The sequence below is a fragment of the Cololabis saira genome, chromosome 14, assembly GCF_033807715.1.
Source record: "Cololabis saira isolate AMF1-May2022 chromosome 14, fColSai1.1, whole genome shotgun sequence".
NCBI classification, from domain to species: Eukaryota; Metazoa; Chordata; class Actinopteri; order Beloniformes; family Belonidae; genus Cololabis; species Cololabis saira.
The window spans coordinates 45,724,938-45,797,026 of NC_084600.1; the positions used below are offsets into that span (position 1 = coordinate 45,724,938).

The 72,089-nt window shown below is 41.8% G+C and overlaps 3 protein-coding genes and 1 pseudogene across 7 annotated transcripts in view; 3 read left to right on the forward strand and 1 right to left on the reverse strand.

Moving 5' to 3' along the window:
* The window catches only part of slc8a2a (solute carrier family 8 member 2a), a 105,794-nt gene extending 104,974 nt beyond the window's left edge, over positions 1-820 (forward strand). Inside the window, exon 13 of the mRNA XM_061740662.1 lies at positions 1-820. This exon is cut by the window's left edge and continues 1,247 nt beyond it. The gene's annotated coding sequence lies outside the window, so the exon portion shown is untranslated.
* A 10,520-nt stretch (positions 821-11,340) lies between these two features.
* On the forward strand, positions 11,341-30,106 carry LOC133460126 (heterogeneous nuclear ribonucleoprotein L-like; annotated as a pseudogene).
* Positions 30,107-34,557: 4,451 nt separating this feature from the next.
* On the forward strand, positions 34,558-51,331 carry LOC133460125 (interferon regulatory factor 2-binding protein 1-like). 4 transcript variants are annotated; one of them, XR_009784089.1, is made up of 3 exons: positions 34,558-37,534; positions 50,137-50,955; positions 51,017-51,331. XR_009784089.1 is itself a non-coding variant. In XM_061740670.1 (3 exons), exon 2 carries the CDS (start codon positions 35,908-35,910, stop codon positions 37,519-37,521), a length of 1,614 nt encoding a protein of 537 aa, XP_061596654.1. In that variant the 5' UTR covers positions 34,558-35,548; positions 35,660-35,907; the 3' UTR covers positions 37,522-37,534; positions 50,137-51,331. The 4 variants fall into 4 exon arrangements, 3 of the variants coding, with proteins under 3 accessions (XP_061596654.1, XP_061596653.1, XP_061596652.1); XM_061740670.1 differs by having other exon boundaries at positions 34,558-35,548; positions 35,660-37,534; positions 50,137-51,331; XM_061740669.1 differs by having other exon boundaries at positions 34,558-35,221; positions 35,549-37,534; positions 50,137-51,331.
* Positions 51,332-51,374: 43 nt separating this feature from the next.
* The window catches only part of micu2 (mitochondrial calcium uptake 2), a 23,291-nt gene continuing 2,576 nt past the window's right edge, over positions 51,375-72,089 (reverse strand). Inside the window, exons 3-13 of one of the 2 annotated variants that reach the window (XM_061740673.1) lie at positions 71,612-71,643; positions 71,435-71,510; positions 70,462-70,509; positions 66,478-66,560; positions 64,406-64,459; positions 62,459-62,556; positions 60,219-60,390; positions 58,768-58,876; positions 56,802-56,959; positions 52,310-52,450; positions 51,375-52,244 (exon numbers count right to left, since the gene is read on the reverse strand). In XM_061740673.1, the coding sequence (XP_061596657.1) occupies positions 52,349-52,450; positions 56,802-56,959; positions 58,768-58,876; positions 60,219-60,390; positions 62,459-62,556; positions 64,406-64,459; positions 66,478-66,560; positions 70,462-70,509; positions 71,435-71,510; positions 71,612-71,643 (932 nt within the window). In that variant the 3' untranslated portion in view covers positions 51,375-52,244; positions 52,310-52,348. Of the gene's footprint in view, positions 52,451-56,801; positions 56,960-58,767; positions 58,877-60,218; positions 60,391-62,458; positions 62,557-64,405; positions 64,460-66,477; positions 66,561-70,461; positions 70,510-71,434; positions 71,511-71,611; positions 71,644-72,089 lie in introns of both variants that reach the window. The other variant, XM_061740672.1, reaches the window with a different exon arrangement.

Sequence of the window (72,089 nt, forward strand, 5' to 3'; positions counted from 1 at the left end):
CACCTCCACCTGGACTACCATCACCAGAACTAAACCTGGACTACCGTCTCATTATACAGTCTTCATTATAAAAACACGTGGAAGTTACAGACTCGTAAACACAAACTTTTGGTTGTTTCCACGACGACTGTAGCAGAAAAACCTCTTTATTAATGATTAATGATTCCTTTGTTTTAAGTTATTTAAGTGTTTCTGGATTAAAACAGAAACGCTGGAGTCGCTGGAGACCTGGAGACTCAAGTTTAGGATCAGATTAATTAATTTACTGATCAATCACGTAGTTAAAGTAGATAATCAGTAAAAGCTGCTTTTACACGGATCATCTGTGTGATAATAACACACTGTTCAGATCTCAGACAGAATAGAACAGAACTATTATAAACTATTATAAACTCTGTTTCTGTTGAAGCTGCTGCTCAGGACAGTCTGATTTATCAGGTTTAAACACGGAGTTTAATAACTATTTAAATCTGAGTTTATCAGGTTTAAAACACGGACTTTAATCACAGTTAAATATATTTAATCTGTGGTCGGTGAGCGTGAACTACAGTCTCACCTGGACTACAGTATCACCTGTTGGTGAGACTGTTGGTCGTTTCCAGGACGACTGTAGCAGATAAACCTCCTCTTTATTAATGATTAATGATTCCTTTGTTTTAAGTTATTTGGACTAAAAGCACTGAGTTTCTGGATTAAAACAGAAACCAGTCACCGTTTTCTGTGCTGGAGTCGCTGGAGACCTGAAGACCGTTTTTTTTTGCGACGAGAAGTCAGGGGGTAAGGGATAAGGGAGCCCTCCTGCCCCGATGGGACATTTTTTTCTGGATACACAATGGATTCCTGGAAACATTGGAAACCGTTGTGTTTGGTGATTCTGTCTGTCGAGGACGTTGAAGATGCTTCATAATTGGATTTATGATAGCAGGATTTCTCTTGATCGGAGGAGGGGGATTCCTGGTCTACCGACAAACGCGTAAGTCGTCGACAGCTGCTTTGGCTCTTTCAGAGCTGCCGGATGTGGCTGAGGGGATAAGCACGGCGATAAGACCTTGGAGAAGTTGGAAGCTCGGCTTGGCGGGAAGTGATCACAAATTCATCTGTTTGGAGTCGCCATTGATGAACCAGAGACTGAAGGCAGACGGAAAATTACTGAGTCTGTCTGTTTGCAATATAATTGTTGATTCTATAATCTGGCCTTGACAGGGCAGCTTGGCCGATCGCTCTGGTCACAATCTCCCTGGTGGAATGTAAACAAGGTGACTCTGCCCCCACTAACCCTCCCCTCTCAGGAACATCTGTGGACCTGTTTCAGAACTGACCGAGCCGTCTGATAACATCAAGGACATTGGCTGAGAGCAGCTCTGGGCGAAGTTCACGGACTCATCGCTACACACACAATGATAAATACACTTCCTTTATAGTCAACGCCTTCCTCGGCCCCCCTCTTATCAGCCCCCCAACACAGTTTCTGGATTAAAACAGAAACGCTGGAGTCGCTGGAGACCTGAAGACTCAAGTTTAGGATCAGATTAATGAATTTACTGATCAATCAGGTAGTTAAAGTAGATAATCAGTAAAAGCTGCTTTTACACGGATCAGCTGTGTGATAATAAAACACTGTTCAGATCTAAGACAGAATAAAACAGAACTATTATAAACTATTATAAACTCTGTTTCTGTTGAAGCTGCTGCTCAGGACAGTCTGATTTATCAGGTTTAAACACAGACTTTAATCACAGAGAAACTATTTAAATCTGAGTTTATCAGGTTTAAACACGGACTTTAATCACAGAGAAACTATTTAAATCTGAGTTTATCAGGTTTAAACACGGACTTTAATTACAGAAACTATTAAATCTGAGTTTATCAGGTTTAAACACGGACTTTAATCTCAGTTAAATATATTTAATCTGTGGTCGGTGAGCGTGAGCGGATCCTGCCAGACACAGACGAGTTTCTGGTGCGAAACCGGAGAGACGAGCTGCTAATGCTAATGCTAATGTCTCCCCTGGACTACCGTCTCTCCGTTCAGACGTCAGGCGTCTTTACTGTGATGAACTGATGAACTGCAGCTCCTGAACTTGACTCATGTTGTTGGTATTTGTTCTGTTTTTGATGCACTACAATAAATCAGTATTGGAACGTCAACCTTGCTAAGAAAATATTCAGTAACAGCTGGAGGGAATTCATGAAAATCCTGCACTTGGTGACTAGTTTTTGGTATTTGGTGTTAGTTATTTATGGACAGAAGGTTTTAAAAACCACCAAACAAACTGTGTCGCCCCCTAGTGGCCGGTTTAAAGAACATTCAAAATGTGTGTTATTTTAATAAAATCCTATTCTTTCCCTGTGACTTAGTTCTGAGGTTCTGTTCATCTTAAGCCTGAATGAACAAACGAACGAACGAACGAACGAACGAACGAACGAACGAACGAACGAACGAACGAACGAACGAACGAACGAACGAACGAACGAACGAACGAACGAACGAGTGAATGAATGAATCAGATTATTGACACTACAGTGATAGATCTGTCCAATAAACAGAAAACTGCATTTCCTTGGGGGTGAAAATAGGATCTAGATCCAAATATAATCTTTCTATGTGACTTCATTCTAGAGTTTTTTGGGCAAAAAAATGACCTTGAAAATTAAATTTGACCTTCAACCTTCAACATGACCTTGAAATAGGAAATTTATCTCAGGATTGAATTCCTAGCACCAAAAAAGTAGAGAAAGTGACAATCTACAACAATCTAGGACTGAGAAGCTGAGATTTGACCTTTGGTCTTTTTGAATGTTCTGCAAACCGGCCACTAGGGGGCGTCACAGTTTGTTTGAAAACCTTATGTCCATTATTAACATTTCAAATATCAAAAACTTGTCACCAAGTGCAGGATCTTTATGATTTTTGATGATTCCCTCCCAGCGATAAGTTTATCATCATCTGCTGCTGAAACTGGTGATTCCTCCACCAGAGTCGCTGGTGTTATCTGTTATCGATTATCTGTTCATCGATCGGAACATTTTATGTCTTTGTAATTTATGTATTTTGGCTGAATGAAAGTGTATCTTGATTTATTGTAAGTTGAAAAAATTACATTGAACTTTTAAGTGACTGTGTCGTCTTTTTCTTCCATAAACCGGGTTAGTTTTCAGAAACAAACACATGAAGTTACTGAGGACGTTGTTGCTGCTAAAACAGAAAAAAACCCTGTTTTTAAGATTCTAAAGATGAAACTAACACTTTAAGAAAAGACTAATTTATACAGGAAAAGTCTGACTAAAAACTGGAACCTAAACTTTCAGTTTTTAAGCAGCAGGTGTCAGGTTTCCCACCCCCCCTGAACGCAGCAGGTGTCAGGTTTCCCACCCCCCCTGAACGCAGCAGGTGTCAGGTTTCCCACCCCCCCTGAACGCAGCAGTAGTAGGTGTCAGGTTTCCCACCCCCCCTGAACGCAGCAGGTGTCAGGTTTCACCACCCCCCCTGAACGCAGCAGGTGTCAGGTTTCCCACCCCCCCTGAACGCTACAGCAGGTGTCATTTTGAGAAAAAAGTTGAGAAAAAAGTTGAAATTCTGATAAAAAGTTGAAATTTTGATGAAAAAGTTTAAATTTTGAGAAAAAGGTTAAAATTTGAGAAAAAGTCGAAATGTCGAAAACGCACGAACGAACGCATAAAAAAAAACGCACGCACGAAAACGCACGCATGAACGAACGCATAAAAAAACGCACGCACGAACGAACGCATAAAAAAACGCACGAACGAACACACGGAAAAACGCACGCACGGACGAACGCACGAAAAACCACAAAAAACGCACGCACGAAAAAATGCACGCACGAATGAAAACACAAAAAAACGCACGCACAAACGAACGCACAAAAAAAACGCATGCACGAACGTACGCACAAAAAAACGCACGCACGAAAAAATGCACGCACGAAGGAACGCACGCACGAAGGAACGCACGCACGAAAGAACGCACAAAAAACGCACGTACGAACAAACCCACGAAAAAACGCACGCACGAAAGAACGCATGCACGAAAGAACCCACGGACGCACGCACGGACACCCGACGCACGCACGAACGAACGCACGCACGCACAAAAAAACGCACGCACCAACGAACGCACGAAAAAACGCACGCACCAACGCACGAAAAAACGCACGCACAAAGAAATGCACGCACGAAAGAACGCACGCACGAAAAAACGCACGCACTAAAGAACGCACGCACGAAAAAACACAAAAAAACGCATGCACGAACGAAACACACGAAAAGACGCACGCACGAAAGAACGCACAAAAAACGCACGTAAGAACAAACGCACGAAAAACGCACGACGAACGCACGAACGAACGAACGCACGATAAAAACGAACGCACGAAAAAACGCACGCACGAAAAAAACGCACGCACGAAAAAAGGAACGCACGAACGAACGCTGCACAAACGAACGCGTGAAAGAACGCACACATGAAAAAACGCACGCACGAAAGAACGCACGCACGGAAAAAACGCACGGACATGCACGAACGCACGCACGAAAAAACGCACGCACGAAAAAACGAACGCACAAACGAACGCATGCACAAACGAACGCGTGAAAGAACGCACACATGAAAAAACGCACGCACGAAAGAACGCACGCACGGAAAAACGCACGGACATGCACAAACGAACGCACAAAAAAACGCACGCACGAAAAAACGCACGCACGAACTAACGCACGGACGCACGCACGGACACACGCAGGACGCACGCACGAACGAACGGACGCACGCACGAAAAAACGCACGCACCAACGAATGCACGAAAAAACGCACGCACCAACGCACGAAAAAAACGCACGCACAAAGAAACGCACGCACGAAAGAACGCACGCACGAAAAAACGCACGCACTAAAGAACGCACGCACGAAAAAACACAAAAAACGAATGCACGAACGAAACACACGAAAAGACGCACGCACGAAAGAACGCACAAAAAACGCACGTACGAACAAACGCACGAAAAAACGCACGCACGGTTTCCCACCCCCCCTGAACGCAGCAGGTGTCAGGTTTCCCACGCCCCCTGAACGCTTAACGGTTTATACAAAAAATTCAAATAGAAATAACCAATAAACAGCTAAAAATAATAAAAAAAGAGCAATATAAAATGTAGAAAAATTAATTATGTACAAGAGAAAAAATAGTAAACACAAAAAAAACGGATAATATTTACATGTGTAAAAGTACGTGAGGTGTTTAGTCGTTAAAGGTTATTGCACTCGGGTATGGAGGATTTTTTTGTGCCAAAATTAAATAAATAAATACATCATTAATTAATTAAAATGGGAATGAAATACATTATTAATTAATTAAATGCTGAAATAATAAATATATTTTTTTAATTAAAATGAAATGTATTTTAATTAATTAATGACATATTTAATTCTAATTTAAATTAATTAATTCACATTTAATTAATTAATGACATATTTAATTCCCATTTTGATTTGATTAATGATATATTTATTTATTTAATTTTGGCACAAAAAATCCTCCACACTCGGGGCTTCAGTTGGTTATTATATTATATATATAATAATATATATATAATAATATATATATAATAATATATATATATATATATATATATATATATATATATTATATATTATTATATTATATGTATATATATATATATATATATATATATATATATATATATATATATATATATATATATATATGTATATATATATATATATATTATATTATATTGTAGAGTGTGATGGCTGTGGGGATGGAGGACCTGCGGTTCCTTCTCTAGCAGGTGGATCTTTGGCTGAAGGAGCTGCTGATTCTCCCACAGTGTCATGTAGGGGGTGAGAGGGTTAATCATGATGGAGTAGGTCGGGTTTCCCACCCCCCCTGAACGCAGCAGTAGTAGGTGTCAGGTTTCCCACCCCCCCTGAACGCAGCAGTAGTAGGTGTCAGGTTTCCCACCCCCCCTGAACGCAGCAGGTGTCAGGTTTCCCACCCCCCCTGAACGCAGCAGGTGTCAGGTTTCCCACCCCCCCTGAACGCTACAGCAGGTGTCATTTTGAGAAAAAAGTTGAGAAAAAAGTTGAAATTCTGATGAAAAGTTTGAAATTTTGATGAAAAAGTTTAAATTTTGAGAAAAAGGTTAAAATTTTGAGAAAAAGTCGAAATGTCGAAAACGCACGAACGAACGCATAAAAAAAACGCACGCACGAAAACGCACGCATGAACGAACGCATAAAAAAACGCACGCACGAACGAACGCATAAAAAAACGCACGAACGAACACACGGAAAAACGCACGCACGGACGAACGCACGAAAAAACGCACAAAAAACGCACGCACGAAAAAATGCACGCACGAATGAAAACACAAAAAAACGCACGCACAAACGAACGCACAAAAAAACGCATGCACGAACGTACGCACAAAAAAACGCACGCACGAAAAAATGCACGCACGAAGGAACGCACGCACGAAGGAACGCACGCACGAAAGAACGCACAAAAAACGCACGTACGAACAAACCCACGAAAAAACGCACGCACGAAAGAACGCATGCACGAAAGAACCCACGGACGCACGCACGGACACACGGACGCACGCACGAACGAACGCACGCACGCACAAAAAAACGCACGCACCAACGAACGCACGAAAAAACGCACGCACCAACGCACGAAAAAACGCACGCACAAAGAAATGCACGCACGAAAGAACGCACGCACGAAAAAACGCACGCACTAAAGAACGCACGCACGAAAAAACACAAAAAACGCATGCACGAACGAAACACACGAAAAGACGCACGCACGAAAGAACGCACAAAAAACGCACGTAAGAACAAACGCACGAAAAAACGCACGAACGAACGCACGAACGAACGAACGCACGAAAAAACGAACGCACGAAAAAACGCACGCACGAAAAAACGCACGCACGAAAAAAAGGAACGCACGAACGAACGCATGCACAAACGAACGCGTGAAAGAACGCACACATGAAAAAACGCACGCACGAAAGAACGCACGCACGGAAAAACGCACGGACATGCACGAACGCACGCACGAAAAAACGCACGCACGAAAAAACGAACGCACAAACGAACGCATGCACAAACGAACGCGTGAAAGAACGCACACATGAAAAAACGCACGCACGAAAGAACGCACGCACGGAAAAACGCACGGACATGCACAAACGAACGCACAAAAAAAACGCACGCACGAAAAAACGCACGCACGAACTAACGCACGGACGCACGCACGGACACACGCATGCACGGACGCACGCACGAACGAACGGACGCACGCACGAAAAAACGCACGCACCAACGAATGCACGAAAAAACGCACGCACCAACGCACGAAAAAACGCACGCACAAAGAAACGCACGCACGAAAGAACGCACGCACGAAAAAACGCACGCACTAAAGAACGCACGCACGAAAAAACACAAAAAACGAATGCACGAACGAAACACACGAAAAGACGCACGCACGAAAGAACGCACAAAAAACGCACGTACGAACAAACGCACGAAAAAACGCACGCACGGTTTCCCACCCCCCCTGAACGCAGCAGGTGTCAGGTTTCCCACGCCCCCTGAACGCTTAACGGTTTATACAAAAAATTCAAATAGAAATAACCAATAAACAGCTAAAAATAATAAAAAAAGAGCAATATAAAATGTAGAAAAATTAATTATGTACAAGAGAAAAAATAGTAAACACAAAAAAACGGATAATATTTACATGTGTAAAAGTACGTGAGGTGTTTAGTCGTTAAAGGTTATTGCACTCGGGTATGGAGGATTTTTTTGTGCCAAAATTAAATAAATAAATACATCATTAATTAATTAAAATGGGAATGAAATACATTATTAATTAATTAAATGCTGAAATAATAAATATATTTTTTTAATTAAAATGAAATGTATTTTAATTAATTAATGACATATTTAATTCTAATTTAAATTAATTAATTCACATTTAATTAATTAATGACATATTTAATTCCCATTTTGATTTGATTAATGATATATTTATTTATTTAATTTTGGCACAAAAAATCCTCCACACTCGGGGCTTCAGTTGGTTATTATATTATATATATAATAATATATATATAATAATATATATATAATAATATATATATATATATATATATATATATATATATTATATATTATTATATATTATATGTATATATATATATATATATATATATATATATATATATATATATATATATATATATATATATGTATATATATATATATATATTATATTATATTGTAGAGTGTGATGGCTGTGGGGATGGAGGACCTGCGGTTCCTTCTCTAGCAGGTGGATCTTTGGCTGAAGGAGCTGCTGATTCTCCCACAGTGTCATGTAGGGGGTGAGAGGGTTAATCATGATGGAGTAGGTCGGGTTTCCCACCCCCCCTGAACGCAGCAGTAGTAGGTGTCAGGTTTCCCACCCCCCCTGAACGCAGCAGTAGTAGGTGTCAGGTTTCCCACCCCCCCTGAACGCAGCAGGTGTCAGGTTTCCCACCCCCCCTGAACGCAGCAGGTGTCAGGTTTCCCACCCCCCCCTGAACGCTACAGCAGGTGTCATTTTGAGAAAAAAGTTGAGAAAAAAGTTGAAATTCTGATGAAAAAGTTGAAATTTTGATGAAAAAGTTTAAATTTTGAGAAAAAGGTTAAAATTTTGAGAAAAAGTCGAAATGTCGAAAACGCACGAACGAACGCATAAAAAAAACGCACGCACGAAAACGCACGCATGAACGAACGCATAAAAAAACGCACGCACGAACGAACGCATAAAAAAACGCACGAACGAACACACGGAAAAAACGCACGCACGGACGAACGCACGAAAAAACGCACAAAAAACGCACGCACGAAAAAATGCACGCACGAATGAAAACACAAAAAAACGCACGCACAAACGAACGCACAAAAAAACGCATGCACGAACGTACGCACAAAAAAACGCACGCACGAAAAAATGCACGCACGAATGAACGCACGAAGGAACGCACGCACGAAGGAACGCACGCACGAAAGAACGCACAAAAAACGCACGTACGAACAAACCCACGAAAAAACGCACGCACGAAAGAACGCATGCACGAAAGAACCCACGGACGCACGCACGGACACACGGACGCACGCACGAACGAACGCACGCACGCACAAAAAAACGCACGCACCAACGAACGCACGAAAAAACGCACGCACCAACGCACGAAAAAACGCACGCACAAAGAAATGCACGCACGAAAGAACGCACGCACGAAAAAACGCACGCACTAAAGAACGCACGCACGAAAAAACACAAAAAACGCATGCACGAACGAAACACACGAAAAGACGCACGCACGAAAGAACGCACAAAAAACGCACGTAAGAACAAACGCACGAAAAAACGCACGAACGAACGCACGAACGAACGAACGCACGAAAAAACGAACGCACGAAAAAACGCACGCACGAAAAAACGCACGCACGAAAAAAAGGAACGCACGAACGAACGCATGCACAAACGAACGCGTGAAAGAACGCACACATGAAAAAACGCACGCACGAAAGAACGCACGCACGGAAAAACGCACGGACATGCACGAACGCACGCACGAAAAAACGCACGCACGAAAAAACGAACGCACAAACGAACGCATGCACAAACGAACGCGTGAAAGAACGCACACATGAAAAAACGCACGCACGAAAGAACGCACGCACGGAAAAACGCACGGACATGCACAAACGAACGCACAAAAAAACGCACGCACGAAAAAACGCACGCACGAACTAACGCACGGACGCACGCACGGACACACGCATGCACGGACGCACGCACGAACGAACGCACGCACGCACGAAAAAACGCACGCACCAACGAATGCACGAAAAAACGCACGCACCAACGCACGAAAAAACGCACGCACAAAGAAACGCACGCACGAAAGAACGCACGCACGAAAAAACGCACGCACTAAAGAACGCACGCACGAAAAAACACAAAAAACGAATGCACGAACGAAACACACGAAAAGACGCACGCACGAAAGAACGCACAAAAAACGCACGTACGAACAAACGCACGAAAAAACGCACGCACGGTTTCCCACCCCCCCTGAACGCAGCAGGTGTCAGGTTTCCCACGCCCCCTGAACGCTTAACGGTTTATACAAAAAATTCAAATAGAAATAACCAATAAACAGCTAAAAATAATAAAAAAAGAGCAATATAAAATGTAGAAAAATTAATTATGTACAAGAGAAAAAATAGTAAACACAAAAAAACGGATAATATTTACATGTGTAAAAGTACGTGAGGTGTTTAGTCGTTAAAGGTTATTGCACTCGGGTATGGAGGATTTTTTTGTGCCAAAATTAAATAAATAAATACATCATTAATTAATTAAAATGGGAATGAAATACATTATTAATTAATTAAATGCTGAAATAATAAATATATTTTTTTAATTAAAATGAAATGTATTTTAATTAATTAATGACATATTTAATTCTAATTTAAATTAATTAATTCACATTTAATTAATTAATGACATATTTAATTCCCATTTTGATTTGATTAATGATATATTTATTTATTTAATTTTGGCACAAAAAATCCTCCACACTCGGGGCTTCAGTTGGTTATTATATTATATATATATAATAATATATATATAATAATATATATATAATAATATATATATATATATATATATATATATATATATATATATTATATATTATTATATATTATATGTATATATATATATATATATATATATATATATATATATATATATATATATATATATATATATATATATATATATATATATATATATATATATATATATATATATATATATATATATATTATATTATATTGTAGAGTGTGATGTCTGTGGGGATGGAGGACCTGCGGTTCCTTCTCTAGCAGGTGGATCTTTGGCTGAAAGAGCTGCTGATTCTCCCACAGTGTCATGTAGGGGGTGAGAGGGTTGATCATGATGGAGTAGGTCGGGTTTCCCACCCCCCCTGAACGCAGCAGCAGACCGGTGCCCGGGTTTCCCACCCCCCCTGAACGCAGCAGCAGACCGGTGCCCGGGTTTCCCACCGTCCCTGAATGCAGCAGCAGACCGGTGCCCGGGTTTCCCACCCCCCCTGAACGCAGCAGCAGGCCGGTGCCCGGGTTTCCCACCCCCCCTGAACGCAGCAGCAGACCGGTGCCCGGGTTTCCCACCCCCCCTGAACGCAGCAGACATGGCTGCTCTGTCTGACTGCAGAGCCAAGAAGAGACAGAGAACGGAGGAGAGAGGAGGACCTGGATTAGGAGAGTTGGGAGGGATGACGACGGTAGGAGGAACAACATGATAATAATATGATGTTGTTGCTGCTGTTGTTAAACGTGTTTTGCTGGTGAAACAGAAACTAGAGCAGAAATCTGCAGCTTCTTCAGAAAGATCTGACTAGCTTCAGCTAAACTCAATCTTTATGATGTTATAATAATAATAGTAATAATAATAATAATAATAATAATAATAATAATAATAATAATAATACCTACCAGTGTGTGAGTATTTATAAATACAGGTTAAATGATCAGTGAATGGTTCTAGGACTAAATAAGTTTAAACTTCTTCCCTACTCCTTTTTTGGCACATGTAGGTCCCCAGAGACACTGATTTCATTAATTGAGTAATATCTAATTCTAAGTATTAACTAACATCTCTGGCCTTTTTAAATCTAAACTGAAAACTGATTTATTCAGGGAGGCTTTTAATACCCAGTAGTGGTGACACTTTTATACTTTGGTCTTGACGGTAAGTTTTATTCTGGTTTTATTCTTGTTTTATTCTGGTTTTATTCTTGTTTTATTCTCGTTTTCTTCTTGTTTCTTCTTGTTTTATTCTGGTTTTATACGCACGCACGCACGCAAAACGCACGCTCGCACGCAAAAACGCTCGCACGCAAAAACGCTCGCACGCAAAACGCACGCTTGCACGCAAAAACGCACGCACGCATGAAAAAACGCACGCTCGCACGCAAAAACGAACGCACGCACGCACGAAAAAACGCAAAACGCAAAAACGCACGCTTGCATGCAAAAACGCACGCAAAACGCACGCTTGCACGCATGCACGCACGCTGGCACGCAAAAACGCACGCTCGCACGCAAAAACGCTTGCACGCAAAAACGCATGCACGCACGCTTGCACGCAAAAACGCATGCACGCATGAAAAAAGGCACGCAAAACGCACGCTCGCACGCAAAAACGCACTCTCGCACGCAAAAATGAACGCACGCTCGCACGCAAAAATGAACGCACGCTCGCACGAAAAAACGCACGCTCGCACGCAAAAATGCACGCTCACACGCACGTAAAAACGCACGCAAAAACGCACGCACGCATGAAAAAACGCATGCTCGCACGCACGCAAAAATGAACGCACGCTCGCACGCAAAAACGCTCGCACGCAAAACGCACGCTTGCACGCAAAAACGCATGCACGCAAAAACGCATGCACGCATGAAAAAAGGCACGCAAAACGCACGCTCGCATGCAAAACGCACTCTCGCACGCAAAAACGCACGCATGCATGAAAAAACGCACGCTCGCATGCAAAAATGAACGCACGCTCGCACAAAAAAACGCACGCTCGCACGCAAAAATGCACGCTCGCACACACGAAAAAACGCACGCAAAAACGCACGCACGCATGAAAAAACGCACGCTCGCACGCACGCAAAAATGAACGCACGCTTGCACGCAAAAACGCACGCTGGCACGCAAAACGTATTGTCTCCAGGATGCGTTCAGGGACCCTGACCAGTGTTGTTATTTTCAGGAGGCGTTCAGGGACCCTGACCAGTGTTGTTATCTCCAGGAGGCGTTCGAGGACCAGGAGGCGTTCAGGGACCAGGAGGCGTTCAGGGACCAGGAGGCGTTCAGGGACCAGGAGGCGTTCAGGGACCAGGAGGCGTTCAGGGACCCCCACAAGCCGCTGCCGTCGGCCGTCGTCCACCTGAGGGGTTTGGTGGACGGAGTGATGGAGAACGACCTGGTGGAGGCGCTGCAAGAGTTCGGGAACATCAGGTGAAAACAGAAAAAACGGTTTCTCTCCAACAAGAACCTGCTGGTTCTGGATCTAACGCTCTGATCTTTTATCTCATGTTTACAGTAGAAATACACAAAGATTAGGATTCTGCTCCATGTATTTAAAATGTTTTAACTAGGGAGGCCCCGATTCCGATACTGGTATCGGTATCGGGGCCGATACTTCTCTCATATACTCGTACTCGTACTCGCAAAAATCCTCCGATACCAGGCACCGATACTTGTAGTTACTGGTTAGCGCCGGCAAAAATAGGCCGCGGTAATTCACTTCCGTTGGGGCTTTTTTATTTGCGTCGTTTTTTAAAATATTTGCAGCGTTTCTTTAATTTTCCGCATTGTCGGGTCTCGGCCACCGTAGGGAACTGTATTAAACACTCCACGTAATTCACAGTACAACATAAACAATCCCATTGTTACATTGCGGTTAGCCGTTAGCCGCGTTAGCCGCGTTAGCCGCGTTAGCCGCGTTAGCCGGTTAACTGCATTAGCCGTGCCGACAGCCCTCAGTCTGTCTTGCTTCTGTCGTCATCCTTTTTTCTGAAACATGTCCACCCTGCTGACGTCCCGCTGCGTTAATGTCTCTATCTCTCCTGAAACGGCTCTGCCGGTCTCTCCCACTTTAGTTATTTCTGTGGTAGAAGTATCGGATCGGTACTCGGTATCGGCGAGTACACAAATTAAAATACTCGTACTTTTGTGAAAACAATGGTATCGGGACATCCCTAGTTCTAACTTTATCCACGTCCACCAGCTGTTGGGTGTTTTTAAAATGGAGAGAACATAGTGCTGTGAATTAATGGATTTGTTGTTTTTTTGCTAAAATGTCAGAGCTTTATCACTGATTGTCAGAAGAGTTGCTGGTTCTTGTAGATTTAATCATAAAAACAGCAGAAAGAAAGCAGCCGTTTTCCAGTCGTCTAATTTCAATGGCAGCGAGCCGTTAGCCGTTATCTGTTAGCCGTTATCCGTTAGCCTTTAGCCGTTAGCATGTCACATATAAATGAAGATGCTGTAAGTTTAGTAAAAATAAGCAGTTATTTAATTTCCTCTTCAGTATTAATGACGTATTACTGAATTGAACTGAATTAAAACTGTCCAGCTGCTGATTCTTCCTGAATCATCTGTAGTTTGGTGGTGATGATGTTTCTGACCTGTAGTTTGGTGTTTCTGGTCTGTAGTTTGGTGGTGATGATATTTCTGACCTGTAGTTTGATGTTTCTGACCTGTAGTTTGGTGGTGATGATGTTTCTGACCTGTAGTTTGATGTTTCTGACCTGTAGTTTGGTGTTTCTGACCCGTAGTTTGGTGGTGATGGTGGTGATGGTGTTTCTGACCCGTAGTTTGTTGTTTCTGACCTGTAGTTTGGTATTTCTGACCTGTAGTTTGGTGTCTCTGGTCGGTAGTTTGGTGGTGATGATGTTTCTGACCCGTAGTTTGGTATTTCTGGTCTGTAGTTTGGTGGTGATGATGTTTCTGACCTGTAATTTGATGTTTCTGTAGTTTGGTGGTGATGATGCTTAAGAAGCGCCAGGCGTTGGTGGAGTACCAGGACATGGCCGGTTGTTTCTGGTCGGTAGTTTGGTGGTGATGGTGTTTCTAACCCGTAGTTTGTTGTTTCTGACCTGTAGTTTGGTGTTTCTGACCCGTAGTTTGGTGGTGATGATGCCTAAGAAGCGCCAGGCGTTGGTGGAGTACCAGGACATGGCCGGTTGTTTCTGACCTGTAGTTTGATGTTTCTGACCTGTAGTTTGGTGGTGATGATGTTTCTGACCTGTAGTTTGGTATTTCTGACCCGTAGTTTGGTGGTGATGATGTTTCTGACCTGTAGTTTGATGTTTCTGTAGTTTGGTGGTGATGATGTTTCTGACCTGTAGTTTGGTGGTATATCCTGTAGTTTGGTGGTGATGATGCCTAAGAAGCGCCAGGCGTTGGTGGAGTACCAGGACATGGCCGGTTGTTTCTGACCTGTAGTTTGATGTTTCTGACCTGTAGTTTGGTGGTATATCCTGTAGTTTGGTGGTGATGATGTTTCTGACCTGTAGTTTGATGTTTCTGACCCGTAGTTTGGTGGTGATGATGTTTCTGACCCGTAGTTTGGTGTTTCTGACCCGTAGTTTGGTGGTGATGATGTTTCTGACCCGTAGTTTGGTGTTTCTGACCCGTAGTTTGGTGGTGATGATGCCTAAGAAGCGCCAGGCGTTGGTGGAGTACCAGGACATGGCCGGTTCCCTCAACGCCGTGACGTTTTCTGGGGAGAACCAGGTTTTCGTGGCCGGCCACCCGGCGTTCATCAACTACTCCACCAGCCAGAAGATCAGCCGGCCCGGGGCCGGGGACGAGTCCCGGGGGGGGAACAACGTGCTGCTGCTGACGGTGGTGCACCCGCTCTACCCCATCACCACGGTAACGACCCCATCTACCCCATCACCACGGTAACCAGGGTTATAACCACCTCACCCATCACCCATCACTAACCCTAACGTCCTGCTGCTGACGGTGGTGCACCCGCTCTACCCCATCACCACGGTAACGACCCCATCTACCCCATCACCACGGTAACCAGGGTTATAACCACCTCACCCATCACCCATCACTAACCCTAACGTCCTGCTGCTGACGGTGGTGCACCCGCTCTACCCCATCACCACGGTAACGACCCCTCATCAACCCCCTCTACCCCATCACCACGGTAACCAGTTACATCTACCCCATCACCACGGTAACAACCCGCTCTACCCCATCACCACGGTAACCAGGGTTATAACCACCTCACCCATCACCCATCACTAACCCTAACGTGCTGCTGCTGACGGTGGTCAACCCGCTCTACCCCATTACTACGGTAACGACCCCTCATCAACCCCCTCTACCCCATCACCATGGTAACGACCCCATCTACCCCATCACCACGGTAACCATCAACCCGCTCTACCCCATCACCACGGTAACGAGGTTATATCAACCACATCACCACGGTAACCAGTTACATCTACCCCATCACCACGGTAACCATCACCACGGTAACCAGAGTTGATGTTTTCCCATCACCACGGTAACCAGGGTTGGTGTTTTCCCATCACCACGGTAACCAGGGTTGGTGGTTAACGTGAATCTGAGTCTCATCAGGAGGTTTTAAGTATAATTTATTAAAGTTTAGCCTCTTGAGATGTAACATCTCATTTTCAAGGGGGTCCAAGAAAACAATCAACATTACAATAAATTACATTACAGTTTATACATGACATAAAACATAAACATTACAATAAATTACATTACAATAAATTACATTACAGTTTATACATGACATAAAACATAAACATTACAATAAATTACATTACAATAAATTACATTACAGTTTATACATGACATAAAACATAAACATTACAATAAATTACATTACAATAAATTACATTACAGTTTATACATGACATAAAACATAAACATTACAATAAATTACATTACAGTACAAACATACATAGGTTTTATAAAACTGTTTCTCTGCAGGATGTTCTCTTGTTACCATGGTTACCTGAGTTACCTGTGTTACCTGTGTTACCATGGTTACCTGTGTTACCTGTGTTACCTGTGTTACCATGGTTACCTGTGTTACCTGTGTTACCATGGTTACCTGTGTTACCATGGTTACCATGGTTACCATGGTTACCTGTGTTACCATGGTTACCATGGTTACCATGGTTACCTGTGTTACCTGTGTTACCATGGTTACCTGTGTTACCTGTGTTACCATGGTTACCTGTGTTACCTGTGTTACCTGTGTTACCATGGTTACCTGAGTTACCTGTGTTAACTGTGTTACCATGGTTACCTGAGTTACCTGTTACCTGTGTTACCATGGTTACCATGGTTACCTGTGTTACCATGGTTACCATGGTTACCTGTGTTACCATGGTTACCATGGTTACCTGTGTTTCAGGACGTTCTCTTCACCATCTGCAACAACTGCGGTCCGGTCCAGCGGATCGTCGTCTTCAGGAAGAACGGAGTTCAGGCCATGGTGGAATATCCTGATTTAATCCTCTGATTCCACCTTAATTCATCCCTTATTTCACCTTAATTAATCTGATTCCACTTTAATTAATCTCTGATTCCACCTTAATTAATCTGATTCCACTTTAATTAATCTCTGATTCCACCTTAATCCCTGATCTCTGATTCCACCTTAATTCATCTCTGATTCCACCTTAATTTATCTCTGATTCCACCTTAATTTATCTCTGATTCCACCTTAATTTATCTCTGATTCCACCTTAATTAATCTCTGATTCCACCTTAATTTATCTCTGATTCCACCTTAATTTATCTCTGATTCCACCTTAATTTATCTCCGATTCCACCTTAATTTATCTCTGATTCCACCTTAATTCATCTCTGATTCCACCTTAATTCATCTCTGATTCCACCTTAATTCATCTGATTCCACCTTAATTAATCTCTGATTCCACCTTAATTAATCTCTGATTCCACCTTAATTAATCTGATTCCACCTTAATTAATCCCTGATTCCACCTTAATTCATCTCTGATTCCACCTTAACTAATCTCTGATTCCACCTTAATTAATCTGATTCCACCTTAACCCCCTCACGTTTGATTCCGTCCAGAGCGCCCAGAGAGCGAAGGCGTCTCTGAACGGAGCAGATATTTATTCCGGCTGCTGCAGTTTAAAGATAGAATACGCCAAGGTGAGTTCGGTTAGTTAAACTGTAGAATATTAAACATTTAATTAAACTAATTAAACTTTAGCAGGATTAGTTTTAACTATATTTTAATGAACTTTATTCCTCAGCCAACGCGGCTCAACGTGTTCAAGAACGACCAGGACACGTGGGATTACACCAACCCCAACCTGATACCAGGTAACCACGGCAACCCCCTGCCTGCATCACTTCCTGTTTCCTCACTACGGGAGTATTATGGGATGTTTCCTCACTACACAAACCACGTAAACGTCAGGTAAACGTCAGGTAAACGTCAGGCAAACGTCAGGTAAACGTCAGGCAAGCGTTAGGGCATAAGGATCAACCTGAGGGCGGTTCAGGCTCGTGCATGGCAATCACCACCACACCAGGAAACACCACGGTCCCTTTAGCATGTAGCACCACAACGCTACACATGCTAGTTCAGTCTGATGTCACCGTCCCCGTCACAACCTGCTCTGGTCCAATCACGTCACACCTGCTAGCTTAAACATAGTGGAGATTTGATCATGAAATCAGACGTTACATTCTCATCCAGCTCCTGTTAGGAACATTAGGAACTTTAGGAACATTAGGAACATTAGGAACTTTAGGAACATTAGGAACATTAGGAACATTAGCAACATTAGGAACATTAGGAACATTAGGAACATTAGAAACATTAGGAACATTAGGAACATTAGAAACATTAGGAACATTAGGAACATTAGGAACATTAGGAACATTAGGAACATTATCAACATTAGGAACATTAGAAACATTAGGAACATTAGGAACATTAGGAACATTATCAACATTAGGAACATTAGGAACATTAGGAACATTATCAACATTAGGAACTTTAGGAACATTAGGAACATTAGGAACATTAGGAACTTTAGGAACTTTAGGAACATTAGGAACTTTAGGAACATTAGGAACATTATCAACATTAGGAACATTAGAAACATTAGGAACATTAGGAACATTATCAACATTAGGAACATTAGAAACATTAGGAACATTAGGAACATTAGGAACATTATCAACATTAGGAACATTAGGAACATTAGGAACATTATCAACATTAGGAACATTAGGAACATTAGGAACATTATCAACATTAGGAACTTTAGGAACATTAGGAACATTAGGAACATTAGGAACTTTAGGAACTTTAGGAACATTAGGAACTTTAGGAACATTAGGAACATTATCAACATTAGGAACTTTAGAAACATTAGGAACATTAGGAACATTAGGAACATTATCAACATTAGGAACATTAGGAACATTAGGAACATTAGGAACATTATCAACATTAGGAACATTAGGAACATTATCAACATTAGGAACATTAGGAACATTAGGAACATTAGGAACATTATCAACATTAGGAACATTAGGAACATTAGCAACATTAGGAACATTAGGAACATTAGGAACATTATCAACATTAGGAACATTAGAAACATTAGGAACATTAGGAACATTATCAACATTAGGAACATTAGGAACATTAGGAACATTAGGAACATTAGGAACATTAGGAACATTAGGAACATTATCAACATTAGGAACTTTAGGAACATTAGGAACATTAGCAACATTAGGAACATTAGGAACATTATCAACATTAGGAACTTTAGGAACATTAGGAACATTATCAACATTAGGAACTTTAGGAACATTAGGAACATTAGCAACATTAGGAACATTAGGAACATTAGGAACATTAGGAACATTATCAACATTAGGAACATTAGAAACATTAGGAACATTAGGAACATTAGGAACATTAGGAACATTAGGAACATTATCAACATTAGGAACTTTAGGAACATTAGGAACATTAGCAACATTAGGAACATTAGGAACATTAGCAACATTAGGAACATTAGGAACATTAGGAACTTTAGGAACTTTAGGAACTTTAGGAACATTAGGAACATTAGCAACATTAGGAACATTAGGAACATTAGGAACTTTAGGAACATTAGGAACATTAGCAACATTAGGAACTTTAGGAACTTTAGGAACATTAGGAACATTAGCAACATTAGCAACATTAGGAACATTAGGAACATTAGCAACATTAGCAACATTAGGAACATTAGGAACATTAGCAACATTAGGAACATTAGGAACATTAGGAACATTAGCAACATTAGCAACATTAGGAACATTAGCAACATTAGGAACATTAGGAACATTAGGAACATTAGACCCAAATCCAGCTGCTCTCATAGGGCTGGGCCATTTTGGACAAAAATACAATCCCGATTGGCTGGGGGGGGCTCGGGCGGGGGGCTGTGGCTTGGGCGTCTCCGGGTCTCCTGGGGGGGGCTGGGCCGTGGACGTGGGGGTCCCACTCGGAGGGCCCGGCCCTGCCTGGGTGGGGGGTGGCTGTCTGCGCTGGGGGGGCATTGCTGCCTTGGTCCTCCGTCGCTGGGCGGGGGCCGCGTGCCCCTGCGTCTGTGGTGTACGGTCACATGGAAAAAGTGAAATTTTAGCTTGTTTAAGAAATTCCCACCAAGCTGATAAAGTTGTGCTAATATTAATGCTTTTGAAACATTGATGACGTTTGATACTTTGACTAATAAATGGTAACTCTGAGATTTCTAGTTCATTGCAAAACACTTGCTCTACAGCTTAAGATTAAGATTCGCAGAATATTCTAATTTTTGAGGACATTTCCACTTAAGAACTGGCTGATAGACCTTAAGGTTTTAGGTTTATTTACAAAAATCAGGCTTTACTTTTTCATTGACAAAGTTAATTCAGTCAGTTTGGTTCATGTTTTCCTTGCCAGTGTAAAAGTCTTGTCTCTCCAACCCTGATGTTTTAAACCTCCGTTCTGTTAAACCTCCGTCTGATCCTTGTGATTACTGTTTTCACAGTTTTCAATAAAAATGCAGGTTCTGTTCTTTTGCACTGATGCAGATTTTATTTCCTTTGTTTCCTCCATGAATTCAGGGGGATATAAATGATGTTAATGTGGATATTTGACGTGTGATTGTTACCTGTGCAGACGCTGATGGGGAAGACAATTGGAACAATTCACCAGGTGTGTGTTTGATACGGGAGAGAAATAAAATCTCTGTAAAAATCTCCATTATGTGAATAATTGCAACCCAGTTTAGAGTCAGATTCTGCATGTGTCACCGACTCCTGCATGTTGTAAATGTGAGTTAGTGAAGTTAGTAAAGTTAGTGTTGCATGTTGTAAATGTGAGTTAGTGAAGTTAGTGTTGCATGTTCTAAATGTGAGTTAGTAAAGTTAGTGTTGCATGTTCTAAATGTGAGTTAGTGAAGTTAGTGTTGCATGTTGTAAATGTGAGTTAGTAAAGTTAGTGTTGCATGTTCTAAATGTGAGTTAGTAAAGTTAGTGTTGCATGTTCAGGACGTCTGACTGGACATTTTACCATTTCCAGATCCCAACGCTAATCCCAACAAACGGCAGCGACAGCCAGCGCTGCTGGGAGATCATCCGCCAGAATACGGTAATAAATACAAATATATATATATATATGTATATATATATATATATATATATATATATATATATATATATATATATATATATATATATATATATATATATATATATATATATATATACATATATATATATATATATATATATATATATATATGTATATACACAAACACACACACGGTAAGTCCGTGAACTTCGCCCAGAGCTGCTCTCAGCCAATTTCCTTGATGTTATCAGACGGCTCGGTCAGTTCTGATCCAGGTCCACAGATGTTCCTGAGAGGGGAGGGTTAGTGGGGGCAGAGTCACCTAGTTTACATTCCACCAGGGAGATTGTGACCAGAGCGATCGGCCAAAACCGCCCTGTCAAGGTCAGATTATAGAATCAACAATTATATTGCAAACAGGCAGACTCAGTAATTTTCCGTCTGCCTTCAGTCTCTGGTTCATCAATGAACGACTCCATTGATGAGTTTCCAACTTCTCCGCCCCCGGGGAGGCATCAACCTCTCCCAGCCTCCCCAGTACCTTGCAGGGACCGGTACATTTGCTGTCCAGCTTCGGGTTGTAGACCCAGACCAGCTCGTCTGGCACAAAGTCCCGGCCCCGAGACTTCACGTCGTAGCAGCGTTTCTGTTTCACTGCGGCTTCCCGCAGCTGCTCCGGGCAGCTACCTGCTGTTACCATGGTTACCATGGAACACAAGGTAGCTGCTCCCGGGCAGCCACCTTGTGTTCTCAGGGCGGTTACCATGGTTACAGTGATGACGGCTACCCCCCTCCCCACCATCACTGTAACCAGGGTAACCATGGTAACCATGGTTACCATGGTTACAGTGTTCTTGTGTTCCCAGGAGGCCCCCAGGGGGGTTACCATGGTTACAGTGATGACAGTTACCTTGTGTTCTCAGGGCGGTTACCATGGTTACCATGGTTACAGTGATGACAGCTACCTTGTGTTCCCAGGTGGCCCCCAGGGCGGTTACCATGGTTACAGTGATGACGGCTACGCCCCTCCCCACCGCCCGGGGCCCGGTCTGGGCCGGGGCCGGGGGGGCCAGCGTTACGGCCCTGGATACTCGGGGCCCCCCCCCGCCCGAGTTCGGGCCCCACGCCGACTCCCCGGTGCTGATGGTCTACGGCCTGGAGGGCAGGGTCAACGCTGACCGCGTCTTCAACGTCTTCTGTCTCTACGGCAACGTGGAGAGGGTGAGTGGAACATCTGTCTCTACGGCAACGTGTGAGTGGAACATCTGTCTCTACGGCAACGAGTGAGTGGAACATCTGTCTCTACGGCAACGAGTGAGTGGAACATCTGTCTCTACGGCAACGAGCGAGTGGAACATCTGTCTCTACGGCAATGTGGAACGAGTGAGTGGAACGATGCCCAACACTCGTCTTTGGAGCATTAGCAGCCAGACGGTGCCGTGACCTTCAAGACCTTCAAGACCTTGAACAAAAACCTTCATGACAAAGAAATGTCCCGCTCACTCTGGGCGGGTGCCTTTTATTTTTGAGGATCTTCTGTTCCTAAACGGTAGGGGTGTAAGGAGACACTAATCTCATGATACGTTCCGATATTAAAGCAGTATTTTTTTAACAACCTTGAATGAGGAACATATGACTGGAAAGAATTGTCTTTTATTTGAAAGACTGTTAGGCTCGAGGGAAGGAGGGCGGACCCAAATGCAGGACAACACGAGCAAGGTTCAGGTATAATAAAGTTTATTAATAAAAGGCGCTCCACAGGAGGGAAGGAAGACAAACACAAGATCACAGACCGCTGGAAAGTCCAACTAAAAGCGCAGACCGGAGAGAAACTCACGGCTGGAAAACGTAATGCAAAGGACCCAGGACGGGAAGATCCACGAACAGGAAACTAGGTCCAGGAAAACAGCCAGAGTACGGGGCTCTGAGCTGGAGGGAATCATCCGACACCACAACTTGTGGGAGGAAGGTTTAAGAGCGGGCTGGGTGACGAGGCTGAGTGGTGTCAGGTGTGGGGACGGTGATTACAAAACAATACTGTGCGTGCGCCCTATTGTTACAGTTTATAATGCTTTATAACTTTTAGTAAAACTATAAGTTTTAAAGAGAAAGCCAGGACGACCATTTACCACAAACTGAACTAAAAGTAAATGTCAGGTATGCATTATGCATCTTCAGTTTCATACAGTTTCATAAAGTACAAATATTTAGCCACAAACTGAATAGAATTTAGTTGTTAAATTTCTGGAAAAGAAAAAAGTCAAATCATACATGAGTGAAACTATTCAGTTACCTGTATGAACCTGAAGATCATAATGCAAACCTGACATTTACTTTTAGTTCAGTTTGTGGAAAATGTTTGGCCTGGCTTTCTCTTTAAAACATAAACAGTTATAAAGCATTACAAACTGTAACAATAAAACTTAAACAGTTATAAAGCTGTACAAACTGTAACAATAAAACTTAAACAGTTATAAAGCTGTACAAACTGTAACAATAGGGCAAACACACAGTATTGTTTTGTATTTTGTGTCTTTCAAATAAAAGACCATTTTTTTCCAGTCGTATGTTCCTCATTCAAGGTTGTTAAAAAATACTGCTATAATATCGTATCGTATCATGAGATTAGTGTATCGTTACACCCCTACATTCCAGCCAATCACAGGCAGCTCTTGGTCCATCTGAGGTACCGATATATAGGAACCGAAAGATCCGGCCACTTCCGGTACCGGCGGTACCAGCGAGTTCGGTACTCTGATTATTATTATTATTATTACTCAGCCCTACATGAGTTTATCAGTATAATTTATCAGTATAATCTTATAATCTCATGTTAGTTTTGTGTCTCTGTTTCATGGAAACCTCTGTTTAGATTTTCTTTATTTAATGTTGACATTTTACCAAACGTGATGCTAGTTGTTTAGTTTAGTCTTTGTTTCTTCTGCCCTCGTCTCCTGAAGTTCATGAAGAGTTTGTTCTGTCTCAGATCAAGTTCATGAAGAGTTTGTTCTGTCTCAGATCAAGTTCATGAAGAGTTTGTTTGTTCCGTCTCAGATCAAGTTCATGAAGAGTTTGTTTGTTCCGTCTCAGATCAAGTTCATGAAGAGTTTGTTCACAGATCAAGTTCATGAAGAGTTTGTTCTCAGATCAAGTTCATGAAGAGTTTGTTCTCAGATCAAGTTCATAAAGAGTTTGTTCCGTCTCAGATCAAGTTCATGAAGAGTTTGTTCTCAGATCAAGTTCATAAAGAGTTTGTTCTCAGATCAAGTTCATGAAGAGTTTGTTCTCAGATCAAGTTCATGAAGAGTTTGTTCTCAGATCAAGTTCATAAAGAGTTTGTTCTCAAATCAAGTTCATGAAGAGTTTGTTCTCAGATCAAGTTCATGAAGAGTTTGTTCTCAGATCAAGTTCATGAAGAGTTTGTTCTCAGATCAAGTTCATGAAGAGTTTGTTCTGTCTCAGATCAAGTTCATGAAGAGTTTGTTCTGTCCGTGTTTCAGATCAAGTTCATGAAGAGTTTGTTCTGTCTCAGATCAAGTTCATGAAGAGTTTGTTCTCAGATCAAGTTCATGAAGAGTTTGTTCTGTCCGTGTTTCAGATCAAGTTCATGAAGAGTTTGTTCTCAGATCAAGTTCATGAAGAGTTTGTTCTGTCCGTGTTTCAGATCAAGTTCATGAAGAGTTTGTTCTGTCTCAGATCAAGTTCATGAAGAGTTTGTTCTCAGATCAAGTTCATGAAGAGTTTGTTCTCAGATCAAGTTCATGAAGAGTTTGTTCTCAGATCAAGTTCATGAAGAGTAAACCCGGGGCAGCGATGGTGGAGATGGGCGACTGCTACTCCGTGGACCGAGCCATCACCCACCTCAACAACAACTTCCTGTTTGGACAGAAACTCAACGTCTGGTGAGGAGGAAACAGAAGAGACTAGAATCCTGGAGGGTTAGGGGTTAGGGTTAAGGGTTAAGGGTTAAGGTTAAGGGTTATGGGTTAGGGTTAGGGTTAGTTTTAAAGGTTAGGGGTTAGGGGTTAGGGGTTAGGGTTAGTTTTAAAGGTTAGGGGTTAGGGTTAGGGTTAGGGTTAAGGATGGATCTAACGGTGTTTCCTCCTCAGCGTGTCCAAGCAGCAGGCCATCGTCCCCGGACAGTCGTACCACCTGGACGACAACTCCTGCAGCTTCAAGGACTTCCACGGATCCCGGAACAACCGCTTCACCTCCCCGGAACAGGCGGCCAAGAACCGGATCCAGCACCCCAGCAACGTGCTGCACTTCTTCAACGCCCAGCCGGACCTCAGCGCCGACACCTTCTCCCAGGTAAACTCAAATAAAACCTTCACCCAGGTAAACCAGCAACGTGCTGCACTTCTTCAACGCCCAGCCGGACCTCAGCGCCGACACCTTCTCCCAGGTAAACTCAAATAAAACCTTCACCCAGGTAAACACCCAGAACTAAAACCACCCAGGTAAACCTCCAAGTACGCAGAACTGAAATCCAGGTATGTACGGTGAAATCCTTTAACCTCAACCTGAGTTTTAACCAGAACTGGTTCTTTTTCTTCCAGGTCTGTGAAGAACTGGCCATCAAGAATCCTTCAAGTGTGAAACTTTTTACTGGAAAGAGTAAGTTGTGTTTGATCATGTGATGCTGCTGTGAAGTGAAGTACGCTAACGGTGCTCTGTAGTCGTCTTGTACCTAACCCCAACCCCAACACCCTAACACCTGTTGAGATTTATCAAAATCAGTTCATAAGTCCGCTCATGGTATAGTGAGTTTTTATTCAGCCGGCGGTGAGCACGTCTACACAGACGAGTGTCTGGTTGATATGCCGACCCAGAGTGGCTCGACGACAAGACTTTTATACCGTAAATTCAAGGCGCAAAAGGCAGGGAATACACAAGCCAAGTGACAGACGAAAAGTAATTTACAGTTGGATGTGATCTGTGGCCAAATGTCCCCATCGGGCATTTGGCATGACTGTCACTAAGTTCCAAATCACCCCATGGGGTGCTCTAGTGTTCCAAGTCTGTTTGAGGCAACTTCCAAGGTGTCGTCTCTGCAGGGAGGTAGGAAGCTGATATTCAGGTCGACCACGGTGCTGTTACAATGCCTCATCAATTCACAATTTTTTTTGAGTTACAGTGGAGTACATAATTTTAGTAGAGTGATACATATTTTGCAAGTGAACCTTAAACATGTGATCAGAAGCCAAATAACAACAAGCCAACAAAGCAAATTCAAATATCAAGTAACCAACGTGTCCTAACTGTTCTTTAAACCAATCAAACAAACTAGTTATGACAGGTGTATGTAACGTTTTGGCAATATCTTTCAAGTGATACGTTATTTCTTGGATGGTGGCATTGTGGTCAGGTATAAATATACAACATTCAGTTTTAATCACAGCACAAGTTATCTGTCTTGATCCTGTGAAAGATGTGAGTGTTGTGGCATGTACAAAGCATCTGCTTCTGGGCCTCTGCGGCCTGCGCTGCTCCTCTGCTCCTCTGCCAGTCGTGGATGTCTGGGGTGTTGAAGTTCAGCTACTTCTGGGCTTTCCGGGCCTGCGTTGTTTCTTTCACTGGCTCCGACGGTGGTGAGGACGAGGACCCCCAGGAAGAAGAGGGAACCAGCTGGTTTCCGGTGCATGGGGGAGGTGTTGTTTTCTTACAGTGGGATGCGTGGAACCAGGTTAGACGCCCTTCACACTTGACTCCAGTGTCGGTGGTGAGCAGGACGTGTTGAGCCTTGGACCAGCGAGGTTTTCTCTGACACAAAGTCTCCGAGTTGGAGGTTATTCCACTAGGAAGAGACTGGACAGCTTTTACTTTTCTGTGGATTGACTGAACGGCAGAGGTTAGAGCAGAGCAAAATTATATCATGGATTCATCCATGGCATGGAAGTCCATCTTCATATATAGAACTGAATTGCCTGGTATAGTCATAGGTCTACCCGTAATCCTTTCATGAGGCGTGAGTTTGTGCTTCCTAATGGGTGTTGACCTCATTGACATCAGGACTAAGCGCAACAACATTGTCCATTTAAGTCCAGTTTAAAAATTCTCTGCACATACAAGAACATTTTCATACAAGAACATTTTCATATCCCTCACATTTTGGTTTATGAATAAAGTCTTTTTGTAGAGCTTCAAAAAAAGTCACGGTGGGGGAAGTGTTGATAATGTTTAATATTTTTTCATAGGATGCCAATCTCGGAGCTTATCAGTATTTCAACACTGACACATTCCCCCTTTGCTCATCTGTGATTGCTAGCTGTGATCAGCTATGCGACACGCGTGCTATTCACGGGTACAAGGATGTGGGTTTCACAACGCGGCCGTCGTTGCTGACCCTGTCACGTCCCATGTTCCAGGAACTGGACAAAAGGTGGAGAGACAACTGAGTTTTGCAATTTTAACAAAAATAATTTATTAATGAACTTAAAAACAACTCCAACCAAGACAAAACAAAGAAACAAAGAAACAAAAAAGTCCACAGGTGGAGCCGGACTTCCACCCCAGCCGGAGTCTCGAGAGACCATCAATGTTCCAGTGCTGAGCCTTTCTGCTCCGGCCAAGCCACACCCCACCAGGTGCCATTCATCAGCCTGACGAGCTGGCTGATGAACTGGACTGGCTGATGAGCTGGACTGGCTGATGAACTGGACTGGCTGATGAACTGGACTGGCTGATGAACTGGACTGGCTGATGAACTGGACTGGCTGATGAGCTGGCTGCAAAGACTCCTCCAGCCATCACACCCCACAAATTATTTACATTTTTACAACCATGGGAATGCTACAATCTGTGTTTTTTCACATCAGTAGTCTCTTGTAGGAGGGCTACATCATTAGGAGACACCAGGTCGTTAGCGGGTATAGAAGGGCAAAGTTTTACATAGACAGGTAAGCCAAATTTGGCAGTTTCTTTTGCTGCATGGTCAGCCGAAGCATTGGCTTGTGAAACAGGATCTTTGGATTTGGTGTGGGCTTCACATTTAACAAAGCAATAGATGAAGGTAGTTGACAGGCTTTTATTAGTTCACCAATCAATTTACCACGTTTAACGGGTGTCTCTGAGGATGTGATAAATCCTCGGTTCGCCCACAATATATAAAATCGTGTACACAACCAAAAGCATATCTGGAATCTGTATAGATTGTAACAGTTTTACCTTTTGCTAGTTGACAGGCTCTCATCAGTACATATAGTTTAATCTACTTGGGTGGAGCTGGAGGAGGGCAAGGCGGCGCTTTCAACAATTAAGAATTATCACAAATTGTATAACCTGCGTATGGTATTCCATTTTTATAAGCAGAGCCGTCAGTGAAGAAAACAAGAAAAGTCAGGACAAGTGTTAAAGACAGAGGTGTCAAAGGTATTCACATTCATTACTCAGGTAGAAGTCCCACTGGACTATTCTTTTGGTACTCAGACCAACACGGCACTCTGGTCATTTCTCTCTTTAATGTTACCCGAGATATTAAACCTTTTTAAAAGAGCAAGTCAAATTCTAAGGCAGGATAAGCAAAGCATTCTCACAACACAATCAAATTCAAGTGTTATGAAATTGTTAGCATTCATAAACATCTCTACAATAACCTTCCCAATAACCCCTGCTCTAAACCACACAGCGGACTTACCTAAAATTTCAGGATGACGTCAACCTTTTCTCCGGCACTCCAATTCACAGACTTTTGACAACAACCCAGCAACAATAATTTGGGATTTTGCAAGTGGATCCCTTACCTCTGAAAATTTAGATCGAAGTCACTGATTGTGCCGTTCATCTGGAAAGAGGAGTTTCCATCGAAGGTCTATTGTCATCCCGCTCACAGCATCAAATTTTGAGGAATTTATCAAAATCAGTTCATAAGTCCGCTCGTGGTATAGTGAGTTTTTATTCAGTAGCCGGCGGTGAGCACGTCTACACAGACCAGAGTCTGGTTGAAATGCCGACCCAGAGTGGCTCGACGACAAAACTTTTATACCGTAAATTCAAGGCGTAAAAGGCAGGGAATACACAAGCCAAGTGACAGACGAAAAGTAATTTACAGTTGGATGTGATCTGTGGCCAAATGTCCCCATCGGGCATTTGGCATGACTGTCACTAAGTTCCAAATCACCCCATGGGGTGCTCTAGTGTTCCAAGTCTGTTTGAGGCAACTTCCAAGGTGTCGTCTCCTGCAGGGGAGGTAGGAAGCTGATATTCAGGTCGACCACGGTGCTGTTACAATGCCTCATCACACCCTCACCCTAACCCTAACTAACCCTAACTCTGACCCTAACCCTAACTCTTCTCTCGGCAGGCGAGCGCAGCTCCTCCGGCCTGCTGGAGTGGGAATCCATCAATGACGCCATGGAGGCGCTGGCCATGATGAACCATTACCAGATGAAGAACCCCAGTAGGTGATTTTTACTGAACATGGTTGGTAAACGGTTGTTGTTCAGGTGTTGATTTAAACCCCTTTATGTCCTGCAGGTGGGCCTTACCCGTACACGCTGAAGCTGTGCTTCTCCACCACTCACCACGCCAACTAAACACCAACTAAACTCAACTAAACTCAACTAAACACCAACTAAACTCAACTAAACACCTCCACACCAACCAAACACCTCGACACATCCCGGTGTCCCACTGCTCCGTTCTGTTCCACCAACATTCTTGTACTTTCTTGTAACATAAAACATAAACTACACCTTTATAAAAAGTAATTTCACTTCACCACGTCGGTCCAGTTTCTATGTTTCTATGTTCACACCAGATCGGAGCTTCTCCACCTCTGCACTTTTAAATAAAGATAATGCTAACGATCTGTGTGAGTGTTTTATTTAGTCTTTGAGAATAAAATATACTATTAATGAGAGCAGCAAAGGTTTGTGCTGCTTCTGAGGTTTGGTTGGTTTTAGAGCTCAACGTTACGTAGACGCTCGAGCTAAAGCCCTTAGCTTAGTGGTTATGTTACACGCCCAGGATGTGGTTTTGTAACAGATTATATATTTTTTTTAAACTGTTCTGCCGGGTAAACCTGAATTAACAGGGAAAAACATGAGACAGAGTCAGTTTTACTGCCTTTTCGCTCTCTATTCCTTGGGCATCTGTTTTATTATCAATAATTTTCACAAAATATCAATAAATCATATTTCCTTCAGTCATATATGTCTTAACCATTACAATACCTTCTTCTATTCATTCATGTTCATATACTGTGTTGTTATTTTAAACTGTCCCATCACTAAAAACGTATTTATACAATCATAAAACCAACCTGAATTCCTTCTGTTCTGATAACAGGCTAACTCTACATGTGTATAATACAATGTATAAAGAAAACTAGATGCATTTCAAGGCAGAACTGAAGAGAATTAACAATATATAAAGAAAACGGAAATGTACTTCTTCATTTTAAACAGTAATTCACACATTAAACACAAAACAGGAGCATTTACGTTTATGGTTATGGATTTATTATGTTTATGGATCAACATACAACATAATAGCAATTAAAACAAGTCACGTAGTAAACGGCCGTAGCGGCATAAAAAAAAGTGTAGAATCCTAAATTTCCGCTTTATACATCAAACTTATACAAAGTCATGTCATTAAACCAGGTCCGGTTTGTGCTTTTAAGTATAAAGTGCTCCTAATAAACTTGTTTCAAATCCAAACGTTATATTTACCTGAATTAACAGGGAAAAACATGAGAGCAGTTTTAGTGCTTTTCGCTCTCTCTTCCTTGCACATCTGAAGGGAGGATGGTGACGTCACACCTGTCAAACCCATAGACATATAAACGTATATAAACGTTTATATGTCTATGGTCAAACCGACCTCTCAACGTGTCGAGGCGCCACCTGGTGGTGGAAGGTGGAATATGAGTATTCCTGGGATACTGATCCCTGTTTTTTTCCCAATGCTCATTAAAGGCTAATCAAAGTGAAAGAAAGGTATATAATATAACAAAAATGTGACTACATTTTTGTGTATGTCACAGTTAGCACTGTTGCCTCACAGCAAGAAGGTTCCTGGTTCCACTCCCGGGCCCGGCTGGGGTTTCCTCCAGGTCCTCCGGCTTCACAGGATAAAACTAGAAGATGGATGGAGCAGGGACTCCAACATGTCTCTACTGCATTAGCTGCAGGTTAATTACACGTCTGCTAAATGAAGGCTGAGGGTGAAATGTCCTGAATTGACTCATGTCAGTATTGTTGTAGTATTAATGTTTTAGTAGCAACATCTTAGAAGTATCGGCCTCCACGACTCCAGCAGGTCATTGACTTTTTTCTCAAGATTTCAACATTTTTTCTCGAAATTTTGATTTTTTATTTCGACTTTTTTATCAACATTTCGACTTTTTTTCTCGACATTTCGACATTTTTCTCGACATTTCGACTTTTTTTCTCGAAATTTTGCCTTTTTTCTCGACATTTCGACTTTTTTCTCAACTTTTTTCTCAACATTTCTCATGCATTTCTCGTCCTCATTTCAAGTTTTTTAACTAGTGAAACAGATGATTTGTCCCTAATAAAGGCCTTAAATGTTTCCCACCTCAAACTAGCCGACGTTCCAGAAGTTTTACGTTCAAAATACAAGTCAATATGTTTGTTTAATAAATCTACAAATGCAGGTCCATGAGCCGCTCTGGCTGGAGTTTTTACAAGATTATCATTTTACAAGATTATCATCCTCAGATTATCATCTTCATATATTCATCTTCTCTTACAGTTTATTTACAAGCTCATCATCCTCAGATATCCTGGATATATCTGATATAGATAGGACTAAGCTTCTATACTGACACTCTTTAACCCTGGAAACAAATAATGCAGAAACTATGAAATAATGAGTTTTATAAGTTCTAGAATAACAGGAATATTCCACATAGCTCCAAATATCCAATAAATGTATCTCTTTTATAAAATGGTAATTATGTTCCTGGACCTGGTGTGGGTTTTATTAAAGTCTGGAGATTATTCTGATGGATCCAGTTGCAGTTAAAGTTTAGTTTTAGTTTAGTTTTTTAGTTTTTAGAGTCTCCAGACACCACAGAGTTTACAGAGATCTGAAATTATCAGGAATAAATTGTTATAGAATTTAGGATCATCTTCATTTGGACCTTAAACATTTATCAGATTTATATTTCCAGATAATAAAGAACCTTGGACTATAATATAATAAATATCTGCCAGCAGGTCAGCTAAAACATTATTAATTATGGATCAGTATCACGACTAGTATAAGGAGCAGAAACACCTGACCCTTTTATAACTCATTATCTGAGAGAAATCCTGCTCAGAAAATCAGTTTCCTGTTAGAAAACTATTTCTGATTGTAAGTTTTTAAGTTGTAATTTGATCCTGCTCATCAAACTTGTTTTATCTTTGCAATTTTATTCCAACCTCTACAGTTTAATGAGGTGAATTTTATCTTAAAGCTATTTTGTTTGTAAGTTATTTGGTTTGTGTTGGTAGTGCGATGGAGACAACCCCCCCCCCCCCCCCCCCCCCCAAAAAAAATAAATAAATAAATTAAATAATATAATAATAAAATAAAATAAGCCATGAGGCTTTTTGGTCAAAAAAGAAAAAAAAAAACATCTTAAAATGTAAATGACCAAAACAAAATAAACTAAACTAAAAAAAACTAAAACTAAACTAACCATTTTATCTTTATTTCTTATTATTGAATGAATTAACTTTTCCAGCCTGAACAGAGATTGTAGTAAATCAGTTAACGTGAACATCAGAACTTTAATATATATATATATATATATATATATATATATATATATATATATATATATATATATATATATATATATATATATATATATATATATATATGGTGAGGACGGGGAAGTTTCTCCAGTAACTCTGACCTGTTGGCGCCCCCTGGCGGTCATAATGTGGTAACATCTTTCTCTGGTTCACACATTGATGAATAAACATCGGAGATTAGTCTTTTATTAAAGTCCGAGGTTAATGATCTTTTAATCCTATTCCAAGTATTATTATTATTATTTTTTATTTTCTATTCCAAGTATTGACTGAATGTTTGGTGAAATGTCTCTTGGTTTGTATTCGTCACATTTACATTTACAGACACTTTATGAACCTAATAAAGTGGACACTAAATGTGTTTGAGTTTTGCACCTTTATGAAAAAATATATATATCTATAAAAAATACAGCTTTATATCTTTAAAAAAAGAATTTGAGATTTAAATGGTTGATGTTGTCGTAGAATCTGACGGTAAAATTAGGTGTAACACCGGAGTGACGCATATTCCGGTTCCGGTATTAACGTTTAAGAACTTTAAATGTTTTTGTTTTTTTTAACAATAGAACTTATCAGGATAAATCATGAACATGTTATTACCATTTTCACATGTGTTGCAGCACCACGTTTGTACAATCTGGTATATTTATTGTAGAACGTGAAAAGTTATTTTTTGCCAGTTTTATTCACTAATTAAACCTGTTGCCTTTTCAGTCGGTGTAATTACCAAGACTAAAATCATAAACTGTATAATGTAGGATATAAATATAAACCGCACTCTAAAAAATACATCTTTTTATCTTTAAAAGAAGAATTTGAGATTTAAATGGTTGATGTTTACTGTCGAATCTGACGGGGGCCGAATTAGGTGTAACACCGGAGTGACGCGATTTCCGGTTCCGGGATTAACGTTTTAAACTTAAAATGTTTTTGTATTTTTTAAGAATCAAACTTATCAGGATAAATCATGAACATGTTATTACCTTTTCACGTTTGTAAAATCTTGTATATTTGTTGTAGAACGTGAAAAGTTATTTTTATTTTTTATTTTTCACTCTTTCCTGTTGCTTTTTCGGTCCGTATAATTAAATAAAATAAAATAATAGTCTGTATAATGTAAGATATAAATATAAACCGGACTCACTTAATGCTGGGCGTTTTTTTTTTTCTTTTGTTTGCCTTGATTTGCTTTGATTTTGACTACATTTATTTAAATATACATATAATTGAGTATTATAACAGTTATTGAAACTTTATATTCTGTTTTTTTTTTTTTTTACTTTTTGTACGCTTTTTTATCTTTAGCTTTTTTTATCCTGCATGTTCGAAATAAAACCTTAGTAAAACTCCGATCCTAACCCTAACGGGAACTCCATCTCCCAGAATGCTCCGCGGGAACATGGCGTCGGTGTTTCCGGTGTCTTGTAACATTTCACTTCCTTCCACACTGGCCGACGCGGACGAGCCGAGACGAACTGAGACAAAAACGCTGCAAAGTTGCTGCTGTCGCGGCCGCTAGCCCGGAATCGAACCCGCGCCCACCGCGGAGTTTTAATGCGCGGGATGCGGGGCGGGGAGTGAGGCTGCGGGGAGTGAAGGGGAGTGAGGTGCGGGTTCCAGAGCTGCGGGTTCGAGGCTCAAGGGCTGCGGAGCGGGTTAGTGCGGGGCTGTGAGGGGTTGAGGGTTCGAAGCTCCAGGCTCAAGGGCTGCGGAGCGGGTTAGTGCGGGGCTTCAAGGGGTTGAGGGTTCGAGGCTCCAGGCTGTTCCAGATTAAGGGTTCCAGGTTCAGGTTTCCAGGTTTCTAGGGTTCCAGGGTTGCAGATTTAAGTCAAATCAAGTCAAATTTTAATGAAATAGCAAATGTACAAACGGCCAAAGTGCTTAAATGCTTCACAGGGAGATTTTTCAGATGCTTTAGAAAGAAATAAGAAAAGAAAAGGGTTAAAAGAGAAAATCTGGGTAAAACAATATAAAAAAGACACTAATTTAAAGCAAAGGGAGAAAAGGAGAGTCTTTAACTGAGATTTAAAACTATTTACAGACTGGGCAGGTTAGGATTCTGGGATTCTAACGTTCCAGGTTAGAGTTCCAGGTTCCAGGGCCGCAGGTTCAGGGTTTAAGGGTTTAGGGTTTAGGGTACCAGGGCCGCAGGTTCAGGATTCTAGGTTCCAGGTTAGAGTTCCAGGGCCGCAGGTTTAAGAGTTTAGGGTTTAGGGTACCAGGGCCGTAGGTTAAGGGTTTAAGGGTTTAGGGTTTAGGGTACCAGGGCCGCAGGTTCAGGATTCTAGGTTCCTGGTTAGAGTTCCAGGGCCGTTTGCTGCAGGTTTAGCGTTTAAGGGCTCGGCCGTAGGTTCAGGGTTTAAAGGTTCCAGGGTACCAGGGCCGTTTGCTGCGGGTTTAGGGTTCCAGGGTTCTCCAGGTTACCAGGACCGCAGGTTAAGGATTCTATGGTTGCAGGTTCAAGATTAAGGGTTTAAGGGTTCCAGGGTGTTCCAGGTTCCAGTTTTCGGGTACAGATTAAGGGTTCCAGGTTAGAGTTCCAGGTTCCAGGGCCGCAGGTTAAGGATTCTATGGTTGCAGGTTCAAGATTAAGGGTTTAAGGGTTCCAGGGTGTTCCAGGTTCCAGTTTCCAGGTCCAGGTTAGAGATCCAGGGTACCAGGACCGCAGGTTAAGGATTCTAGGTTGTAGGTTCCAGGTCCAGGTTAATAGTTCCAGGTTCCAGGCCCGTAGATTAAGGGTTTAAGGGTTCTCCAGGTCCAGCTCCAGGCCCCTGCACCATGTCGGGCGCAGCGTCGCGGCGCCAGTGGTGCTACCTGTGCGACCTGCCGAAGATGCCGTGGGCGATGCTGTGGGAGTTCAGCGAGGCCGTGTGCCGCGGCTGCGTCAACTACGACGGAGCCGACCGCATCGAGCTGCTGATCGACACGGCCCGGCAGCTCAAGAGCTCCCACGGGGTCCTGGAGCGGCCCGCGGGGGGCCCGGGGGGGCCCGGGGCCAAGCCGGGCCCCCCCGAGGCGGCGGGCCGGCCCGGCGGCCGCGGGGACTACGTGCTAACCGCCCGCCTGCCCAACGGGCTGCACCGGGCCGAGGACGAGGCCCGGCAGAGCCCCAACCCGCCCCGCCGGGCCCTGGGGGGCCCCGCGCTGCACGGGTCCCTGTCCCTGCTGGCCCCGGGCCTGGTGCCGGGCCCCCAGGGGCTGCTGGCGGGCCCCCACGGCCTGTTGGGCCTGCAGGGCGCCCGGGCCCTGCGGCCGGGCCCCAGCACCTCCCTGACCCCGGACCCGGGCTGGGCCCTGGCGGAGCTGAACGAGGTGGCCCGGGCCCGCGTGGAGGGCTGGCCGGGCCGGCCCAAGGCGGTGCGGGAGGTTCTGGGGGCGCTGAGCGGCTGCTGCCCCTTCAGCGTGCGGTTCCGGAAGGACCACGGGCTCCTGGGCCGCGTGCTAGCCTTCGACGCCGGCGCCGCGCCGGACTACGACCTGCGGGTGTTCGTGGAGTACCCGGCCGGCTCGGGCGTCATCTTCCCCGGCGTCCCGGACGCGGCCCGGCAGATGTTCCGCGACTCCAACAAGGACCCGGGCAAGGCGGCCAACTCGGGCCTGCGCTACGTGGAGTACGAGAAGCGGCCCGGCTCGGGCGACTGGCGCGGCCTGGCCGAGCTGCTCAGCGACCCGGTCCGGCTGTTCAAGGAGCCGCCCGTCCCCGAGGTTCTGCCCACGCCCGACCCGGTGCTGGCGCTGGCGGCCGGGCGGCCCGGCCCGGCTAAAGGCGGCGCCAGCGCGCGGCGGCGTAAAGCGTCGCCCGGCTCGGAGAACGGGGAGCCGGAGCACCCGGGCCGGGACCCGTGGCCCCGGGGCTACGCGGGTCTGGAGCCCCTGCCGGGCCTGGCCGGGCCCCAGGACCCGCCCCGGCTGCACGGCCAGCCCTCGCCCATCTCCGCCCTGATGGGCGTGGCCGACGGGCCCAACATGGCCGCCAACATGGCCGCCAGCATGGCCGCCCACTCCTCGGCCGCCGGACACTCGTCCAGCAGCAGCCCGTCCGCCTCCACCTCGGGGCCCGCGGGGGGCCTGGGCCTGGGGGGGGCTAACGCTAACGCCGGCGGCGCGGGCGACGCGGCGCCGGCCGCGCTGCTCTGCTGCACGCTGTGCCGCGAGCGGCTGGAGGACACGCACTTCGTCCAGTGTCCGTCCGTCCCGCACCACAAGTTCTGCTTCCCCTGCACGCGCGGCTTCATCCGCGGCCAGGGCGGCGGCGGGGAGGTGTACTGCCCCAGCGGGGAGCGCTGCCCCCTGGCCGGCTCCGCCGTGCCCTGGGCCTTCATGCAGGGAGAGATCTCCACCATCCTGGCCGGGGACGCCGACGTCACCGTCAAGAAGGAGAGCGACCCCTGACCCCAGTTATACGGTGAGTTATTATTATTATTATTATTATTATTATTATAGAAGGAGAGCGACCCCTGACCCCCGTACAACGGTGAGACACTTTTAGTTATTATTATTATTATTATTATATTATTATAGAAGGAGAGCGACCCCTGACGGTGCTGCACGGTGAGGAAGTTTTATTATTATTATATTATTATTATATAAGGAGAGCGACCCTTGACCCCCGTACAACGGTGAGGAAACTATTATTATTATATTATTATTATAGAAGGAAAGCAACCCCTGACCCAAGTTACACGGTGAGGACGTTTTTAGTTATTATTATTATATTATTATTATAGAAGGAGAGTGACCCCTGACCCCCGTACAACGGTGAGGAAACTATTATTATTATTATATTATTAATTGAAGGAAAGCAACCCCTGACCCAAGATACACGGGGAGGAAGGTTTTAGTTATTAATATTATTATTATTATTATTATTATTATATATTTATATATTTATTTTTATTATATTATATATTTTTATTATTATAAATGTATTTATTTATTTTTTATTTTTTTATTATTCTGAATTAAATCATTCTGAATTTATCTGTTTTCCTTGGAGTTTACATGGAAATAGTAATTCCGAATTTTTACATGGAAAACACGTGTTTCTCTTGGTTGGAATCGGTTAAAGCCGATTCCAACCAAGAGAAACAGAACGATTTAGGCACTAAAATCATTAAAATCATTAAAATCATTAAAGTCAGTAAAATAATTAAAATCACTAAAATCATTAAAATCATTAAAATCACTAAAATCATTAAAATCACTAAAATCACTAAAATCATTAATCAGTAAAATCATTAAAATCAATAAAATCATTAAAGTCAGTAAAATCATTAAAATCACAAATCATTAAAGTCAGTAAAATCACTAAAATCATTAAAGTCAGTAAAATCATTAAAATCACTAAAATCATTAAAGTCAGTAAAATCACTAAAATCATTAAAGTCAGTAAAATCACTAAAATCACTAAAATCATTAAAATCACTAAAATCATTAATTTTATTTATATACTTAGATTTATATATACTTTATAAATATTAAAGCTAGAAGAAAAAAAGAAAAAAAAATACATATATTAGGGGTGTAACGGTACACAAAAATCTGGGTTCGGTACGTACCTCGGTTTGGAGGTCACGGTTCGGTTCATTTTCGGTACAGTAAGAAAACAAAATGCAAAATATAAATGTGCTAGTTGTTTATTAAACACACACAAAATAACATTGGCTCAGACTTAAAAAAAAATATCTCCCTGATGTGCAAAATTGAACAAATGCAACACTGAACAGTTTAAAGTTGTTGCTCAGATTAAATAACATTTATGAATAATTTACTTTTATTGCCAATACTAGCGGCATTACCCTGCGTTCACACTGAAAGCGTCGGTGCCTGCAGGGGGCGGGGCTAAAGCTGCGCTGCAGAAGTGGAGGGAACAGCCTACACATATAACTACACATCTTAATTTCCCTATTTCACCATAGATCACACTTTGGGACACCTTCTTTATGTTTTAGCGTTATTTCCGCGTAGATAAGAGTGAGTTTGATCCTTAACAAGTTTGGTCCGCGGATCAACATCAACCCAGCGAGCCCTTGCTCCCGGTGGCTGATTTATGGTTCCGCGTCACACCAGCGCAGAACCGACGGCATAGGGTACGCGGCGACGCACAGCGCACCATTACCCTACGCCGTGGATTTAATGCAGAACCATAATTAAGGCGAAGCTGCCGTCTGTCTGCGCTGATACTGACACACCGGGTCGGAGCGGATTTGGTCGGCTACAACTGTTGCTTGTTGTTTCTCGGTGTGAGCGCTACTGCATGTGCAGCTGCAGCAGCGCTCTGCTCCACAACGTGCGGTCCTCTACTTAATGTGTCCGTGTGGAAACTCGTTCGGTACGCCTCCGTTCAGAACCGAACACGCTATACCGAACGGTTCAATACAAATACATGTACAGTTACACCCCTGAGAGATATATATATATATATATATATATATATATTATTGTATTCCGTGTTTGGTGACGGCGTCTGTTGGAGCTCAACATGCGAATTGCTCTGTTGTTGGTTGTAAAAACTAACACAAATGTGTTGTGCCACACAGGCAGTAGTGCTAACAGGTAACTGGTAGTAACTAGCAGTGCTGGGCGGTATGCCCAAAAATCTATATCAGGGTATTTTTCAAAATTATATCGGTTTCACGGTATATCACGGTATTTTTTTTTCATGCACAACTGGGTGTTAACCACATTTTATAATGATTTGGAAAGGAATTGCTGCAGTAAATTGTCTTAGAATGGCCTATTTTACTGTCATGAGGAGGAAATATTGTAGATGTTCTGGGTATGGGTCTCTGTAAAGCGTCTAGAGACAACTCTGTTGTATTAGATGCTATATAAATAAAATTGAATTGAATTGAATAGAAAAACATTAATGTCCACACTAGTATAAATACAGGTTTGCATGGCCTCACAAAATGATGCCGTTTACTAGGGCTGGGCGATATATTGAGATTTTAATATATATCGATATATTTTCAAACGCAATATGGTACGAGACAATAGGGCTGAACGATTTTAGTAAAAAATCTAATTGCGATTTTTCTGGCAGATATTGCGATTTCGATTTCATTAACAATTTTCTTCAAATCAAGCTTCAGTGCAATATTTACCATGTACAGTAGGGGTGTAACGATACACTAATCTCACGATACGGTACACAATACTGAGCTCACGATAACGATACGGTACGATATTATATCAGTGTTTTTTTAACAACCTTGAATGAGGAACATATGACTGGAAAAAATAATGGTCTTTTATTTGAAAGATACAAAACAATGCTGTACGTTTGCTCTATTGTTCCAGTGTGTAATGCTTTATAACTGTTTAAGTTTTAAAGAGAAAGCCAGGCCAAACATTTTCCACAAACTGAACTAAAAGTAAATGTCAGGTTTGCATTATGATCTTCAGTTTCATACAAGTACTAATATTTAGACACAAACTGAATAGTTTCTCTCATGTATGACTTGACTTTTTTCTTTTCCAGAAATTTAACAACTAAAATTAAATAAATAAATAAAAGTAGTGTAAGAGGAGATTTATTTTTGTTAAGAAGGTTATTTCATGATTTTATAAATCTATTCTTTATATTCTGATGTAAATCAGGGACTAGTTTATCTGTAGTGATTAGTGTGTTTTAGATTGGGCGGAGTGATACGCCACAGTACGGCACTAGGTGCTGTGTTGATGCTCTAAAATCCTACACTGTTGAGGGACATTAAAGTACACTGGAACTCAGCACAAGTTTCCCCGTGTTTATCCTACTCACCACGCCAAAAAGGTTTAATTTAATAAGGTTTAACTCTACACCAGCCTTACATCAGTAAAGGTTTAATTTAATAAGGTTTAACTCTACACCAGCCTTACATCAGTAAAGTCATTTAATAAGGTTTAACTCTACACCAGCCTTACATCAGTAAAGTCATTTAATAAGGTTTAACTCTACACCAGCCTTACATCAGTAAAGGTTTAATTTAATAAGGTTTAACTCTACACCAGCCTTACATCAGTAAAGTAATTTAATAAGGTTTAACTCTACACCAGCCTTACATCAGTAAAAGGTTTAATTTAATAAGGTTTAACTCTACACCAGCCTTACATCAGTAAAGCAATTTAATAAGGTTTAACTCTACACCAGCCTTACATCAGTAAAGTAATTTAATAAGGTTTAACTCTACACCAGCCTTACATCAGTAAAGGTTTAATTTAATAAGGTTTAACTCTACACCAGCCTTACATCAGTAAAGTAATTTAATAAGGTTTAACTCTACACCAGCCTTACATCAGTAAAGGTTTAATTTAATAAGGTTTAACTCTACACCAGCCTTACATCAGTAAAGGTTTAATTTAATAAGGTTTAACTCTACACCAGCCTTACATCAGTAAAGGTTTAATTTAATAAGGTTTAACTCTACACCAGCCTTGCATCAGTAAAGTAATTTAATAAGGTTTAACTCTACACCAGCCTTACATCAGTAAAGGTTTAATTTAATAAGGTTTAACTCTACACCAGCCTTACATCAGTAAAGGTTTAATTTAATAAGGTTTAACTCTACACCAGCCTTACATTAGTAAAGGTTTAATTTAATAAGGTTTAACTCTACACCAGCCTTACATCAGTAAAGTAATTTAATAAGGTTTAACTCTACACCAGCCTTACATCAGTAAAGGTTTAATTTAATTTAATAAGGTTTAACTCTACACCAGCCTTACATCAGTAAAGGTTTAATTTAATAAGGTTTAACTCTACACCAGCCTTACATTAGTAAAGGTTTAATTTAATAAGGTTTAACTCTACACCAGCCTTACATCAGTAAAGGTTTAATTTAATAAGGTTTAACTCTACACCAGCCTTACATCAGTAAAGTAATTTAATAAGGTTTAACTCTACACCAGCCTTACATCAGTAAAGGTTTAATTTAATAAGGTTTAACTCTACACCAGCCTTACATCAGTAAAGTAATTTAATAAGGTTTAACTCTACACCAGCCTTACATCAGTAAAGTAATTTAATAAGGTTTAACTCTACACCAGCCTTACATCAGTAAAGTAATTTAATAAGGTTTAACTCTACACCAGCCTTACATCAGTAAAGTAATTTAATAAGGTTTAACTCTACACCAGCCTTACATCAGTAAAGTAATTTAATAAGGTTTAACTCTACACCAGCCTTACATCAGTAAAGGTTTAATTTAATAAGGTTTAACTCTACACCAGCCTTACATAAGTAAAGGTTTAATTTAATAAGGTTTAACTCTACACCAGCCTTACATCAGTAAAGTAATTTAATAAGGTTTAACTCTACACCAGCCTTACATCAGTAAAGTAATTTAATAAGGTTTAACTCTACACCAGCCTTACATCAGTAAAGTAATTTAATAAGGTTTAACTCTACACCAGCCTTACATCAGTAAAGGTTTAATTTAATAAGGTTTAACTCTACACCAGCCTTACATCAGTAAAGGTTTAATTTAATAAGGTTTAACTCTACACCAGCCTTACATCAGTAAAGTAATTTAATAAGGTTTAACTCTACACCAGCCTTACATCAGTAAAGTAATTTAATAAGGTTTAACTCTAAACCAGCCTTACATCAGTAAAGTAATTTAATAAGGTTTAACTCTAAACCAGCCTTACATCAGTAAAGGTTTAATTTAATAAGGTTTAACTCTACACCAGCCTTACATCAGTAAAGGTTTAATTTAATAAGGTTTAACTCTACACCAGCCTTACATCAGTAAAGGTTTAATTTAATAAGGTTTAACTCTACACCAGCCTTACATCAGTAAAGGTTTAATTTAATAAGGTTTAACTCTACACCAGCCTTACATTAGTAAAGGTTTAATTTAATAAGGTTTAACTCTACACCAGCCTTACATCAGTAAAGTAATTTAATAAGGTTTAACTCTACACCAGCCTTACATCAGTAAAGTAATTTAATAAGGTTTAACTCTACACCAGCCTTACATCAGTAAAAGTTTAATTTAATAAGGTTTAACTCTACACCAGCCTTACATCAGTAAAGTAATTTAATAAGGTTTAACTCTACACCAGCCTTACATCAGTAAAGTAATTTAATAAGGTTTAACTCTACACCAGCCTTACATCAGTAAAGTAATTTAATAAGGTTTAACTCTACACCAGCCTTACATAAGTAAAGGTTTAATTTAATAAGGTTTAACTCTACACCAGCCTTACATAAGTAAAGGTTTAATTTAATAAGGTTTAACTCTACACCAGCCTTACATCAGTAAAGTAATTTAATAAGGTTTAACTCTACACCAGCCTTACATCAGTAAAGGTTTAATTTAATAAGGTTTAACTCTACACCAGCCTTACATCAGTAAAGTAATTTAATAAGGTTTAACTCTACACCAGCCTTACATCAGTAAAGTAATTTAATAAGGTTTAACTCTACACCAGCCTTACATCAGTAAAGGTTTAATTTAATAAGGTTTAACTCTACACCAGCCTTACATCAGTAAAGTAATTTAATAAGGTTTAACTCTACACCAGCCTTACATCAGTAAAGTAATTTAATAAGGTTTAACTCTACACCAGCCTTACATCAGTAAAGGTTTAATTTAATGAGGTTTAACTCTACACCAGCCTTACATCAGTAAAGTAATTTAATAAGGTTTAACTCTACACCAGCCTTACATCAGTAAAGTAATTTAATAAGGTTTAACTCTACACCAGCCTTACATCAGTAAAGTAATTTAATAAGGTTTAACTCTACACCAGCCTTACATCAGTAAAGTAATTTAATAAGGTTTAACTCTACACCAGCCTTACATCAGTAAAGTAATTTAATAAGGTTTAACTCTACACCAGCCTTACATCAGTAAAGGTTTAATTTAATAAGGTTTAACTCTACACCAGCCTTACATCAGTAAAGGTTTAATTTAATAAGGTTTAACTCTACACCAGCCTTACATCAGTAAAGGTTTAATTTAATAAGGTTTAACTCTACACCAGCCTTACATCAGTAAAGGTTTAATTTAATAAGGTTTAACTCTACACCAGCCTTACATCAGTAAAGGTTTAATTTAATAAGGTTTAACTCTACACCAGCCTTGCATCAGTAAAGTAATTTAATAAGGTTTAACTCTACACCAGCCTTACATCAGTAAAGGTTTAATTTAATAAGGTTTAACTCTACACCAGCCTTACATCAGTAAAGGTTTAATTTAATAAGGTTTAACTCTACACCAGCCTTACATCAGTAAAGGTTTAATTTAATAAGGTTTAACTCTACACCAGCCTTACATTAGTAAAGGTTTAATTTAATAAGGTTTAACTCTACACCAGCCTTACATCAGTAAAGTAATTTAATAAGGTTTAACTCTACACCAGCCTTACATCAGTAAAGGTTTAATTTAATTTAATAAGGTTTAACTCTACACCAGCCTTACATCAGTAAAGGTTTAATTTAATAAGGTTTAACTCTACACCAGCCTTACATCAGTAAAGGTTTAATTTAATAAGGTTTAACTCTACACCAGCCTTACATCAGTAAAGTAATTTAATAAGGTTTAACTCTACACCAGCCTTACATCAGTAAAGGTTTAATTTAATAAGGTTTAACTCTACACCAGCCTTACATCAGTAAAGTAATTTAATAAGGTTTAACTCTACACCAGCCTTACATCAGTAAAGTAATTTAATAAGGTTTAACTCTACACCAGCCTTACATCAGTAAAGTAATTTAATAAGGTTTAACTCTACACCAGCCTTACATCAGTAAAGTAATTTAATAAGGTTTAACTCTACACCAGCCTTACATCAGTAAAGGTTTAATTTAATAAGGTTTAACTCTACACCAGCCTTACATAAGTAAAGGTTTAATTTAATAAGGTTTAACTCTACACCAGCCTTACATCAGTAAAGTAATTTAATAAGGTTTAACTCTACACCAGCCTTACATCAGTAAAGTAATTTAATAAGGTTTAACTCTACACCAGCCTTACATCAGTAAAGTAATTTAATAAGGTTTAACTCTACACCAGCCTTACATCAGTAAAGGTTTAATTTAATAAGGTTTAACTCTACACCAGCCTTACATCAGTAAAGGTTTAATTTAATAAGGTTTAACTCTACACCAGCCTTACATCAGTAAAGTAATTTAATAAGGTTTAACTCTACACCAGCCTTACATCAGTAAAGTAATTTAATAAGGTTTAACTCTACACCAGCCTTACATCAGTAAAGTAATTTAATAAGGTTTAACTCTACACCAGCCTTACATCAGTAAAGGTTTAATTTAATAAGGTTTAACTCTACACCAGCCTTACATCAGTAAAGGTTTAATTTAATAAGGTTTAACTCTACACCAGCCTTACATCAGTAAAGTAATTTAATAAGGTTTAACTCTACACCAGCCTTACATCAGTAAAGTAATTTAATAAGGTTTAACTCTACACCAGCCTTACATCAGTAAAGTAATTTAATAAGGTTTAACTCTACACCAGCCTTACATCAGTAAAGTAATTTAATAAGGTTTAACTCTACACCAGCCTTACATCAGTAAAGTAATTTAATAAGGTTTAACTCTAAACCAGCCTTACATCAGTAAAGTAATTTAATAAGGTTTAACTCTAAACCAGCCTTACATCAGTAAAGGTTTAATTTAATAAGGTTTAACTCTACACCAGCCTTACATCAGTAAAGGTTTAATTTAATAAGGTTTAACTCTACACCAGCCTTACATCAGTAAAGGTTTAATTTAATAAGGTTTAACTCTACACCAGCCTTACATCAGTAAAGGTTTAATTTAATAAGGTTTAACTCTACACCAGCCTTACATTAGTAAAGGTTTAATTTAATAAGGTTTAACTCTACACCAGCCTTACATCAGTAAAGTAATTTAATAAGGTTTAACTCTACACCAGCCTTACATCAGTAAAGTAATTTAATAAGGTTTAACTCTACACCAGCCTTACATCAGTAAAGTAATTTAATAAGGTTTAACTCTACACCAGCCTTACATCAGTAAAGTAATTTAATAAGGTTTAACTCTACACCAGCCTTACATCAGTAAAGTAATTTAATAAGGTTTAACTCTACACCAGCCTTACATAAGTAAAGGTTTAATTTAATAAGGTTTAACTCTACACCAGCCTTACATAAGTAAAGGTTTAATTTAATAAGGTTTAACTCTACACCAGCCTTACATCAGTAAAGTAATTTAATAAGGTTTAACTCTACACCAGCCTTACATCAGTAAAGTAATTTAATAAGGTTTAACTCTACACCAGCCTTACATCAGTAAAAGTTCAGAGCTCAAAATGGGACCACAAAACGGGACTCGGGGCTTAAAGTATTCCGGCATCTCCGGCGTACGGCGTTTTTTTCTCGGCGTGCGAGTTTGACTGACTGCTTAAAAAAAAAAGAGAGACAAAAAAAAAGTTTGAGTCAACCGTGTTCGTCTACTAATGGAATGAGAGGAAAGCAGCTCTGGCTCAACCAAACTAACACTAGCCAATCAGAAGCAGAGCTGGGCGGGTCTTTGACGACACCAGAGCAGAGCGGTGTTTCAACCTGCCGGAATACCAGTCACCGACTTCAAGATGGAGAAAAAATTAATGAATGTCGGTTTATAAGAATCTTTTTGCCCAGAAGAAAAAAAGAGTGACAAAAAAATACCCATAAATATGTTCTTCTCTCGAAAAACCCCCCAGCACCGCGGGCTTTAGAAGAAAAAGACGCTACAGAGTCGGGATGCAGCGGCTCAGAAGAGCAAGGCGGTGCTGATCTCTGCAATCTGAAGCTTTGTATAATAATTGTAAAAAAAAAGGGGGTTGCTACTATGTGAATATCACTTATCACGGGTTATTTTTTGGAACGTAACCCCCACGAAAAACAAGGGATTACTGTATATGAATACTCATGGCATAAACCTGTCAAGTTTGGGATTTAAAAATAAGGGAAACCAGCCCAACCGAGTCCAGTATTACATTTTAATACAGGTTTACAAGATATTTAAAATATCTACCTGTCAATCACTTACAAACTACAATTATGTGTTCTTTATGAACCTTTGTTGACACTGAAATGCTGTGGACATTCCTATGTATGTGGTTCCTATAATAGAGTCTAAATGAAAACAAAGGGGAAATAAAGCACATTTATTTATTCTAAATATTTTCAGTTTATATACAAATTGATTGTCTTCAAGTGAAACATTTTCTTTTAATTTGTCATTGTCACTCATGTGGGTCTCTGGCTCCCATTTTTAGATATATTTACAAGATAGTCTTCGCTTTTCTGGCAGAAATGTCTTCTCTGTCGTTACATCCATCCTCTGATTTGTTTTTTTTTTTCCCGTTGTCGCCACTAACCTTGTGAGAACTGCCTTCCAGGCGACAGCAAGGGCCAGTTCTTGTGAGGTTAGTGATAATTCAGTTTGTAGAGGCACAATAATCCATTAAAAAAATATTATATCATAAAACGGGAAATTTACAGGAAAATACTAAAAAGCGGGAAAGAGGAGTAAAATACGGTAGTTTCCCGGGCCAAAACGGGAGACTTGACAGGTATGGACATAGCACCAGAATTAAAAAAAATGATTGATTACCAACTATTTAATTCAGTAAAGGTGTGTGTGTGTATATATATATATATGTGTGTGTGTATATGTATGTATGTGTATATATATATATATATATATATGTGTGTGTATGTGTATATATATATATATGTATATATATATATATATATGTATATATGTATGTGTGTATATACATACACACATACATATATATATGTATATATATATATATATATATATATGTATATATATATATATATATATATATGTGTGTATATATATATATATATATATACATATATATACATATATGTATATATATGTATATATGTATGTGTGTGTATACATACACACACATACATATATACATATATATATATATATATATATATATATATATACATATATGTATATATATATATATATACATATATGTATATATATATATATATATATATATACATATATATATATATATATATACATATATGTATATATATATATATATACATATATGTATATATATATATATATATATATATATATATATATATATATATATATACATATATGTATATATATGTATATATACATATATGTATTTGTCCTTTACTGAATTAAATGGTTGCTAATCAATAATTCCACCAATTAATTAGCCTGCCTGAGTTTCACCTGCCCTATAACATTATGACCTTTAATTTAAAGTATTCATATTTTAGATTGTAGGTCATCTTATTCCTCGTCAAACACAATGACAACTAGCGAAACTTGATATCAAAAGCATCCATAGTGAAAAGGAAAATAATATTAAAATGATGTCATTTTTGTTACTTGGCAAATTGCCGAGCGCATGTTCCCCCACTCCCGGAAACAAGTTCAGGCTCAGGATTTTTTTTTCACCTGACTGAATTTATTTAGCAAAAACAATGAAAAGCTTGTTTTTAAGACATTCAAGGCCTGTTTAAAATATGGTATTAGATGTTTAAAACAGGGATTAGATAATAATAGGTCCCTTTAAGAAGTCATATCTCGATATTTTCTAGCTAAATGTTGATACTCGATATATATTGATTTTTTTCTGTGCCATAATTGGGGTTTCCCCCAAAGCATTATAGCATAGCATCTCTGTTAGCATCTCTGTTAGCATCTCTGTTAGCATCTCTGTTAGCATCTCTGTTAGCTTCATTTCTTAAAAAAACAGTCAGTTTTAATACAAAGCCTCGTGCCAAATGTCACACAGGTTCCTTTATTAACAGAGGTCTGCACAATATCAACATGTATAAAACACATGAAATAAAAATAAACTGCCTGCATATATAGAATAAAAATGCTTCTTGAATTAAATAAAACAAATATCCCTTTCCTGCATAACAATTAAATTAAAATACACTGTAATTAATACAATGTAGACAGTAACAGGCAGACAGTTGTGTCTCATGGGAAATGTAGTTCTTTCTGGTAAAGCACTACCGCTTTGGTCCAAAGGAGCCGCCAAACTCAACAAAAGCTGAAAGTTATGTTGTGCTGCTTTAATAAGAATGGATTGAGAATTGGAAAATCTCCTTTTTTCAACACAAGCCTAAACGTAGCGACAATCTGGAGAAAAGAGGGTGAAGATCGGCAGGTGAACCGGCAGCTGAGGAGAAGTTAGGATGCAAACTTCAACATAATGGTTTAATGAGGCAAAATAACAGGCTTTTTCTCTTGAATATATTGTTATAATCATTTGTTTCAGATGTAACTTAATTATTTTCTGTATAAAAATTGAATTTGGTGTTCAAAAAGTCTTTTTTTTAAACTTGAGTCTTGAAAAAGAGGGTCGTCTTATAATCAGGTCGTCTTATAATCGGGGTCGTCTTATATTCGGGACAATACGGTATATTATATTAACCAGCCCCCCGGTCTCCACTCAGCAGCGCCGGTTTCCCCCAGTGTCCAGCCACGGTACTGCAACAGAAAATCCCTTTTATCCCGTAGACCGCAATAGTAAAAGATCGTCCTCTAAAACTGTTCACAGGAACCTCCAGCTGGAATCACCACCAATTACTAATCTTTGTATTCTATATTTTTAAGTCATGGACTTTATATCCGTCAAAAATGTTTTATAACGGCCAGAAAAGTCAAAGAAAAGTCTCTTTCTGGGCGTGACGTCACGGCCGTGTCGGTGCCATTGATGTTGCCCCGGGGCATCATGGGAGGTGACTCAACTGAGCATGCTCTATGGGCCCCTTAACGCAGAAGTAAACCCGGAAGTCAGAAAATATTTCAGCGGATGCGCTGAGTCAGCAGAATGCATTGAAATGAATGGGCGGCCATTTTCCTGTCTGGTATCCAGTTATTTAATACATCCATGATATTAACGTGTAGTTTCTGTGTTTCCTCCACAGCGTTTCTCTAAAGCAGTTTCTGTTATTAACCTGTAGTTTCTATATTTATTAACCTGTAGTTTGTTTCCTCCACAGCGTTTCTCTAAAGCACTTCTTCTTCTCCAGCTCGGTTGTTGCTCCGTCATCGTTGGAGCCTCAAGAGAAACCGACCAGGACAAAACTGGAACTCTGACAAACGGGAATCTGCAGAGGGACGTCTGTCCGCCCCGGACCGACCCCAACCTGGACCCCCCAAACCTGATCCAGAACCGATACCAACCCCCTCGACCCCCCAGATCCTCCAGAACCCCAACCCTCCCGGCTCCGTCATTTCAAACTGGAACTCAGACAAACAGGAACCTGCAGAGGGACGTCTGTCCGACCTGGACCGCCCCGATCCCGATCCTGACCCCCCCAAACCCTCCAGACCTGATCCAGAACCCATACCGACCCCCGCGACCCCCCAAACCCTCCAGAACCCCAACCCTCCCGGCTCCGTCATTTCAAACTGGAACTCAGACAAACAGGAATCTGCAGAGGGACGTCTGTCCGGGCTCGACCTCCGACCCCGACCTGGACCCCCGAATCCCCCCAAACCTCCCAGGACTCGATCCCCCAACCCTCCAGAACCCTCCAGAACCCTCCAGACCTGATCCAGACCCGAACCCGAACCCACATCCTCCGGCTCCGTCTCCTCCACCAGCCCAGGATTGAAAGCACACGTTAGTTTGTTTGACAATCTGATTCTCCTTTCCCCGTCAACTCTGTTCTTAACAGAATATAACGCTGTTATCTGTTCTTAACAGAATATAAAGCTGTTTATCGACAGAAATATTGATTATTGATTGAAACTTTGACAGAAAAATGCAACTTTTTTGTGACACGAATGTTGAAAACCCAGAAACCATTTAAGGAGTTAAACCGTGTAATCTCTGATTTTAAGGAGTTAAAGCGTGTAATCTCTGATTTTAAGGAGTTTAAACCGTGTAATCTCCGATATTCTGTTAAAACTCCTCACGTTGTGTCAAAAATGTGAACTTACTTTCAATACGGCTCTGTAATTTCTATTTTTGATACAATACAAATTTCTATGTGTGTTTCTAGTGAGAAGACCAAAGAGCTTCGTGCTAAGTGAGTGATTGTATCGTAGCGTTTAAGTCACTAATTACTTCATTATCACAACTACGCTTGTTTTTCTATATCCTTTATGTTATTGTGATAAATAATCCCCACAATCTGCAATGGTTAACCCACGTATAAATGTGTCAATTCTACAATAAATGATGAAATAGTTGGAGCTGCCGCTTTTTTTTACTTCTCATTGAATCTGAGTCTTTAGCTTTTTAGAAAAACTTTATTGATAAATGGAAAAGAACAAAAACCCACAACAATCAGAAAATAAAGAACAAAAACCCACAACAATCAGAAAATAAAGAATAAAAACCCACAACAATCAGAAAATAAAGAATAAAAACCACAACAACCAGAAAATAAAGAATAAAAACCCACAACAATCAGAAAATAAAGAACAAAAACCCACAACAATCAGAAAATAAAGAATAAAAACCCACAACAATCAGAAAATAAAGAATAAAAAGCAGAACAATCATAAAGCTCACGGAGAGTTGATTCTTTCAACCGAACTGAAGCGTAAATGCTGTTCGTACTTGTAATCTGATTACTGGAGGAATCCCAGCAGTTAAAACGCCAGAAATCAACTCTTTATTAATGTTTTATTAAAGTTTCACGGGTGGAACAAGTGAAATAAAACAAATATTGGCCCATTCTAGCGTTTAAACAGTAATAATCAGGTTTATTAATCAGGTTTATTAATCAGGTTTATACAGAGGAACTTTAAATCAGCAGAGTGGATAGAATTAATATAGAATTAACTGCAAAGCAAAATAAACCAGAACCACAGATTTAATAAAAACATCTTGATCTGTAAAACGTTCACACTAGATAGTGGTTTAAATCCTAGTTTAGTGGAGTCAGATGTTCAGAGTATTATTGTTGTTAAATGTTTTATTGTTAAATGTTTCAGCCGGTGTTTCGGGTTAGGGTTAGGGATGTTTAGATGTTTTAATGTTAATGTTTTATTGTTAAATGGGACAGCCGGTGTTTCAGGTTAGGGTTAGGGATGTTTAGATGTTTTAATGTTAATATTTTAATGTTAAATGGGACAGCCGGTGTTTCAGGTTAGGGTTAGGGATGTTTAAATGTTTTAATGTTAATGTTTAAATCTTAAATGGGACAGCCGGTGTTTCAGGTTAGGGTTAGGGATGTTTAAATGTGTTAAAGTTTATTGTTAAATGGGACAGCCGGTGTTTCCCAGCGCCTCCTTCGCTCCCTTCAGCGTCTCTCTCTTCACGCACTTCCAGTAGCCGGAGATGCCGTTCTGGGGCTGGACCTGAACACAGAGGTCAGAGGTCAATACAAGGTCACACAGAGGTCAGGGGTCAATACAAGGTCACCACAGAGGTCAATACAAGGTCACACAGAGGTCAGAGGTCACACAGAGGTCAGAGGTCAATACAAGGTCACTCAGAGGTCAATACAAGGTCACTCAGAGGTCACACAAAGGTCAATACAAGGTCACACAGAGGTCATTAACACGGTTCAAAGCAGTCCCAGTAGCCGGAGATGCCGATAAACTCCCAGTCCCCCCTAGTCCTAGTTTTCAGCCCTAAATGTTACCGTTCCCGTGAGGGCAGTGGTTCCACTTCCTGTTTCCACCTGGGGGGAGTGGCTTAAACGAGGGGGAGTGGCTTAAACGAGGGGGAGTGGCTTAAACGAGGGGGAGTGGCTTAAACGAGGTCAGTGGAGAAAACGAGGCTAGTGGAGAAAACGAGGCTAGTGGAGAAAACGAGGCTAGTGGAGAAAACGAGGGCTAGTGAAGAAAACGAGGCTAGTGGAGAAAACGAGGGCTAGTGAAGAAAACGAGGCTAGTGAAGAAAACGAGGGCTAGTGGAGAAAACGAGGCTAGTGGAGAAAACGAGGGCTAGTGAAGAAAACGAGGGCTAGTGAAGAAAACGAGGGCTAGTGGAGAAAACGAGGGCTAGTGGAGAAAACGAGGCTAGTGAAGAAAACGAGGCTAGTGAAGAAAACGAGGCTAGTGAAGAAAACGAGGCTAGTGAAGAAAACGAGGGCTAGTGAAGAAAACGAGGGCTAGTGAAGAAAACGAGGGCTAGTGGAGAAAACGAGGGCTAGTGAAGAAAACGAGGCTAGTGAAGAAAACGAGGGCTAGTGAAGAAAACGAGGGCTAGTGAAGAAAACGAGGGCTAGTGAAGAAAACGAGGGCTAGTGAAGAAAACGAGGGCTAGTGAAGAAAACGAGGCTAGTGAAGAAAACGAGGGCTAGTGGAGAAAACGAGGGCTAGTGGAGAAAACGAGGGCTAGTGGAGAAAACGAGGGCTAGTGAAGAAAACGATGGCTAGTGAAGAAAACGAGGGCTAGTGAAGAAAACGAGGCTAGTGAAGAAAACGAGGGCTAGTGGAGAAAACGAGGGCTAGTGAAGAAAACGAGGCTAGTGAAGAAAACGAGGGCTAGTGAAGAAAACGAGGGCTAGTGAAGAAAACGATGGCTAGTGAAGAAAACGAAGACTAGTGAAGAAAACGAGGGCTAGTGAAGAAAACGATGGCTAGTGGACGTGAATCTGTCCCTTCAGAGCGAGGGATTTCAGATCCTCCCTAGTTGATCTAGGACCAAAACATTTCCCAGAATGCTTTTCGGCGTCATTTGCGAACTGAATAAAAAAAAAAAAAACAAGGCGGACATTTCTTATTTTTTAGTGAATAAAATCAATATTTTGAGTTAGTACGCCCTACGCCGTACCCTACGCCCTACCCAACGCCGTACCCTACGCCCTACCCAACGCCGTACCCTACGCCGTACCCTACGCCGTACCCTACGCCCAACGCCGTACCCTACGCCGTACCCTACGCCCTACCCTACGCCCTACCCTACGCCCTACCCTACGCCCTACCCTACGCCCTACCCTACGCCGTACCCTACGCCGTACCCTACGCCCAACGCCGTACCCTACGCCCTACCCTACGCCCTACCCTACGCCGTACCCTACGCCCTACCCTACGCCCTACCCTACGCCGTACGCTACGCCCTACCCTACGCCCTACCCTACGCCGTACCCTACGCCCTACGCTACGCCGTACCCTACGCCCTACCCTACGCCCTACCCTACGCCGTACCCTACGCCGTACCGTACGCCGTACCCTACGCCCTACCCTACGCCCTACGCTACGCCCTACGCTACGCCGTACCCTATGCCGTACCCTACGCCGTACCCTACGCCGTACCCTACGCCGTAGGCTCTGCGTCGATTTAACGCAGACCCATAAATCAGCTCCCGAGTTCTCATCCCGAAAACATCGGGTCAAATTTCTTACCAGGCGTTATTTGGATAAACTGAGCCCAGGTTGGGGATCTTAACGGTTACTTTTACGCCTGAAAAAATATTAAAACTTAATAAAGTGACATATTAACAGCGCTACAGCTGAAATTAAAACAGCTTTTATCTCTGGGCTTCCTGATATGGTGACGTTTGTGCAAACGTAACTATGTACGTTTACGTACCCGAACGTAAACCACGCAGGGACGTAGCAAGTGGTTCCCAATCCCTAGGGAACATTACAAGGGCCCAATCCCTAGGGAACATTACAAGGGCCCAATCCCTAGGGAACATTACAAGGGCCCAATCCCTAGGGAACATTACAAGGGCCCAATCCCTAGGGAACATTACAAGGGCCCAATCCCTAGGAACATTACCAGGGCCCAATCCCTAGGGAACATTACAAGGGCCCAATCCCTAGGGAACATTACAAGGGCCCAATCCCTAGGGAACATTACAAAGGCCCAATCCCTAGGGAACATTACCAGGGCCCAATCCCTAGGGAACATTACAAGGGCCCAATCCCTAGGGAACATTACAAGGGCCCAATCCCTAGGGAACATTACCAGGGCCCAATCCCTAGGGAACATTACAAGGGCCCAATCCCTAGGGAACATTACAAGGGCCCAATCCCTAGGGAACATTACCAGGGCCCAATCCCTAGGGAACATTACAAGGGCCCAATCCCTAGGGAACATTACAAGGGCCCAATCCCTAGGGAACATTACAAGGGCCCAATCCCTAGGGAACATTACAAGGGCCCAATCCCTAGGGAACATTACAAGGGCCCAATCCCTAGGGAACATTACAAGGGCCCAATCCCTAGGGAACATTACAAGGGCCCAATCCCTAGGGAACATTACAAGGGCCCAATCCCTAGGGAACATTACCAGGGCCCAATCCCTAGGGAACATTACAAGGGCCCAATCCCTAGGGAACATTACAAGGGCCCAATCCCTAGGGAACATTACAAGGGCCCAATCCCTAGGGAACATTACAAGGGCCCAATCCCTAGGGAACATTACAAGGGCCCAATCCCTAGGGAACATTACAAGGGCCCAATCCCTAGGGAACATTACAAGGGCCCAATCCCTAGGGAACATTACAAGGGCCCAATCCCTAGGGAACATTACAAGGGCCCAATCCCTAGGGAACATTACCAGGGCCCAATCCCTAGGGAACATTACAAGGGCCCAATCCCTAGGGAACATTACAAGGGCCCAATCCCTAGGGAACATTACAAGGGCCCAATCCCTAGGGAACATTACAAGGGCCCAATCCCTAGGAACATTACCAGGGCCCAATCCCTAGGGAACATTACAAGGGCCCAATCCCTAGGGAACATTACAAGGGCCCAATCCCTAGGGAACATTACAAAGGCCCAATCCCTAGGGAACATTACCAGGGCCCAATCCCTAGGGAACATTACAAGGGCCCAATCCCTAGGGAACATTACAAGGGCCCAATCCCTAGGGAACATTACCAGGGCCCAATCCCTAGGGAACATTACAAGGGCCCAATCCCTAGGGAACATTACAAGGGCCCAATCCCTAGGGAACATTACCAGGGCCCAATCCCTAGGGAACATTACAAGGGCCCAATCCCTAGGGAACATTACAAGGGCCCAATCCCTAGGGAACATTACAAGGGCCCAATCCCTAGGGAACATTACAAGGGCCCAATCCCTAGGGAACATTACAAGGGCCCAATCCCTAGGGAACATTACAAGGGCCCAATCCCTAGGGAACATTACAAGGGCCCAATCCCTAGGGAACATTACAAGGGCCCAATCCCTAGGGAACATTACCAGGGCCCAATCCCTAGGGAACATTACAAGGGCCCAATCCCTAGGGAACATTACAAGGGCCCAATCCCTAGGGAACATTACAAGGGCCCAATCCCTAGGGAACATTACAAGGGCCCAATCCCTAGGGAACATTACAAGGGCCCAATCCCTAGGGAACATTACAAGGGCCCAATCCCTAGGGAACATTACAAGGGCCCAATCCCTAGGGAACATTACAAGGGCCCAATCCCTAGGGAACATTACAAGGGCCCAATCCCTAGGGAACATTACCAGGGCCCAATCCCTAGGGAACATTACAAGGGCCCAATCCCTAGGGAACATTACAAGGGCCCAATCCCTAGGGAACATTACAAGGGCCCAATCCCTAGGGAACATTACCAGGGCCCTACGCCTGTGGGGTTAGGGCTAGAAAGTAGGGTGAACATTGGGATTGGCCCAAATACTCTTCTGTAGAAACAGGCGGGTATGTAACCAGGTTTCAGTATCAGATCAGTGTCTCCAGGTTCTGGTTCAGGTTCTGGTTCTGGTTCTAGTTCTGGTTCTGTACCTTCAGCCCCCGCAGCACCCGGTCCGTCATCACCCCGATAAACTCCTTGTGGCTCAGCCGGTTGTCTCCGTCCATGTCGAACAGCTTGATCACCGTGTCCAGGACGTTGTCCGACAGCTCGTGGCCCGTGGCGATCTTCACGGCCCGCTTGAACTGGGCTGGAAAAATAGAGAGATAAAAACATCCATCAGAGCGTTTACATGGACCTTTAATTCTTCTTTAACTTGTTCCCGCACTTGTAAAAGTCGCCCAAAACTCCTATCCAAGTTCTACCCAAAGTAAATTCAAAGCTGTTGTTGAACCTTTTGAAGTTCATGGATGGTTCTGGTTCTTTTGAAAGTTTAACACTCTGAAGTTTTTTCCCCCAACTGTCAGAATCTGTAACTGTTACTATTATTCAGTAATCTCAGTTGGAACACACTGAAATAGAAGGTTTTTATTAGTTTTGTAACCAGATTTCTGCAGATGAATCTGTGACTTATTGGTTTTAAAACACACTGAGACACAGCCTGAAGCCTTATCTAGTGCAGGTTCAAATCTGATAACAATACCACAATAAATGAGTATTTTACACATGTTTCTGTAAGACTATGTCTTACAAAGAGTTTTATTATAACAATTATGTCCCATGGGCATAACTTTTAAACCGTTGAATTTACCACGTACAGATCTATATCGTTGTGTCCAGCATTTCATTTGCTCTACAATTGCACCATCTTCTGGACGAATGCTGCAACTGCCGAGGTTTTTCTCATGACTTTCTGGTTTTGCTGTAAGAAAACTCCAGATTTTGCCTTCTGACAAGGTCTCAAATAACTACGATTTGTGATCAAACCGTAGCTCGTAGCAGAAAAACAAAAACATCGTGAGAGACAGAATCCGGCAGATTCTGACAATCTTAATTTTATTCAGATATTCCTTAAAATGAGTGAGTAAGCTCAGTGCGAAGACAGAGTGAGATTCTTTTGAAGAAAACATTTGATTACATTACAGTCAATGGAGATCGAGGCAGGAATTGGCGCCGCTTTATCCCTCCCCATTTAAATTCTGCGCATACTTCGCCTGTCAAAGTCACATTTTATGAATCCCAACACCTATGTCTACATTCTGACCAAAAATTATTTGTCTCCTTTTTACGGTTTGGCCGTGAGCTCGAGTTACAAATAAAAATTCAGGTTATTTTTTTACTGTTTCTCCCCCTCTAGCAACCGACACCCGCACTCTAGATTTGACAAAAAAGTGATTTCCAGTCCTCGCTTGAGTAATCATATCTTGAAGAGTTTACATCTTAGGAAAAAACGGTGTTTGGAGAGAGAGGAGAAGTTTTCCTCCGTTTTGAAGTTTGAATGACATTTCTACGTGCAAGTATGAGAAAGTTAGGTGACTCAGAAAAAAGGTGAATTTTGGCTTTTTTTTGTACTTTTTCCCATCCACTTTGAATGGGTTTTTTTGGCCTTTTTTTTTGGGAATAACTTTGGGTAAAATGGGAATTTCAACACCAAAAGTCATAGCACACTATTCCCGATCAAGCCGCACGTTTTGATATATGATTCGCCTGGGTCCTCTGAAATCTGTAGGAGGAGTAGCGAACCGAAATCTTGCCGGAAAATGAATTAAAAAAATAAACGTGCAGGATAACAATAGTGCCACGGCTGCGCTAAAGGCACTACTACTACTACTACTACTACTACTACTACTACTACTACTACTACTACTACTACTCCTCTTCTTCCTGTTCCTCTTCCTCCTCCTCCATTGCTATGGCAGAGCTATGGAGGAGGAGGAGCCTCTGGCGCAGCCGTGGCACTAACTAGAAAACATCCTGTAACCGTGGCCTGTGGCATGTGTCCTGCTGACGATGCCATGAGAAAACCACGTTACCCGGTTCTACGACCTGGTCCCACGACCCGGTTCTGGTTCTTACCCAGGCCCACGGGCCGGTTCTAGTTCTGGTTCTGGTTCTTACCCAGTCCGAAGGGCCGGTTGGCCCCCGTCACCATCTTCATGGAGAAGGAAAAATCCTCCAGGTTGTTGGTGAAAAGACAGAAGGCTTTAAACTCGTCGAAGGTGATGCTCTGGAGAAGAAGAGACAATGATAATAGTATATATATATAAATATATATATATACATATATAAATATAAAGGTGATGCTCTGGAGGAGAAGAAACGGGGTCACCGTTGGTTAAATAAGCAGCTTATTCATATATATATATAATAATAATACATTTTATTTATAGGGCGCCTTTAATGGCACTCAAGGTCGCCGTACAACAACAATACAGTCAAAATAATTAAAACAGATTCATAAAATATAAACAGACTGCACAGAACCCGTAGCAGAGCAGCCACCAACAGGGGAACATCAGGTCTCATATGCCAGTCTGAAAATGTGGGTTTTAAGTCTACAGTGTTATTAAAACCGTGGGGCGGGGAGTGCCGGGCCACGCTGGACAATGTCCTCCACGCCCCGGACCCCCCGCCCCTTCTCCTGTGTGCGTATGAATCGTGTAGGGGGGGAAGGAGGGGGAGCAGAGGCCGAAGCCAGGAGGCAGGACCAGCAGTGCCAGCCCTGAAAAGACACCCACGCTCCCCCAGCGGCCATCCAGTAGACGGGGGCCGGCCCTCCGAGCCGGGCCAGGGCCCCACCGTACCTCCACGGGCGCCCCCGGCGCCGCCGGGGCCCCCAGACGAAGGGGGAACCGGTCCAACATCCCCCCATTCATACTGACAACATAAGACATAGACACCTGGGAATGGTGCCACCCCGCCGCCGCGCCCGCCCGCGCACCCCGCATGGGATGGGAGTTTCCTTCTTTCTTTTTTCCCCCTAAACGTGCACCAAAAGTCACCATATTTTGCACCAAGCCTGTCCTGGTGATAAATGTGATATTTCATGGTTTGCATTAATGGGCGTGGCCTAACGGCTCAACAGCGCCCCCTAGAAAACTTTGTGCCTCAAGCCCCACGATACGGTTTGACATACATGCACGAAAATCGCTACACACCTGTATCATGGCACAACTTAAAGAAAAGTCTCTTGGCGCCATGGCCCAAACCCAACAGGAAGTCGGCCATTTTGAATTAATCGCGTCATTTTGGCAAAATTTATGCCATTCCTTCGGCAGTTAATACGGCCCGAACCGTAACGTGCACCCAGGTGTGTTATACATCAAAATGTGCACCTCCATCCTCCGACACCACGCATTACTTTTCTCTTTCAAAAGTGTTACCGTGGCGATGCTAGACGCCAAAAAGCGCGCCCCCCCTTCATCTGATTGGTCCATATTTGATAGTTCCTACTTTCTGCCGTAACTTTTAAATGGTTTCACATAAAGACTCGTGGGTGGTTTCATCGTTGACTTTCATTGGTAAAAATGTCATTCATTCATTCACATATCTGCGGAGGGTTGTGGTACCTGGCCGGCCGGGATCTTCTTCCTCATGTTCTCCCAGTAAACCTCGTTGTCTTCTTCGTTGGTGTAATGCAGCAGCCACTCGGCGAAGTCCTCCCTCCTCATGGTGTCCATGCCCTTGGAGAACTGGAGGAACTCCATCTCCTGGACCTCGGCCTGCAGCTCCTCCATGAACCTGGTGAACACATGAATGATGAACACATGAACTCCATCTCCTGCACCTCGGCCTGCAGCTCCTCCATGAACCTGGTGAACACATGAATGATGAACACATGAACTACAGGAACTCCATCTCCTGCACCTCGGCCTGCAGCTCCTCCATGAACCTGGTGAACACATGAACCATGAACACATGAACTCCATCTCCTGGACCTCGGCCTGCAGCTCCTCCATGAACCTGGTGAACACATGAACCATGAACTACAGGAACTCCATCTCCTGCACCTCGGCCTGCAGCTCCTCCATGAACCTGGTGAACACATGAACCATGAACACATGAACTACAGGAACTCCATCTCCTGCACCTCGGCCTGCAGCTCCTCCATGAACCTGGTGAACACATGAACCATGAACACATGAACTACAGGAACTCCATCTCCTGCACCTCGGCCTGCAGCTCCTCCATGAACCTGGTGAACACATGAACCATGAACACATGAACTCCATCTCCTGGACCTCGTCTGTCAGACTAGGATTTGAACCTGAAGATGGAAACTTTCTCATCAAATGTTTCCTGCTTTTTATTCCATGGAAACTTGAATGTTTTCCATCAAAAACATCCAACAGTAAATGTGGTGAATAAACCAACAGTACCTCCAGCGGCCACCAGGGGGCGGTGTTGCAACTTTAAACAAACCCTGCTGAGTAAAACTGTTCAAACTGAATTTAAACTGAGTTTAAACTGATGATTTAAATCAATAGGGACACATGTGCATATTTAAATTAAAATGATTAAATTAAATATGTAATGAACCAATAAAAACGGGAGGTTTCACCCCGGACTTATGAAGGAGATTAAATGTTTCAAACTGCTTTTAAACCTCACGGTGTGTTAGTGGATAGTTTAGGTTCTCCAGGTCTGGACCAGGTTTACGTGTCAGATCTGGCTCCACCAGACCTGGTCCAGACCTGGTCCAGGTCTGGACCAGGTCTGGACCAGGTTTGGACCAGGTCTGGACCAGGTCTGGACCAGGTCTGGACCAGGTCTGGACCAGGTCTGGACCAGGTCTGGACCAGGACAGGGTTTGGACCAGGTCTGGACCAGGTCTGGACCAGGTCTGGACCAGGTTTACGTGTCAGATCTGGCTCCACCAGACCTGGACCAGGTCTGGACCAGGGGCCTCATTTATAAAAGAGTGTGTAGGATTCAAACTAAAAGTGCACGTAAAGCCAAAAGCCGAAAATGGCGGGCGCAAAAAAAAATCCTGATTTATAAAACCGTGTGCAAGCACACTTGCACGCAATGTTCTCTTTATAAATCACAGTCCAGCTGGAAGGTTGGCAGGTGAATTCTCCTCATATCTCGCCCTCTACACGCCCACTTTATACCATGAATGGGCAACGCAAAGTAGTTCATGATTTGCATATGAATGGATCTGCCGAACGGTGTTTTACACTCAAAAATCATGGCAGGGAAGACCAGAAAGCAAAATTTCGCAGAGACTGAGATGGAAATGTTGTGGATGAGGAGGAGGCAGGAAAACCACATTATTTCCAGGAAAACCACATTATTTGGTGGTCACAGTAGTGGCATCACTAACAAAAATAAAGCGAGTGATTTCCTGCCAGAATGTGATTTGTGGCCGCGGGAGCGCGCGTAGCAGCCCGTTGAGCGATAGCGCTGAAATGTCAGATTTTCAGATTATGAAGCTCAAGAATGAGATCAAATCATATTTAGGCAGAAACAACTTTTCATTAACCGTATTTGGACTTCAATCACTTTTTGACACCGGGCCGGTAGGATGATTGACAGATGAAAATAACCCGTCAGATCAACATTTATCTATGTGGAAGCGTGACTGATTTAATCATGTAAAATACTTTAACTACGTCGGTTAGCTCAGACTACGATGATTAATTAGCTCTAACGTTGGGAGTCGAGCAGACTTTTTATTAAATGCATTGGGACGAGGTTTTCACTGATGTGAAACTAAACGATGCTCGTAGCTCGTCTGCGTTAGCAACAACAGCTGAGGTTAAGGTGGTTAAGATAGTTAAGATAGTTAAGATAGTTAAGGTTTTACCTGCGGAACTCCTGGTACTGCAGCTTCTTGTCTCCTCTCTTCCCAAAGAAATAAGCTTGTAGAGTCGTGTTGACGCCGTCGCCGTCCTCAGCTGGTTTCTGAGACAGGAAACAAACCACACTTAACCTGCTAGTTAACCTGCTAGTTAACCCATTAACCTGCTAGTTAACCTGCTAGTTAACTCATTAGCCTGCTATTTAACCTGCTAGTTAACCCATTAACCTGCTAGTTAACCTGCTAGTTAACCTGCTAGTTGACCTGCTCGTTAGTTAGTTAGTTAGTTAGTTAGAGTCGTGTTGACGCCGTCGCCGTCCTCGGCTGGTTTCTGAGACAGGAAACAAACCAGACTTAACCTGCTAGTTAACCTGCTAGTTAACCCATTAACCTGCTAGTTAACCTGCTAGTTAACTCATTAGCCTGCTATTTAACCTGCTAGTTAACCCATTAACCTGCTAGTTAACCTGCTCGTTAGTTAGTTAGAGTCGTGTTGACGCCGTCGCCGTCCTCGGCTGGTTTCTGAGACAGGAAACAAACCAGACTTAACCTGCTAGTTAACTCATTAGCCTGCTAGTTAACCTGCTAGTTAACCTGCTAGTTAACCGTCCCCGTCCTCAGCTGGTTTCTGAGACAGGAAACAAACCAGACTTAACCTGCTAGTTAACTCATTAACCTGCTAGTTAACTCATTAACCTGCTAGTTAACCCATTAACCTGCTAGTTAACCTGCTAGTTAACTCATTAACCTGCTAGTTAACCTGCTAGTTAACTCATTAACCTGCTAGTTAACCTGCTAGTTAACCGTCCCCGTCCTCGGCTGGTTTCTGAGACATGAAACAAACCAGACTTAACCTGCTAGTTAACTCATTAACATGCCAGTTAACCTGCTAGTTAACTCATTAGCCTGCTAGTTAACCTGCTAGTTAACTCATTAGCCTGCTATTTAACCTGCTAGTTAACTCATTAACCTGCTAGTTAACCTGCTAGTTAACCGTCCCCGTCCTCGGCTGGTTTCTGAGACATGAAACAAACCAGACTTAACCTGCTAGTTAACTTATTAGCCTGCTAGTTAACCTGCTAGTTAACTCATTAGCCTGCTAGTTAACCTGCTAGTTAACTCATTAACCTGCTAGTTAACCCATTAACCTGCTAGTTAACCTGCTGGTTAGTTAGTTAGTTACTTACTGTATTGTCCCGAATATAAGACGACCCTGATTATAAGACGACCCTCTTTCTCAAGACTCAAGTTTAAAAAAAGACTTTTTGAACACCAAATTAAATGTTTATACAGAAAATAATGACAGTACATCTGAAACAAATGATTATAACAACATATTGGAGAAAAAGCCTGTTATTTTGCCTCATTAAACCATCATGTTGAAGTTTGCATCATAACTTCTCCTCAGCTGCCGGTTCACCTGCCGATCTTCCACCCTCTTTTCTCCAGATTGTCGCTACGTTTCTCCACTTTCTGTTATCTCTTCTCTTATTTTCTTCTCTTTTCTTTCTTATACTATTTTTTATTTTTCTTCTTCGTGACAGGGGTTCCTTTGTTCTGGGGAGTTTAGTTCAGCATTCGCTTTAAAGATATCTGGCTCCATCTAGTGGTGTAAATGGGTATAACGTCTAGACCCCGAATGTAAGACGACCCCCACTTTTTCAGTCTGATTTCAATGTAAAAAACACTGTCCTATATTCAGGCCAATACGGTAGTTAGTTAGTTAGTTAGTTAGTTAGTTAGTTAGTTAGTTAGTTAGTTAGTTAGTTAGTTAGTTAGTTAGTTAGTTAGTTAGTTAGTTAGTTAGTTAGTTAGTTAGTTAGCTAGTTAGCTCGTTATTTCGGTACTCACCTCTACAACGTTCTCAGGACTTCTCAGTTTTTAACCTGCTAGTTAGTTAGTTAGTTAGTTAGTTAGTTAGTTAGTTAGTTAGTTAGTTATTTCGGTACTCACCTCAACAACGTTCTCCGGACTTCTGACTTTGCTTTTGCCGATGATTTTCTTCAGCTTTGGCGTCGCCGTGAAAACATGGATGAAGAGAAAGTTCCAGTTTTAACAAAAGTTTGGCATCTTTTTTCACATTTCTCCAACTTTAATACGTTTCTTATCATTTGTCAAACAAACAGGCAAAATGCAACAATCACATTTCTCCCATTTTTCTCCCGTATTGATGAAAAAAAATGGATCAGTTTATTTTTTTGTAGAAAGAAGAAAATATTAACTTTTTTCCCGGTTGAACTGTTTTCCTTTGCTGAAACAGAAGTTTCCTGATCAAACCAGATCTAATCACACGCAGAGCTACGTCCATGCTAATGCTAGAGCTAGGTCCATGCTAATGGAGCTAGGTCCATGCTAATGCTAGAGCTAGGTCCATGCTAATGGAGCTAGGTCCATGCTAATGCTAGAGCTAGGTCCATGCTAATGCTAGAGCTAGGTCCATGCTAACGGAGCTAGGTCCATGCTAACGGAGCTAGGTCCATGCTAATGCTAGAGCTAGGTCCATGCTAACAGAGCTACGTCCATGCTAATGCTAGAGCTAGGTCCATTCTAATGCTAGAGCTAGGTCCATGCTAACGGAGCTAGGTCCATGCTAACGCTAGAGCTAGGTCCATGCTAACAGAACTACGTCCATGCTAATGCTAGAGCTAGGTCCATGCTAATGCTAGAGCTAGGTCCATGCTAACGGAGATTGGTCCATGCTAATGCTAGAGCTAGGTCCATGCTAACAGAGCTACGTCCATGCTAATGCTAGAGCTAGGTCCATGCTAATGCTAGAGCTAGGTCCATGCTAACGGAGCTAGGTCCATGCTAACGCTAGAGCTAGGTCCATGCTAACAGAACTACGTCCATGCTAATGCTAGAGCTAGGTCCATGCTAATGCTAGAGCTAGGTCCATGCTAACGGAGCTAGGTCCATGCTAATGCTAGAGCTAGGTCCATGCTAATGCTAGAGCTACGTCCATGCTAATGCTAGAGCTAGGTCCATGCTAATGCTAGAGCTACGTCCATGCTAATGCTAGAGCTAGGTCCATGCTAATGCTAGAGATAGGTCCATGCTAACGGAGCTAGGTCCATGCTAACGCTAGAGCTAGGTCCATGCTAACGGAGCTAGGTCCATGCTAATGCTAGAGCTAGGTCCATGCTAACGCTAACTGATGCTTCAGCTCGGGCTCCAGTCGCTACGTGGAAATATGACACCAGACCTGACATGCTTCTACTGGAGATCTGAGTTCAGTTCAGTTCAGCACCAGAAACTATCCAAACTATCCAGACTCCAGAGAGACTAACGGAAGGAACGACTCAAGCAAACACACAACAGACTAAAACAGAGTGAAAACAGAAACATCCGTCCCTCACCTTCACTTCTGGTTTTACTCACCGCCGTGGAAACATCTGCAGCTCCAGCAGCATTAAAGGTTAAAGGTGGTGACACGTGACATTTAATAAAAACATCTGGATAACCTGAACCCCCATTATGAAACATGGATTCATCGTCTACAGGACGGTCTCAGAAAATTAGAATATTGTGATTTTCTGTAATGCAATTACAAGAACAAAAATGTAATACATTCTGGATTCATTACAAACCAACTGAAATATTGTAAGCCTTTTATTATTTTAATATTGCTGATTATGGTTTACAGTTTAAGATTAAGATTCACAGAATATTCCAATTTTTTTAGATAGTTTTCTTAAGCTGTAAACCATGATCAACAATATTAAAATAATAAAAGGCTTGCAATATTTCAGTTGATTTGTAATGAATCCAGAATGGATGACACTTTTGTTTTTTTAATTGCATTACAGAAAATAAAGAACTTTATCACAATATTCTAATTTTCTGAGACAGTCCTGTATTATAATAATAATAATAATAATAATAATAATAATAATAATAATAATAATAATAATAATAATAATAATAATAATAATAATAATAATAATACTATATTATATTATAATATAATATAATATAATATTATTATTATTTCCTCTATTATTTCTGTTAGAGATTCATCCGTTCACCTTCAGGAACTCCTTCTTGTCGACCTGCTCGTTCCCGTCCACGTCCAACATCTGGAAGGCGATGTGGAACCCGGTCCGCGGTTCTGGAACACAAACAAACGGTTCTGGAACTAACGGTTCTGGAACTAACGGTTCTGGAACTAACGGTTCTGGAACAAACGGTTCTGGAACTAACGGTTCTGGAACAAACGGTTCTGGAACATAAACAAACGGTTCTGGAACAAACGGTTCTGGAACAAACGGTTCTGGAACAAACGGTTCTGGAACAAACGGTTCTGGAACTAACGGTTCTGGAACAAACGGTTCTGGAACTAACGGTTCTGGAACAAACGGTTCTGGAACAAACGGTTCTGGAACTAACGGTTCTGGAACTAACGGTTCTGGAACAAACGGTTCTGGAACAAACGGTTCTGGAACTAACGGTTCTGGAACTAACGGTTCTGGAACAAACGGTTCTGGAACAAACGGTTCTGGAACAAACGGTTCTGGAACAAACGGTTCTGGAACTAACGGTTCTGGAACTAACGGTTCTGGAACAAACGGTTCTGGAACTAACGGTTCTGGAACAAACGGGCCTAAATGACAGTTTCTGATGAATCTGATCACTGATCGTCTCAGAGAAATGAATCACTGTGCAATAATAATAATAATAATAACTAGACAATTTCCTCGCAGAAATTTCGAGAGTGCCACGGCGGGTTGCTGCACATTTGTGTACATTATTGCATTTTTCAGCAATAAAGGTGAAGGACTCAAAACTAAGTCCAATGACACCACACATGATTCTCTATGTCAAACCATTTAAAAGTTATAGCAGAAAATAGGGACAACCAATCAGAAGAAGGGGCTAATTTGTATATATAATATACAAATGTAAATATTTATATGTATAATAATAATAATAATATACATATATATCCCATGAACCGGTTCCCAGCAGGACTGTTGATCATCTAAGGTCAAAAGGTCAGGGTTCAGATTTCTCCATTTTCCAGGGTAAAGTATTATGAAGTCTGTTCTGACTGGGTCATGTGACCAGTTCTGGGTCAGTCTAATCAGTCAACAGCTGAGCTCTGGTTGCTAGGGGCAACAACAACCTGGAAATGAGGAAGGTTCCGGGTTCGCTTTGAGAAAACCACAGCTTTTGCCTTCTGAGAAGTTCTGAAATAACTCAGATTTGTGAGAAAATCGTATTTCCTAGCAGAAAAATAGACACCGTGAGAGACACAGAACCCGGCAGATTCTGACAATCTTAATTTCATTCAGATATTCCTTAAAATGTGTTAGTAACGGCAGCTCGAAAACAAAGTGAGATTTTTTTGAAGAAAATGTTTGATTACATTGAAGTAAATGGAGACCGAGGCAGGAATTGGCGCCGCTTTAGCGCCCCCCGTTTAAATTTTGTGCATACCCCGCCTGTCAAAGTCACATTTTATGAATCCCAACACCTATGTCTACATTCTGACCAAAACGTATTTGTCCAGCTTTCACGGTTTGGCCGTGAGCTCGAGTTACAAATAAAAATTAAGGTTGTTTTTTTACTGTCCCTCCCACTCTAAAAAATGAGAGCTCCACTCTAGATTTGACAAAAAAGTGATTTCCAGTCCTCGCTTGAGTGCTCATATCTTGAAAAGTGTACATCTTAGGAAAAAAATGGTTGGTGTTTTGGAGAGAAGAGAAGTTTTCCTCCACTTTGAAGGTTGAATGACCTTTCTACGTGCAGGTATGGGAAAGGTAGGTGACTCAGAAAAAAGGTGATTTTTTTTTTTTTACTTTTTCCCATCCGCTTTGAATGGGTTTTTCTGGCCGTTTTTTTGGGAATAACTTTGGGAAAAATGGGAATTTCAACACCAAAGGCACACTATTGCCGATCGAGCCGCACATTTTTATATATGATTCGCCTCGGTCGTCTGAAATCTGTAGGAGGAGTAGCAAACCGAAATCTGTCCGGAAAATGAATAATAAGAAGATGAAACACAGACAATAACAATTGCTATGGCAGAGCTATGGAGGAGGCGTGCCTCTTGGCGCAGCCGTGGCACTAATAATAATAACAACAACACAATCATATGCGCCTTCCAATAATCATGTCTACCTCATTCTGCTGCACCTTTCACTTTTTAAAAATTGTATATCGTATTTTTGCGAACATTAGGAGCATATAAACGTCTTATTTTTTTTTTTTAAATGTGCCGCGCGCCCAATGACACAATGCGCCCATTGTATTATTGTAAAGGCTGATTTATGGTTCTGCGTTACACCGACGCAGAGCCTACGGCGTAGGGCTGCGTCGACTTAACGCAGATCCATAAGGCGGATGTAGTTGAGGCCACCATGAGAAGTTAAAGGGGTAAGGGGGGCGCGTGAATTGCCCGTGATTGCCCGGCGGCGGCTCCGTGGCGGGACACCTGGGGCGGACGGGGAGACTCGGCCTCGCTACCGAGAAGGAGACGCGGCTCCCGGGGAGCTGCACCGCAGAGGTGGCAGGGGGCCGGAGGAACCGCCGACCGGGCGGCCGGCTCCGTCGTTTACCGTTGAAGAATTGTAGATCGTGGGCTGACGTGTCTGCTGGACTGGACTGTTGTTCGGGCTTTTGCAAAAGCCGGCATCATTTCCGAGGAGCCGTCCGGCAGGAAAATGACTCGGCTGCAGCGCGGCCAGAGAGCTGCTCTGTCCGTCGCAGCTGATCAGTTCTCCCGGTCTCATCGATCAGTTCTCCCGGTCTCATTGATCAGTTCTCCCGGTCTCATTGATCAGTTCTCCTGGTCTCATCGATCAGTTCTCCTGGTCTCATCGATCAGTTCTCCCGGTCTCATTGATCATTGATCAGTTCTCCTGGTCTCATTGATCAGTTCTCCCGGTCTCATTGATCAGTTCTCCTGGTCTCATCGATCAGTTCTCCCGGTCTCATTGATCAGTTCTCCCGGTCTCATTGATCAGTTCTCCTGGTCTCATCGATCAGTTCTCCTGGTCTCATCGATCAGTTCTCCCGGTCTCATTGATCAGTTCTCCCGGTCTCATTGATCAGTTCTCCCGGTCTCATTGATCAGTTCTCCTGGTCTCATTGATCAGTTCTCCCGGTCTCATTGATCAGTTCTCCCGGTCTCATTGATCAGTTCTCCTGGTCTCATTGATCAGTTCTCCTGGTCTCATTGATCAGTTCTCCCGGTCTCAGCGCGATCAGGCTCGGATGAATGCAGAAACGGAGGATGAAGATTTCGATGGGTTTGATTAATGTAATAACTTGAAGAAAGTACAATCAAAGTATTGTTCCCGCTCTATTTTTAATGTATTATTTTTTCGCTCTAGGTGTGTGTGTTGTAAGGCGTGTGTGTGTGTGTGTTGTGAGGCGTGTGTGTGTGTTGTAAGGCGTGTGTGTGTGTGTGTTGTGAGGCGTGTGTGTGTGTGTTGTAAGGCGTGTGTGTGTGTTGTAAGGCGTGTGTGTGTGTTGTAAGGCGTGTGTGTGTGTGTTGTAAGGCGTGTGTGTGTGTTGTAAGGCGTGTGTGTGTGTTGTAAGGCGTGTGTGTGTGTTGTAAGGCGTGTGTGTGTGTTGTGAGGCGTGTGTGTGTGTTGTAAGGCGTGTGTGTGTGTTGTAAGGCGTGTGTGTGTGTTGTAAGGCGTGTGTGTGTGTTGTGAGGCGTGTGTGTGTGTTGTGAGGCGTGTGTGTGTGTTGTAAGGCGGCGCTCCGTGTGTGTAGACGGCGCCTTTTCGGTCCATGCGCCATGTGTGTGTTTTAAATACAGAAATGACACAAAACTGAGGCTGCACCGAATGGTCGCGAAAATACGGTATGTCAATAAGAGCTGTCATTTTTCTATTACCTATTTACTGAACAGTGAGCCAAAATAACCGAGTCAAATTCCATGTCTTGTCTGACCTGATAAATAAACCTGATTCTGATGATTAAACAAACTGGAGCGTTAACTCCACCTGAATCACCAGAGTAAAGACTGGTCACATGCCGCGGCGGGAATCAGGACTTACTGGTCAGGATCGTCAGCAGGAACAAATACTCCGTGTAGGAAATCAGACCTGCAGGAAACAGAGATAAATGTTCAGTTTACTGGAGATGAGACGTTTTTATACAGATACGATTGTGTTATTACGTAGTTATTACAGATATGATCGTGTTATTACGTAGTTATTACAGATGTGATCGTGTTATTACGTAGTTATTACAGATGTGATCGTGTTATTACGTAGTTATTACAGATATGATCCTGTTATTACGTAGTTATTACAGATGTGATCATAGTTATTACGTATTTATTACAGATATGATCGTGTTATTACGTAGTTATTACAGATGTGATCATAGTTATTACGTATTTATTACAGATATGATCGTGTTATTACGTAGTTATTACAGATGTGATCATAGTTATTACATAGTTATTACAGATGTGATCGTGTTATTACGTAGTTATTACAGATGTGATCGTGTTATTACGTAGTTATTACAGATGTGATCGTGTTATTACGTAGTTATTACAGATGTGATCGTGTTATTACGTAGTTATTACAGACGTGATCGTGTTATTACGTAGTTATTACAGATGTGATCGTGTTATTATGTAGTTATTACAGACGTGATCGTGTTATTACGTAGTTATTACAGATATGATCGTGTTATTATGTAGTTATTACAGACGTGATCGTGTTATTACGTAGTTATTACATATATGATCCTGTTATTATGTAGTTATTACAGATGTGATCGTGTTATTACATATATGATCCTGTTATTACGTAGTTATTACAGACATGATCGTGTTATTACGTAGTTATTACAGATGTGATCGTGTTATTACGTAGTTATTACAGATATGATCCTGTTATTACAGACGTGATCGTGTGATTACGTAGTTATTACAGATGTGATCGTGTTATTACATAGTTATTACAGATGTGATCGTGTTATTACATAGTTATTACAGATGTATATTCGTGTCCTGACCTTTGTCTCCCAGGAGTCTGAACAGATCGGTTCCAGGACGAGCTTTAGCGGCGGCTGCTAACATGCCGTTCACTTCCTGCAACGAATCCAGTGGAAAATCAGCAATAACAGAAACATCACTAATCTGATGACCTAACTCTATGAAAACTTACCTGTGATGTCAGAATAAAAACTCACCTGAGACGTCAGAATCCTCTTCTGCAGTTTCCCTACGAGAGTCAGACACAGAACCGGAGGTTTTAGACATATTTATTCATCTGAAGGTTTTAAAACCACAAACTACATGAAAACTGCAACACAAAAGATGTACAAAAGTAGTTCAACTTTAAAATAAATGTTGATTCATTTGAAACTTTGTCCATACTATGATTGAATTACAGTTTTCAGTTCAACTCTAACCAATTATTCTAGTTATTACTATTTTAACCTGCGTGTTATGCAACAGCAATTTAGCAAAATCAATTAAATATAAACTATTTTACAGGGTAATAGTAATTGATTTTGGGAGTTTAATTTGTGTACTGACTTTGACACTAAAACAATATTAGAAACAAACTTTCAGTGACACGTGAGAGTTTCAGTAGAGAAAGACGGGATGGAAAAGTTAGAAAACAGCTAGAAAGATAAAAGTTTCAGGTGGAGGTGTAGCTCGGAT

Bases quoted from the DNA above. Each gene is read 5' to 3' on its own strand.
- LOC133460125 (XM_061740668.1), top strand. From the start codon at position 35,908: ATGTCGGGCGCAGCGTCGCGGCGCCAGTGGTGCTACCTGTGCGACCTG.